The sequence below is a fragment of the Chelonoidis abingdonii genome, chromosome 22, assembly GCF_003597395.2.
Source record: "Chelonoidis abingdonii isolate Lonesome George chromosome 22, CheloAbing_2.0, whole genome shotgun sequence".
NCBI lineage: Eukaryota > Metazoa > Chordata > Testudines > Testudinidae > Chelonoidis > Chelonoidis abingdonii.
In genome coordinates, this window is record NC_133790.1 from 26,395,991 (window position 1) to 26,468,079 (window position 72,089).

Here is a 72,089-nt window from a genome sequence, read left to right on the forward strand (position 1 = left end):
TTGTTGCTCTCCTCTGAAGTGTCTCCAATTTGTCCACATCTTTCCTAAAGTGTGGTGTCCAGAATGAGACACAATATGCCAGCTGAGGCCTCACCAGTGCTGAGTAGAGAGGAACAATTACCTCCCATGTCTTATATACCACACTCTTGTTAACACACCCCATAATATTAGCTTTCTTCATAGCAGCATCACACTGTTGATTCATATCCAATTTGTGATCCACTATAACTTCCAGATCCTTTTCAGCAATGCAACCACCTAGCCAGTTATTCTCCATTTTGTAGTTGTGTATCTGATTTTTCCCTTCCTACTTTGCACTTGTTTTTATTTATTGTTGAATTCAGACCAGCTCTCAAATGTAAAACCATTCAGAATTCTAATCCTGTCCCCCAACGTATTTGCAACCCCTCCCAGCTTGGTGTCGTCTGCAAATTGTATAAGCTCACTCTCCACTCTATCTGAGTCACTGGACTGACCCAGGACTGACCCCTTTGGTCCCCCACTAGTTATGCCCTCCCATTGATAACTCCTCTTTTGAGTACAGTCTTTCAACCAGCTGTGCATCCACCTTGTAGTAATTTCATCTAGACCCACTTTCCCTAGTTTGTTTATGAGGATATCATGTGGAACTGTGTCCAAAGCCTTATTAAAATCAATATATGTCACATCTACTGCTCCCCACACATGCAGTAGGGTGGTAAACCTGTTAAAGAAGGAAATTAGGTTGGTTGGGCATGAATTGTTCTTGACAAATCCATGCTGGATATTCCTTATAACCCTATTATCCTCCAGACACTTACAAACTGGGTGTTGAGTAGTCTGTTCCAGTATCTTTCCAAGTATCGAAGTCAGGCTGACTAGTTTATTGTTCCCTGTTTCTTCCCCTTTTAAAAGATAGGTACTAGGTTTGTGTTTCTCCAGTCTTCTGGGACCTCACATGTCCTCTAGGAGTTCTCAAAGATAATTAGGGGTTCTGAGATTGCTTCAGCTACTTCCTTAAGTACCCTCGGATGAATATCATCAGGGCCAGCCAACTTGAAAACATCCAACTTATTTAAATATTCTTTAACCTGATCTTTCCCTATTTTGGCTTGCATCTCTTCCCTCTTGTTGTTAATATTGTGTTTTGTATTTGGTCACCATTCACCTTATTAGTGAAGAGTGAAGCAAAATAAGCATTAAGCATCTCCGCTTTCTTGATGTCCTCAGTTATTAGCTCTCCTTCTCCACTAAGTAGAGGACCTACTCTTTTCTTTGTCTTTCTCTTGCTCCTAATGTATTTAAAGAATCTCTTCTTCTTTCCTTTTATGTCCCTTGCAAGTGGAAGGATGGCACAGTGGCTAGGGGCACTAGCCTACATTGCGGGATACTTGGGTTCAATTTCCTGCTCCCTCACAAACTTCCTGATGTTGGCTTGACAGAGATGGCAATTTTCTGGAGACTTGGGAAACCTTATTGAATTAAGTTTAAGTATCTTTACTTTCCATTATATTAGATGAATTGTTTGTGGATTATTGTGGGCTGGGATTGTAAGTAACCTCTCGAGGGAGGAGATGTGAGACATGGTGGTTGAAAGGACTGTAGTGAAAATGCCAGACAAGAATAGACTTTTGGAACAATACATGTGAAGTGGCTTGCCTGGGAAGGGGGGAATACAAATTTCCCACCTCTGGTTATGCAAAACCCCAGCCTTTTGATGCTTTGCCCTGAAGAGAGGGGTTTTTGTCTGCTGATCACCAGTTACATGAGGCCAAGAGCAAAGGCCCCAGTTGGATAAGGGAAAGACTGAACTATTCCTGGTGATTCTGATTCTGAATCTGAGACAGTTATGAACTTGTAATCATGGAGAAAACCCAGTTGTGGGTTTTGAAGGACTGATGCCTACCAGAGCATGAGGATGGAGTTGAGGTGATCTCTGGCAAGCTTTTAGCTTGCTTGGAGGTTCTTTCATTGTTTTAAATACATTTTCTCTTTAATGCTTTCACCTTAAGAATAAATGTGCTTGCTGGCTGTGTGGTAACCTGTGACTGCTGGCAGTTATAGCTGTTCATAGCCTTCAGAGAGCTGGCCTCCTTAGACTACCTGGTTCGCTGGGAATATCATGGTGTAGGAAGGGAGCTGAGTAGCTTGGAAAGGAGGGAGAGAGACCCAAGTCTGTACCTGAGATAGTTGACTGCTGAGGAGCTGGGAATCTAGAGTGAGTGCCCTTGAGGGACCATCCACAGGGAATACAGGTTCAGTTGCCCTGAACTGGGATGACTGGGGTAAGTCATTTAGCCTCCCTGTGCCTTGGTTCCCCTTCTGTAAAATGGGGATAATCATAGACTATCAGGGTTGGCAGGGACCTCAGGAGGTCATCTAGTCTAACCCCCTGCTCAAAGCAGGACCAATTCCCAGACACTGGCACTTCCCTATTTCACAAGAGTGTTGTGAAGGGAAATGCATCAAAGATTGTGAGGTCTCTGATGCTACTGTAATGGGTACCATAGCCGGTCATGCATTTTGAGTGCAGTGGCAAACCACTGCTTTTACTGTTGGCAGCTGGGGCGGGGTGGGGGAAGCAACACAGTTCCAGCCTTACATATTGTCCTTGAGCATCTGCCCTGGTGTAGGGCAGGATAGCTTGTTCTGGCCGGGAGAGATGCTCTGCTGGCCCATGTCACTGCTGCTCTGAAAAAGAGCAGTCTGTGTCCCTGACTAGCATGGGATGCCAACCACAGCATGTTTGAGAGCTGGCTGGAGGCCTGGTCTCTCTCAGCCAGCAGTCCACATGCTCTCGGGGCTGCTAGTTGTCAGTCAGTTTGGTGTAGGCAGGCTTCACTCTTAGCCAATGTTTGAGCAGTCGGTAAAGAATTCTGCACTGCTGCTGTGTGAGTGAGTGAAAGGGTTAAGGCTCTCGATGCCGTCTTACCGCCTCCACCCCACCAATTACATCCATGCAACACAGGGGAGATGGTGGCCATAAGGGGGTCTGCAAGTGTGTTTCAGCAAGTGTGTGTTGGTATGGTTGTGGTGTGCATGCCTGAGTTTATAATAAGTACGAACCCATGCTTTCTTGTGAGTTGCAGGTGTGTTTAGGAATGCACACGTATATGTTGACTGTGTGTGCCGGGGTATGTGGGTGATCATGCTGGGGCAGATGTGTTTGTGTTTATGGTGTGGATACGTGGGTTTCTGTGTGTGTTATTCACACACATCTGATAGCAGCAAATAATGTCACCTCCCAACCTGGAAGGTACCACGGCATTCTCCCATCCCTCCCAGGATCAAAAACAACAACAAACAGTGGAGATACAGGAGGGGCTGCTCCTATTCTCCTTTAAAAAGCAGTTAGCAAATTGGCAGCCCCCTGTGCATGCTGGATCCAAGTTCACTTTTGCATTGGGGTGCAGAGAAGAGAGAAGCGGTGATTTGTTTGCCACTGCCCTCGAGCCAAGCTTAAGTTTCCTGGCAAAGTTCCAAGGCCACGGCACATTCGTATCTAGAGAGAGTGTCAGGCAATCGCTCACACGCACAGACAGACCCACACCCCATCCTACCGTTCCCTCTTTGTGTATTTTCAAAGCACCACAGCAGTTAAGATGCAGAGACAATCTTGAGTTTTCAGGCCATGGCTGTCAGGATGCTGTGCTATATTCATCACCCCCCACTCCGTGGTGATAAAAATTTACACAGCCAACGAAACGAAGATTAATTTCATGTGAAAAGCTGACAGAATGGCCCATGTCATTGCTTTATTTATGCCAGCACTCAGTAACTCCGTGCAAGTTCCATCGAGGTGGCAGACACCCCGTCCCCTTGAGCCATCTCTTCTCCTCTCTAATGATGCCACCGTTTTGACAAAACCGAGCAGCACAACCGGTATGTGCGAAGTTGGAATTAATTTTCTTCTGAAAGGTCAAGTATGTTAATGAGCTTTTGGCTGCCTGTGTTTACTTTCTTGTCTGTATTTTTTTTTAATAGGGAAGAAAGAAAAGAGGAGCGAAAAAAAGGGGGGAAAGGCAAAAAGAAAGAAACTACAGGCAGTATAAGCGCCTGTTTTATTTTTCTTATCTGCTCATCTCATTCCTGGGCTCGGGCTGTGGCAGGAAAAGGCAGTAAGGGGACTAATGGTATTGATGGACTTCTGCGAAGGCTGTTTGGAGGGTTGAGAGCGGCTGTGGAGGACACACATGATGGAGGTGGTGTAACCAGGCACCAGGGTTACAGTGCACTTGAGGAATTGGCGCCGGCAACATCTGCCTGCAGCCGGCATGGTTTTCTCTTGTCACTGTTGCGAAGCAGCTGAGCCTCCCGTAGCAGGGTTGTGTGTATGTTGGGGGGGCAGAGAGTGAAGGAAAGGGTAAGATTGTTGGAAAGGAAGAGGGCTGGCCAGCAAGAGTGTAATGAGAGAAATGTCATGAGGGGCCAGGTGTACAAACAGGATGGCATGTGTTGTGGTCAATGTGGGGGGCATAGGCAGATGAAAGAGCAGTTATCCCCACCTCTTATATTTGCCATGGACTGTTAGACCTGTATGGGCTGCCCCCCTTTATCCTCCATATCCCTCCCTTGATTCCTAAGAGTTGATTCTACCATGTTGACACATTGAGTAGCACCTTGGGAGTCTTGTTGGTTTCAGTCCACAGCAGTGGAATTATCTGACACATTTCGGGGACAAATGGTGTTTAGTCATAGAAATGTAGGGCTGGAAGAGACTTTGAGAGGGCATCTAGTCCAGGCTCCTGCTCTGTGTCATGATCAAGTAAACCTAAACCATCCTTGACAGGTGTTTGTCTAACCTGTTCTTCAAAACCTCCAATGAAGGGGATTCCACAGTCTCCCTTGGAAGCCTGCTCCAGAGCTTAAAAAACTTTATTGATCAATTTGAGCAAAGGAAAAAAAAGCTATACAAAGTGTCCAGTATTCAGAACTGTTCCCGCTATTCAGGAGAGCTGGAGCAGGGGACAGTTAGTGATCTCTGTGCTGACACTGACTCTGCAAAATCACAAGTGCCAGATGTTCAAGACAGCTCAGGGCTGGATTGTTGAGGGTTCAGCGCCCCACAGCTGGGGCCAGATTGTCAAAGGAATTCAGCTCCCAGCAGCTCACATCATGCCTCTCGTGGCCAGATTTTCAAAGGGACTCAGCTTCCAACATGCTGAGCAATTCTGAAAGTCCCACCTCTTATTTTGGGGCCTAAATGGGAGCCAAGCACTTTTGCAAATGTGACCCATACAGTACAGCAGGGCAATGGCTCTTCTTCCTTGTATACTCATGGTACCATTCCTCTCTGTTTTAGGGATCATTATCAACCTGCCTTAGCATAATGTCCCATGTGCAGCAGCTGATGGTTTGTTCCACATTCAGTCTGTGTCTTTCTTTCATTCCGTTTTCTCTCCCCCCATGGAAGAGCAGTGGCGCCTGGATCAGAAAGGTCAACACAGAGGTTACCCAAGCCTCTCTGGGTCTTAAGGCTTCCTGCTTTGCTAAGAAGAGCTGCCAACATTTTCTCCATCACAGAACCCACCTTCTCTCTCTCCCAAGACGTTAGTCTTCTCCTTGCTGGAAATCTGACCATGGCATGAAGCTGCAGAGGGACTGTTTAGGGGCTTTAGTTAATAAAGCAATTCACTCCTTTGCTGCTTAGTGTTTTAAAATTGAAGGTCTAGAAAATTAATCCCCTGAAAGGCAAAACCCAAAGTAAGGTGGTGGTGGTGGTAAATGATAACATCATTGCAGAAACAGTGCAGAGGGAGGAGCAGCTAGATAGCAGGAGGAATAGCAGGATCCAAGAGAAAAGGAACTGGATCAAGGGAAGCAACCTGAGAGTGGCAGCTGGATAGGGGAAGATCTGAACCAGAGCTTGGATTTAGAGAAACGAAGCAAGATCCAGACAGAGGGAGATGGCTCTGGGGTGAAAGTCAGAAAGGGACAGATGTGATGGGCTTAACTCCTTCTATTCATAGTCTCCCCTTAGAGACTTGCCATGACACTCCTCTCTGACACAAAATTAGTAGGAACGTTGGGCCAGATCCCCTGCTCTATTTCCCTAGGCTAGATGGAGACCGCAGTAAACCACTTTCTGGGATGTATCTTACAGCACCATACATATTGCATCGGGATTTGGCCCACTGTTTGCTGGTTATTTGTAGGGCTGCTAGTTTTGGATGGATGTATTCCTGGAGGTTTCATCACATGACATACTCTTTTTAATTCAAGATTAATCTTTAATTCCTGGAGATTCCAGGGCAATCCTGGAGAATTGGCAACCCTAGTTATTTGCTCTGGGCCAGGAAGGGAAGCTGAGCACATAACTCTTCTATTGTTGTAGTACCCTGCATGGAACGTAGAGGGAGGAGGAGAGGTTGCAGGAAGGAAGAGTTTGGAGGCAGCACCAGGAAGTCAGTCTGCATGCACATGGCTGGAATGCTATCTCGAGTTGCCGCACCTCTATAAATAGTTTGCTTGATAAAGAAGACATTTAGTTTTAGAAATATGGAGTCCTCTCCTGTTATTACCCAGCTTGCAGTACATGAAACAGTTGTAGGTTCCATATCAACACTGTGTTTTATTTAGATGTGAGTTTATTTAAAGAAACCCCCAAATCCTCATATTCAAAGTCCAAAGGTCCTTTTTACTTGTTTTCACATGGTTGTTAGTTATGCCCTTGACAGCACTCCTTCAGTGGTGCCACTAGATGACCAGAGGGCCAGACATTGAAAAGGAAAAGGAAATGAAAAAAGCATCGAGTGTTTCTTCTGGAGCCAGGAGGGTGAGAATTCTTTGTGTGGCTGATGTGCCGTGCTGTGTGGGGCCTGGGGGAGCACTGCTATCCCATGTTACCTGATCTGCCAGACTTCAAGGGCATCAGTTACAGGGGATATGGTGCTCTAGGTAGGTGGCAAAGTGCATGAAAAGTGGGGCAAAGAGGAGAGGAGAAGGAGGGTGTGGAAGTGAACAAGGGGGAGCCCTAAATCTCTCACAGGTTGAAAATCAGATACGATGGTCTCCCCACTTCTGCTCACTTGCTAGGAGTGCAAAAGTCACAAGGGAGGGGAGGGTTGGGTGGGGCTTCAGCTAGATCAAATGAAATGTTTTGCTAGATGCAGCAACAGAGCGCTTCTCAGCTATCAGCTGGTGCTTTCACTCACATGCATCTGTGATTGATGGGCAGAGAGTATAAACACCTCATTAGTGCTGTAATTCACTGGTTAGAGCTCAGAAGCTACTGTGGGAAAGAGGGGGAAAGGGTTCAGAAACTTTAATAAAGAAAAAAATGAAGCCGGAGAACAACGGATCTAAAGGCCACACAAATCATTGCGGGGAGTTATTTGACGCACTTTGAAAACTTTAATTGCTGATAATGGCCAACCTGTTGGGTGGTATTTTATTAACACTAATAGATTTTTACGGGATATTTCTCACATTGCTCTCCCAGAGCCTGAGGAATACATTAAATATTAAAAGTTAATGCTCTTGGTTGCTGTTTCAAGGATGCCCTGCTGAAAACGAGCTTTCCCGCAAGTTAGGAACTGGGAGAAAACATGAGCCACTCTTGCCGTTTACGTCCTCTGCAGTAATAATGAGGGGAATGCATGTAGCTTAAGTGGCACCTTCCAGCTGAGGATCTGAAGGCCATGTCCAAATGTTCATGAATGAAGCATCACAGGTGTGATCCCTGGTTTACCGATGGATAAGGGAAGCACAAAGGTGCCCAAATCCCAATGAAAATCAAAGGACCTAACTCCCTGAGGCTCCTTGGAGGTTAAGTCACGCAAGCCAACTGCTGAGGCAGGAGCAGAACCTACGTGTTCTGTTTCGTAGCCAGGCCCCCATGCACAGTGTGAATGTACTGACACGCAGCAGTTGCGTTTTGATAAAGGTGTTGCACTTGCTCTTGCTGGTGACACATAAATGGCCAGGTATCTGGGGCAAAGGGAAAGAGGCCCAGCAGTGGCAGAAGAGGCCATATGAAATGTGGGCACCTAGGCGAAGTTTTCAGGTGTCAGTACTTGCCTTGCAGATGTGCCATGTGCACCAGAGCACCTTCGGAAGGAAACTATCAGGCTATCTGGGCAGCTAAGGGAAAGGCATCCAGGCAGCAGCAAAAGAAGGGAAAGAAAACACTGGGAGCCCTGTGGGTAGGGTAGCTGGAGATAGAGTTTGGGTTCCTATGGGTAGAGCTCCCCACCCTAGGGTTAGGGTTCCTATGGGTAGGGTATTTGAAGCTGAGGTTAGGGCTGCCATGGATAGGGTACTTTGTGCTACGGTTTGGGTTCCTATGGGTAGGGCTCCCTGCTGTAGGGTTTGGGTTCCTATGGGTAGGGCACTTGGTGCTAGGGTTAGAGTTCCTATGGATAGGGCACTTGACACTAGGGTTAGGGTTCCTCTGGGTAGGGTACTTGGTGCTAGGGTTAGGGTTCCTATGGGTAGGGTACTTGGTGCTAGGGTTAGAGTTCCTATGGATAGGGCTCCCTGCCTTAGGTTTGGGTTCCCTGGGATACTGTATTTGCAGCTGGGGTTAGGATTCCTGTTGGTAGGGGGTTTTGGAGCCAAACAGGCTGGAAGATGGCTAAACTGAAGCAAGCAAGGCTAAATGTGTTGCCCACGCCCACCGGGTGAGATGGTGGAAAAGCCAGGAATAGAACCCAGGAGTCCTTATTCCTTAACCTCATCAAAAATGGAACCTATAAATTATCCTTGGTGCCTGCTGCTGCAGCTCCAGCAGTAGTGGCAATGATGTGTTGGGATTCTGTGGTTCCCAATGAGTCTGATGCTGGATAGAATGAAGGGATTTCGATTCGATGCGATTCAATGCGATTCAGTTCAACAAGGCTTTATTTAATATGTTCAAAAGGAGAGCACCTGGTACAAAAAATCAGGCAGAGTCCCTCCAGCAAGGAGCCCCTCCCTGTGCTATTCTATAGCACATGGCACGTACATAACAAGTTACATAACAGGAACCTCTAACCAATCAGATTTAACCTTTCCATAAATGGATTTGTTTATCACATGGTCATAGTTCTTCATTCCACATGCTGAGCTTACCCCTCTCCCCCTGGCCTTCTCTAGAATGTTCCTAGGGTGGTGAGCCACAGCATGCTTCCCTATGCATAAGCACCCTGCAAACCACATTTTATCCAAAATGAACATTAGCATACCCTTCAGATGGAAGTAGTACTGTAGACAGGGCTCAGGCCTTTAAACCAAGACCCCTGCCTCAGCCCACCTGTCAATACTACATCTTCCACCAGTTATGCCACTGGTGCTGAACGATGGGCCTGAGTGGTTTTGCAGCCAGGTTCTCATTCCATGATGACCTGAAATGAGCAGCAGCACCAATCCCCTCTTGACTAGAGTCAGCACAGAGCGTTCAGCAATCATCCAGCCTTCCAGGCCCATCAGGCTGAAGGAGCAGCTTCTTCATGCCTGTTGTACAGGCTGCAGGCTGGATCTTAAATAGAGCTTGTCAAACTGTTAGCAACAAACAGCCCATTTTCCTGTTCATGAATGGGCTCTAAACAGTTTGATTGTGATTGTTCTAGGAATGCTTTGGGACTGGTCTGCCATTTCTTGGCACCTCTTGTCACCGTTGATACCTGTGCACCAGGAGTGCAAAGCACTTCTCACTCCACTTGGACAACATTTTCCACCCACTTTTGCATTGGTTTGCTCCGGCTGCTTTGCACTGCTCTAGCTTAACCTGGCCAGTTAAGTTAGGTTCCCAACTGCTTTGGAGTGGTGCAAAGCAGCCAGAGAATAGCAGTGAATCTGTCCCCTGGAATCTGGATCTGAGAGCCCAGGGCCATCGTGAGCAATGTGACTCTGTGGAGCAGCTGTCATTGCGTAAGAAAGCAGAGGCTGCTTGCAAGGATCAAAAGTTGTCCTCTGTTGTGGAAGGTGGATCTCGGGACTGCAGATGGACAGAATGGAGTGCTGCAGGCTGCAGCTGCCAGCAGGCTCTGATTGCTGGTCAGATATAATGGAAGCATTAAACATGAGCTCTCCGTGCCTTAATGAAACGTACAGCACAGTGACACTGGGGTGGAGACAGGCAAAACTGGGCATGGTTTTGATTCTGAAGAGCTTGTTGCTTGGGTCGGGGAGAGGTGGGAGGTTTTGAATGAGATCCCATGTTAGGCAGGGTTCCAGGGAGTATTTAGATAAATGGTTCTGAGCCCAGTTCTATCCAGGAGAAACTCCATCGCTTCACCCCCATGAACAGGGCTACATTAAGGCACAGGTACTCCAGGCCTTTTTCTAGGGCCCCAGCTCCTGGAGTCACGGGACAGCATGAGAATTTCAGCTTTCACTTTAAAAAATGTAAGTTTCTAACCTTCACAGTTACAAAGAAAAACTTGAAAAATGGGACCTGAATGGAACTAATGCAGTGACATCTGCTCCCAAGCAGTAGAGAGGGACCCTACGGCCAATCCTGGTGAGGGACAGAAGATGGCCCCAGCGTGGTTCCCTGCCTCTCTGGAAGGGCAGGAGAAGAGGAGTCTCACTGGCACTCAAGACTGTGGCATGAAACCGTGGTGCAGTGTGAGCCACAGGGCCAGAGCCCTGGGGGCAGGCATGTCTAGGACCCTGGATTGCCTTAATCTGCCCCAGACCATGAGGCTTAGTGATGACCTGAGCTGTGGGTCTTCTCTCTGCTCTGAAGGAAGAAAGGCTCTGAGTCTGAGACGGTGCTTAGAGAATGAGGAGGAGCGAGTGAGAGGCGGTTTTGCAGACTCTTCTTTTCCAAAGGGTAGATCTATTGGCTCTGAAGTTCCGGGACTTGCCTTGGTGCTAGACTGCAGTTTAGCAATAAAACAGCCTTATTTACTTAACAGGAATCGACTGCTGTATTCACCCCCCGCCCCCCCGACCCCAGCCTTCAGCTTCTCTCAACCCTCCCTCCCATGCAATAACTACAGCTTTTCCTGATTGACTCCAGAGGCTTTTGAAAAACCTTTTTACTTAAACATATATTGACCTCAGCCTTGCTGCCCGGTGAATTATGCCACAGCTGGCAATCTAGAAATCATAAATTAGCCCTCAAACCTGTGGAACTGTCTGCTAATGACACAGATTCGAGCCTTTGTCGATGGGAGCTGTACCAGGTGCCTCCAAAGCTCTGCCGACCTAGAGAGGTGCCCTTTTTATTCCTTCTCTACAAATCACTCGCTGGGACCTGTAATTTTTTTAATTCTCCTCCCCTAGTCCCTTTTCTTCCTTAGCACCATGCACAAAATGTTATGACCTGGTTTAGCCCACCCTCCAAAGGGAAAGGAAAGAGAGACATCGTCGTCTTGGGGACTGTTACTTTTACAGGGGGCTTCTTTCTTGCTTTTCTTTCTTGCTATGTTCTATTCTTTCTAGTGTTACTTCTTTATTTGTTGTTTTGTGTTTTTTTTTTCCTCCTGACTTGATTCTTGTGATCACTATGCCAGACAAATGAGAAATGTAATGACATCGGAAGCCTTCCTCCCTCACTTCTGTAATGACAGCATAATTCCTATGGAATTCTGTTTGCATTTGTCATTTCTTTCCTTGAATGAAGACCTGGGATATACTTGTTCATTGGCACTCTTGTTGATAAGGGATGGGGAAGATGTGGTGAAAGGTTAAGTAGCACCATAAGCTTAATCAACCATAATGTCCCTGCCTTGCTTTCTAAATCACTGGCACTCTGTACTTAGGAGAAGTCTTGCTGTGCTTGCCCTAAGCACAGGCAATGCAAGTGCTTGTCTGAGGCTTCTCCTGAGGGGTGCATAAAAACTCAGATCTCTTGAGCTAGCTGGATCTTCACTTTCCACCATATAGACAGGAGTGAGAGTCCACTTGCTGTCCAATTTCCCGTGCTGGCAGCAGGTTCGGAATAGGAGGTATCTCTTTCAATGGGACTAGGTAGGGATGCAGCTTTTGACCCCTTCCTGACCCACAGGACTGGAAAGGGGGGGGCGCTCGCTGGCCAATCCATCTGGCAGCATGGAACACCCTTCTTGCTGACAGGCCCTGTCCTTGCATTCGAGCTTGCAAATGTTGGCTCTGGGACCATGCCACCTTTCATGATCAGGGATGTCTAGAAAGCAGGATACCCTGGTGACTGCTCTCTATGATGGTTAGCCCCGGATCTTGACCTATTTTGGGAAATGCAAATGTTTGACAGTTAAGGGCAGTGTAATGTTGCACATGCTAGGCCCTGATCTTGCAAACTCCTACTTGTCCAGTTAGTCCCATTGGTTTCCATGATCCTGGCTACTGATTACTACCCTCCGCTACCACTGAAAAGCTGAGGACCTTTCAGAAAGATCTCAGTACCTTGCAGGATCAGGCCTTAAGATAACAAGTGATAAGCCTTTCAGAAATATCACAGATAGAGAGAGACTTGAGTGAATAAGGATTTGCAGAATCAACTTCCTGATATTTTATCTTGTTTACCGATGGGAGGGGTGGGCAAACTTTTTGGCCCGAGGGCCACATCTGGGAATAGAAATTGTGTGGCTGGGTCATGCATGCTCACAAAATTGGGGTTGGGGTGTGGGAGAAGGTGAGGGCTCTGGTTGGGGGTGCAAGTTTCAGGCTGGGGCCAGAAATGAGGAGTTCAGGGTGCGGGAGGGGGTTCCAGGCTGGGGCAGGGCTGTGGGGAGTGGGCTGAGGGCTCTGGCTGTGGGTGCAGGCTCTGGAGTGGGGCTGGGGATGAGAGGCTTGGGGGGCAGAAGGGTGCTCCAGGCTGGGATCAAGGGGTTTGGAGGGCAGGAGGGGGATCAGGGCTGGGGCAGGGGGTTAGGGTGCAGGGTGGGGGTGACTCAGGGCTGCAGATGGCACTTACCCAAAGCGGCTCCCGGAAGCAGCGGCATGTCCCTTCTCCGGCTCCTACCCAGAGGTGCAGCAAGGTGGCCCTGCGCACTGCCCCATCTGCAGGCAACACCCCATCTGCAGGCACCACCTCTTCAGCTCCCATTGGCTGTAGTTCAAGCCCAACGGGAGCTGCAGGGGCGGCATTTGGGGTGGGGGCAATGTGCAGAGTGGAGCCCCCTGGCTGCTCCTATGCGTAGGAGCCAGAGTGGGGCCATGCCACTGCTTCCGGGAGCTTCATGGAGCAGCTCCCAACCCTGCTCTGTGGCTGGAGGGCTGGAGCGGGGCTAGCCCCAGACCCCACTCCCCAGTGGGAGCTCGAGGGCCAGATTACAACAACTGGTGGGCCAGATCTGGCCTGCAGGCTGTAGTTTGCCCACCCCTGACCTATGGAGTACCTTGAATAATCATTATCAGTTGGCTTAGGCCCTGCACTTTTTTTAAACAGCATTACAAAAAAAATAGTAAAATAAATGTTGGAAATTAAAAATAATCGAGCATCTTTTTGGTTGGATGTAAACATTCCCTTTCCACGCAAAAAATTGCAAGGCCTCTGAGACCTGGAAAAATGAAACTGTCTAGAAACAAGTGTGAAACTGACTAATCAGTTTTCATTATCAGATAGCCAATAGAGGCAAAGGACTTGAAAAGCATGTAAAAAAAAGTTATTATGTTTTTAAAATTCTTTCTCTTTTAATAATCTAAAAGGCAGACGTGGGTAATGACATTTGTGTTTTTAATACTCAATTTTTAAGCAGATAGCATCCCTTTAAAGAAAATATGAGGTCATAAATACCGTGAGCTTAGATGTACCAAAGAGCAGATATAGCAATGGTGCTGGGTTTATGGCATTCCTCAAGGCATTACAGTATAAGACATTCTGTGACTGGTTTTTATGAAGATCAAAGGGCTCAAAGATCCTTCGGAATAAGATTTCCAAATCACCCAGAGTGTGACACCAAATTGTCCAGGGGGAAGGGAGATCTTTAAAGTGTCAAGATAAAGACCTTTCTAATGCTCTGTCCTGTGCAACAGTTATTTCTGCCCAGGCCAGAGGAGCGTGTGGTTTAATCAGAGTTCCTCTGCTAGGACTGGGTGAAGAGATGGACACGTTGAGTTGGGAGAGGTAAAGGCTGGACTCTTCACCCAAAATGGGAACAGAACCTGATCCAAGTTTTTTGAAAGCTTTGGACAAGTTTGGATAATTTCAGAAGAAATTAGCTATCTAGGGCTAGATTGCGAGTCAGACTCGATGCCCATGCAGAGAGGTAACAATCTCAAACAGACTTCTATGGCCACTATGCCGACATTGTCTCTGAGCAAATAGGAATTGGTGGGAGTGCTGGTTAAGATTGTGTGAGTGGGGAGAGGCTGAAGAAAGGCCAAGTTATGGCTCTGCAACTCTGTTCACTACTCAGAGCAGCTGAGCAAGGTGGGAGCAGGGGGAGGTAGTAATCTGCTGCTGGCATAGGCCAGGAATAAATGACTGCCAGCCAGGAGCCAGGCAAGATTGTGCCTCAGGGGGCTATTGCTGGGGCAGTACAACTCACACACCACCCATTACACAGGCTGTATTTAAATTCCATCTAGCCCATGCACGGTTCATTTGTTTTGACCCTCAGTTTCCTGCCTTCAGCCAGCACTAGGAGCAGGAATATAAAAATGTCCTGGACAAACATATCCGCAGTATTGCTGGTGCCGCCGAAAGCAAGAAGCCCCAAAAATCTACCAAGAAAGTTTGTTGCTGTACGGTGGTCAGTGCAATTTGTAGACTCGGAGAGGTTTAAATGGTTCAGATATGGGCCGGGTAAGCACCAATCTGTTACGTTGTCCTGGCACAGGTGTCAACTACTGATATGTTTTCTGTCCATAAAGAGCAACCGTTTATTTTCAGTTTGAATGACTTTTTTAAGGGAAAACAGCAAGCCAAGAATGAACAAAAGACTCCATGACTGAGAGCTCTTCATGTGTTTCTCCTCTATAACAGGGTACAGCTGAGCTGAGGATACAAGACCATTGCTGCCAGCAGCCTTCAGGAAATTTCAAGATGAAAACAAAACAGTAAGAGCCACACACTCTGATGTGCCACGTCCAATCACAGTGCTCCTTCCCAATATTATAATACGGTACATTGGTTGCCCTAAGGATTACACAATGACCCCAATATTTTCTAGGCATGGTCTTATTTAATACTAATATTAATAATACCCAGCTGTTATATAGCACTCCTCATTAGTAGACCTCAAAGCTCTTAACAAATGATACCAATTATCAGTATCCCATTTTAAAGGTGGGGAAAACTGAGGCACAGAGAGGGGAAGTAACTTGCTCAGCATCACCCAGAAGGCCAGTAGCAGATCTAGGAATAGAACCCAGAATTTCAGGGGAAAAAAAGGGGGGATAGATGATTTCCCCTTATCATAATAAAACACTTAGAGTTTCCTTTCAAAATGACATTTTATTTTGAATATTTATAATGTTTATATTATTTTACATTTATAGTGTGTGTGTGTGTGTATATAAATAAATGCAGTGTAGACTTTTTAAAAAATTCAAATGTGAAATGTTTTGATCAATTGAAACAAAAGTTTCTTTCATGGAGAATGTCCAGATATTCAGATTTCATGCCAAATCGGAACAAAAAAGAAATTTTGCAATCTTCCGCAAAACAGAATTTCCCATCTCCCCCCAGCCCAGTCATGTTATTGTATGTGCAACACAACCTGGTTAACAAGTGTCTTGCACCCTGTTTTAGTGACCCAGACAAAGCATTTAAGCAGCAGCTTCCAAGTTCTCCTTTTAGTAGGCCCTCCTTCTTGTTTACTCTTGACCAGCCAGGTCTCCTCCTTCCATCTCTCTTAAAGTAACAGTACCCCAAGCATCAGAACAGAGAGATCTGTGTTGTCACTATTACACTCACCAGGGTACTGAATAATGTACTGGGCTAAATGGACAAGAGGTCGGCTCAAGCGTGGAAATTACTATGTTCCTATGCTCCTGTGTCGCTTTAACTGTTGGCTTAAAATCAAAGCAGAGAGAGAGAGACATACAAATTATTACATTGTCATTCAATCTGGATTCAGTCCAGTGCGAACCCTGAAAATCTGGAACTGATCCAGTGGAGAGGCAGGAACAAGGCTGAGACTCCTAGTAAACACCACGTGATTTCTGGTATTTGCAGGGCATCTGTTTTCTCTGCCCTTGCAGTACCTTTGTCTGGCTCTATGAAGGATCCTGGGTGACTGGTCATTTTATTATGGCCTGGCACATCTGAGATCAAGTCACTCAGCTTGTCAACATGCTCCCAGCAGAAAAACTTCAGTTGAAACCCTTGCTCTGGGCTTTGAAATCTGAACAGTGTCCAACTCTGACAGAAGAGTGTGATGAGAGCCTCTCTCTGTGATGTTGCCGTCTGAACAATGGTATGTTTGTGCGGTCTGAAAAGACAACAGGCAGTGAGCAGGACAAGTGTCTATCACAGACTGAACTGGAGCAGGGTGGGTATTGACAGAAAAGAAACCTCAGGTCTTAGCTGTTCTCTAGGTGCAGCAGTCTAACACCTACATTTAATAACTAAAAAAAATGACACATGTACACCCCAACTTCCCCTTCTAAAGAGGAGTTGTATTTTGCAAACTCCCTTTTGCTGGAACATCTGGTTAGACTTGGCTCCTTTGAAAGCTGCACCTTATTAAACGTACCAGAAAACTCAAGAGGAAAACTCTCCAGAGGGGGGAGGAGAGGAGAGTTTTGAAGAGATGTTCTTTCCCTTAATACATTAATTGCTTAAGAAGAAGCCACAGCTTGAAAGAACAACTGAGATTCTGTTGTTCATAGTTTCTATGTCTCTATTTCTCAAGGGCCAGATTTTGCAATCCTGAACGGTATTGAACAGTGCTGACATTGTGCCATCTCGTTAAAATCAAAGGAACAATGGTGTAAGAGTTGCAGCATGTGACCCTTAATTTTTATAGCCTTGGGGCAAACAGATTCCACATTAGAATTTATTCTTTGTAGCTCCTAGAGAATCCCAGCTGAGATCAGGGGCCCTCTATAGGCACTGTATGGACACAAGGCAAGAGACAATCCCTTTCTGTGAAGAGCTTGCAATTTCAATAGATAGGGTAGACAAAGAGGAGGAGAAAGGGAGTATTATTATCTCCTTTTACAGATGGGGAACTGACGTACGAAGACAGAACGATTTGCCCACAGTGCAGCAAGGAGCTTATGGCCAGGAACTGAACCTAGATCTTCTGCTTTAAGCATAAGAGTCCTCTTCCTCGTGTGGGCCTGTAGGTCCATTGTGAGAAATTCAACTGCTGGACTGCATGTGAGCTGGAAAGAGATCCTCCTAAGGATCAGCCCTAGTTGTAAAAGAAATGTTTTCTGCTGTCTGTGCAACTTGCTGCCACAAGATGTAATGCTGTGTGTGAGAATGCAGTAGGGTTCAAAGAGAAGTGTAGACATTTAGGCCAATGTTTTCATGGACTCTGGAGGACTCAGTGTTTGGGAGCCCAGCTTAGTGCAAATTGGTGCCCAGCTTAGCTAACTATCCGCTTAGCGAAAATGTTGGTCTGCAGCCCCAGTTCTCCATTGCCATGTCACTTGCGCAGCCATTTACTGATGTGCAAAATCGGCAGCATTTCAGGCTCTGAGAGGTGGGATTTCCAAAGCATTCTGTCTTGGCCTAACTCTGCTCTCAGTAAAATCAATGGTAAAATGCCCATTGACTTCAGTGGGAGCAGAGTCTAATTCTTTTTAGAACCCTACCCATCTCTTTCCCTTGTATGCTCACGTTTGTTTCTTTATAAGGGTTATAAACCCTTATGATTCAGGGTGTGATGAGGAATAGGAAGAAACTTGCTTTATGTTGTGATTATTCCATGACTATCCACTAGGGATTGCTTCACAAGGAAGTCAAGCATCTGGAGAGACAGAATATTGGACTAGATCCCCTGCTGCTCTGATTTGGTTAGGGTGACCAGATCTCCTGATTTTATGGGGACAGTCCCAATATTTGGGGCTGTGTCTTATATAGGTGCCTATTACCCCGCCCACACCCTTTGTCACGATTCTTCACACTTCCTGTCTGGTCACCCTGGATTTGGTTTGGCAATTGGGTGTAGCACGGAACTGACTAGAAGATGGAAACAGGGGAAAATGCCCTCTTCCCAAAGTTGGAATGTGTCCAAGTGGCTAGATCACAAGACTATGCACCAGGACACCTGGGTTCTCTTCCTCGTTCCATTCTTTGACCTTTGGCACCACTTCACTTTACTAAGCCCCAATTCCCCTGCCAGTAGCATGGTGATATTAATACAATCTATCCTTACTGGGCTGAATTAGTTAATATCTGTACAGCGCTTTGGTGCTGTAAAGAACTATATAAGTGCTATTTACTTTTAGAAGGTTGTATAAAAGAGCCAGTGATGCAAGTCTTGGCAATCTTACCACTGCAATACATCATACCAGGAGGCTATCCACACCCATGTCCCATGGGTTAGAAGTATTCTACTGTAAATCTCCATTTACTCAGTGAGATGGCTTTTTATTTCACATACAAGCTACAGAAATCATAGCATCTTCCTTTCCCTTCGTCCGGAGCTAGAGCAGATGTTGGGAAAGGATCCAAATTGGTATATTGCTCCTATAAGAGATCACTTGCATAAATCGCCCTTCTTTCTACTGCTGTATTATTAAACCCCTTCATTTTCAGTTTAAACCAATTTTTACTGAAAATTTCCCCAGTTTTACAAAGGATTATTCATTTTTTTGTGTCTGATGTTCAGCCTACTTTTGTATCCTTCATATATATATATATATGAGTACCAACAGGGATTTGAACCCCGGTCTCTCGTATCAAAGGGCGGTCTCCTGTATCAAAGGGCAGCGCTCTTAACCACTATGCTATCCAGTTGACTGGAAAGACAGGACTGAGGCACTGATCATAGCAGCACAGGAACAGGCACTGAGCACCAGATCCATTGAAGCAGGGGTCTACCACACTAGAGAGGACCCAAGGTGCAGACTGTGCAGAGAGGCCTCAGAGACAGTCCAACACATAGTGGCAGGATGTAAGATGCAGGCAGGAACAGCATACACTGAACGGCACAACCAAGTGGCTGGCATTGTGTACAGGAACATCTGCACAGCGTATGGGCTAGACCCTCCCAAGACCAGATGGGAGATTCCACAGAAGGTTGTGGAGAATAGCAGGGCTAAGATTCTGTGGGACTTCCAGATCCAGACGGACAGGCAGGTACTGGCCAATCAACCAGACATCGTGGTAATAGACAAGGAGCAGAAGACAGCGGTGGTGATAGATATAGCAGTGCCAAGTGACAGCAACATCAGGAAGAAGGAATATGAGAAGCTGGAGAAGTACCAGGGCCTGAAAGAGGAACTAGAGAGGATGTGGAAAGTGAAGGCCAAAGTGGTCCCAGTGGTGGTAGGAGCACTCGGGGCTGTGACTCCTAAGCTGGGTGAGTGGCTCCAACAGATCCCAGGAACAACATCAGAGCTCTCTGTCCAGAAGAGTGCAGTGCTAGGAACAGCTAAGATACTGCGCAGAACCCTCAAACTCCCAGGCCTCTGGTAGAGGACCCGAGGTTGAGGAAGACACATACCACCCATAGGGGTGAAAGGGGAATTTTTTTTTTATGATATAACTTGTTTTATTAGGAAAATACAATACGTTGAAAGAGCCATATGCATTGCAATAATACATTAGTCTGTGTGTATATGCCTGTTGAAGTAAGGCTAAATATTAGTCTAGAAGTTACACATCATAAACAAAGAGGCCTGTGCGCAGGTTCTGAAGTGCGTGTGCATTTGAACATACTGATGAATCTCACACCCACCATGTAGACATTTCAAGCAGTTAGCAGAGAACGGTTTAAAGATTTGACGCACTAAAATGGGGAAAAAACCAAACAACCAGAATATGTTTCAGAATTCAAGGAAGTATTTGAAAGTTTAAAAAAACAAAAACAAAAGCAGGAGAAAAGAATTAACATGATTGTATGTGCTGCAAATGGTGTGGCCCAGTATTAAACGTAACTATGGGGTCATAGTTCCAAGTCAACAACAGTAAACTGTTTATTCAAATGCAAAGTTTTATTTGGGGGTTAGAGATGTGCTGTTTTCTTAAACTCAGAAGTGGCGTCGTGTGTTGAGTTTTCTCTTTTAGTTCTGCAGCAAACCACACTGATGAAAGGAATTCAAAGCATTAACCCACGGAATATTTTTTTGCACCATCTTTCCGTCCACCAAAATAAACCCCAATATTTACCCAGAAAAATTATTAATAGTTTTTGCACTGATTGTCACCCGTTTTTGTGGTTGTGATAATAAACACGGGTACATGCCTGGGAAAAATAAAATAAAATAAAAACTGAAAGCAAAGGGCCCTATGTATTGTATATAGTGTGCGGCTCTGGTTGCTGTATTATAGGAGAAAGATGCAGAGCCCAGGGCAAAGCAGAGGGTGAACAGAACGAGGCAGGGTCTTCTGGGATTTCAAGTAATTCAAAAAAGGCTGAAAGAATTACACATGCAAAGCAAAATGGGGGGGCGGAGAAAAGGAACTACTTTAAGGTATAACACTATTTGAAGGGACTAGAGAAGTGGGAGGCCATACGGCTATTTGAGTTAGTGTCACGTGCAAGAATGAGAGATCCCTGATATAGGCAAGGGAGGAGACAGCATGCAAGGAATTTAGGCACGATTGCACCAGACAGCCTGTGGGTCATACGCGTAACAAGTTACCGAAGGTAGCAATTGTGTCAATAGGTTTTCAGAGGCTCTTCGTAGGGATCTGGAAAAAAGAAAAGAGACAAATAATGTGGACGATGAAAGGAGGAAGGGAGAGTTCAGTGGTTACTGAAAGAGGTTGATTGTGAGGGAAATTCTGGCCTCTCTCCAGTGCAAGATTTCCTATCAGATGATTATATTGCAGCGGGTGCCAAGGCTTTCTGTGAGATGTACTTCGTGGATCAAAGATGCTACCCAAAAATAAATGGCAAACTCCAGAAGGCAGAGTGGGCTTTACGGGTTGTCCACAAGACCTGCTAGTGCCACACAGCTGTTTTGATGGCCCTGGGAGCCCTGCTCTTGTGCCTATGTGCTGCTCCCGTGTGCAAATGGGCAGAAAGCAGACAGATTTGCTTTGTTGAGGATTGGCACACTGTCCTCTGGTGTGGGGCAGCCCCCCGATGGTGTACCACTGGCATAGCTGGCTTCAATCCCACCCCATTCCTGCAGCCTCTGGGTAGAGGGCACACCAAGGGCATTCCTGAGGGTTGGAGCTGTGCTATACTCTAATAGGGCTTGGCTAGCAGATGGCTTTGGGTCATGGGGAGCATTCCTGAGAGGAAGATATGTGACCGGAGCATGTTGCTAGACATCTTATGAGAAAGGGCTTTCCTACAAGATTTCTGCTGCCTACTGTTTCTAACAATACTAGAGATATGACGAGAATGCCCTTGCGCCTTAACAATATTGTCAAGTGGTTTATTTGAAACCTCCAATCTGTTTTACATAGTACTCAAGCTTTGGGTGAAAGGTTCAAGGTGCTTTGCCTAAGGAATGGGCAAATCCAATCATAGCCCTATGGCTTTGGGTCTGCGTCAGATCCACAGTCCAAACAAGCCTGTTTTCCAGAAGTGGTTTAGATACAGCCCAAGATTAAAGTGACTGTCTGTCCTGGTTTTGCTGTCATGGTTCCAGTTTTTTATTTGATGTCCCCGAATCCTAGGAACTTCTTTCAGGACACCTGAATTGTTCTAATTTCTCATTACATCTGTCAAAACATTTATTATCTTGTAATGGCAAACTGCTTGTTGCTACAGCAAACAGAACTTGCTTGGTGTTTTCCAGGGACAGACAGGGCAGTAGCACAAGCATTCAGTGGGATGAAGTGTGTTTGGAGTCAGGAGAACAATCAAATGAGGGCTGACCCCAACAGAATCTGTACATTTGCTCAGAGTCCATATTAATGACAAGTGCTCAGTGTTTCGGGATGAACTCATTTAGAACAGCTGATATACTGAGGAAAATATCATCCTGTCTGAGAAATGCACTGGGGTTGTTGGACTATCAAACGCTGGCAGTTGCAACTCTAGCACGCTGCGGTTAAAATAAAGTGTGGTTTGGGTGGCTCTTTTGTGACTCTAAAAATGTTGGCCCAAAAGCATCCCAGATTTTGGTTTGAGAATACCGTGACTGTACCCGAGATGGCAGAAATCTTGTGGCATCAGATGACCTCATGGGATTTCCACAATTAAAGATAGCAGAAATCTCGTGTGATCAGAAGTCCTCATGGGATTTCCACATTCAGAATGGCAGAAATCTCATGCTGTTGGGTTATTTTGTGGGATTTTAGTAGATGAAGCTGGCAGATGTCTTGGACAGCAGCTGGCATCACAAGATTCCTGCCATCTGGGGCTAAAATCCATGAGAACATTGTGCAAGATTTCAGCGTACCTCAGACTCAAACCTTAGTCCTGGATTAGCATCAACCCCCAAACTCTAACCTAAACCTAATGTAGACCCAGATCTGAACCTTGCCTCCTAAATTTGTCTCTAGACAGGATCTAACCACTGGGCCAAGTGGGAAAACTCTTTCCAGGCAGTATCTGCAGGGCTGTCTGCTCTGGCAGACCGTCAGTCTAGTGCTCTTTATTTTATACCCCTGTTGAGTGGTGTCACTGTAGCAGGGTGATGCTGACCTGTCACTTCTCCAGGAGCTGCTGTAATGCCCCATGTGTTTCGCTTTTGCCTTTCCAGTCGGCAGCTCACTAACAGCCGCTCTCAGCGGGAAGGTGACTGCAGTTAAGCGCTTCCCATTTTGACTGCTCCCTCAAAGAGTAAAAATGGTTTAACCATCTGCCTGCTGCCTGGCAAATGCACGTGCCGCCAGAAAAGGTGACTCGCCAGCTTGGTAAGAGAGTGCCCTGGGAAGGAGGGGCAGCGACGGAGCTGTCGCAGTGCTGAATGGGAGTGAAGTAAAAGAGAAACCAAAGACTACAACCAGAAAAAAAAGAGAGGTGCTGCCTAGGGATGGTCTCATAGCTGAGGTTGGGCATCTGGAGCACTGCATTCTAGCCTTGGTGCTGCCACAGATTCCTTCTACGACCTGGGACAAATCACTCCGCCTTTGTTTGCCTCGGTTTCCCTCTCTGAAAAATGGGGGAAATACCAGTGTTTTCCCTGACAGGGGGACCATGAGGCTTCGTTCCTTAATGGGTGAAATCCATCCCCATGCTAAGGGCCAGTTCGATTCCTGGGAAGCACCGACACCCTCAAAATAGGGCTTATTTGGCACATAGGGCTTGTGCGGTCTCTCCTCATAAAGTGGCTTTGACTCTCTTTGACTCCAGTGTTTGGCTCCCCTTGGATGGAAGGTGCTATAGTGCAGCGTATTATTACATGAGCCAGTAGAACAATGTAAACAGCCTGGGCCTGATTCTCAGTTACTCTGTTTCTCTGCTAGGGCTGGGAAGTCAGTGGGGTGGGGAGGAGAGAAAAATGATTTTAAGACGCCTTTTATCACCTTATTCTGGTGGGGTGGAGGTTTGCTCAGCCTCTGGTGCAAAATCCCTACCTGCTCAGTGCATAGTGTAAGGTAGAGCAGCCTCAAGGCTGCTTTAACTTATACTCTGCTTACTATGCCTCCCCATGGGCCCCGGGAAGCAGAAAAGAGATGGAGAGAAATATGCCCCCAATCTGCCTCCTATGCTAGGGCATAGGGAAAATTAGCATATTACCCTTACACCAGCTTCTGCCAGCTAATGAGGTCCTTTGTGCAGGGGGCATTTGGAGAGGAAGCATTTTCCGCCTCTTTACACTGTCAGAGCAGCATCAAGCAGCCTTAGTGTAACTGACAATCAGGCCCCCTGCGATTTCTCTCCCACACTCCCCAGGCCTGCGGTGTGTCGTGCAAACGATGGATCCTTCTCCAATGCAGCCAAAGCAGAGTTAAGCACCCCCAAAGTGCATTGTGGGATGCTCTTGTCTTCCTCGCCCGCCCCCCAGCCCTCCCCCGCCCTCTCTCTGGAGCTGTGTGTTTGAAATGATATCTATTTCTCTTTGTGACAGCGCAACCTGACTGCTGCCTTGACGTTCTCCCGAGCTGACATCCCGACCAGTATGACACTGATGCCGTTGGGCAGAAATCAGAGCCGGTTTGCTACATGCCTATGTGCAGCCACGGCGCCTGTAGCGCCGACGAGAGCCCCCAGTGCCCTGTTGGGGAAATGGAGCGAGCACGTGGGCCCGGGATGAATTCCGGGAGAGAGCAGGCAACAGCCAGCATGATCCTGCGCTACCCATTTTTGGTTTTAAATGTTCCTATAGGTGTCTTTTTTCCTCCCCTTGCCTGTACGAGGGTTTATTTCCCGTTTCTCCCCCTTGTCGCGGTGTCCTTGGGGAGCTGTGCTTTTGTGAGCTGGAAAAGGAGCGTGCAGGCATGTGATCAGGCCTTATTAGTGTCGGGAGAGAACCAATTATTCCTGGCTTCTGGGACCATTACCTGTCATTTGGCTTTATTAAGTCCATGATGGGAGAGTTTAAAATTAAAGGCTTCGTAAATTGGATTCCAGCTCAAAAGGGAGGCAAGGACTTGGAGGTTAGTGCCGAGCCGGTGAAGGGGGAATTGGAAATGGCACCAGATTTGGGTGTTTATCTTAGCATAGGAGGATCCTTTGCAAAAGGATAGGGGCTGGAATGGCCTTGGGGTGGAGAGACCTCTCTGGCTGTGTTAATGCTGCAGTAGAGTCGCTGCAGAGTGTTTGCAAGGCTAGAAGAATACCGTGCCATCGCAAGCCAGGTGATGCACTGCTTGGAGAGGAAGAGCAATCTCGCGGTTGAGGGCGGCTGAAGATCTGTGTTTCAGATCCTGTCTGTGCTGCAGAGTGCTTGAATGACGTCAGGAAATCAGCTAGCTCACTGTGGTTCATTTCCCTAGCTACAGAAAGGAGACGTTGCTTTATTTTCTCTCATCCATCGTTTGCCTTGTCAGTTTAGACTGCAAGTGTCTGGGGGCGGGCACTGCCTCTTTTCATGTTTGTACAGCTCCGAACACAATGAGATCCCTCTCTGCTAGGCCCGCTAAGCATGACTGCAAGATAAGTAATTCAATAATCCCATGCCATAAAACAAGCAGGTCAAATTAGGTGAGCCGGCTGGCTGATGAGCAGAGGTTCTCTTCAAGGGTCTGCAGCATTAATTCACTGATTCTGAGGTCTGTCCTTGAATTAACTTTATAAACACGCTTTAGGATGAACTGTCTCAAGTGCGGATAGCTCATTAGGGAAATATCTGGGACCAGTCGAGACAAAGGGCTGCAGTCACGTTCGTTTCCTCAGCCGAATAAAAAGCTTACGTTGACATTACTCTGATTGGAAGCATCATGGTCTAGTAGTTAGGGCACAGGACTGGGAGGCAGGACTCCTGGGTTTCATGCCCAGATCTGCCACTGATTTGCTGTGACACTGGGCAAGTCTCGAGGGGGGGAGGCATAATTTCAAAGCCCCCTTTTGTAATTGGTGCATATTGTGCCCTTGCTTTTTTATAACCCAGATTCAATGCTGGCACCAAGCTTGGTATTTAGATGGCTAAATACTTAACTGGAGGTGAAAGCAAAGTGCAGAGCTCCCAAATGGCAAGATTCGCCCCTGCAATTAATTGTGGTTACAAAAATGAGGGGGCAGCTTCTGCAGGTAAAATTTGCAATGCCCATACGGAGACCGCTGTATGAAAATCAGGCCCTGGACTGCTCTGTGCCTCAGTTTCCCCATTGAAATTCTTTGCTTTTCCACTGCTCTGCCTTGTGCCTCTCACCCAATGCAAACTGGAATAGGTTCAGCACTGAGCTGAACAACTTTGCCCTAGGTGAATTCAGGACTAGTGGTAGTGCAATGGGAAAGGCAAAACAGGCTGAGCGTTCCCCTCAGGCCACTCCTTTCTCTAGTGGGCGGTGGTAGCAATTGATGAGGTCGGTGAATGTGCCCCCTTCCCTGCAAGAATCAAGCTCCTGCCTTGCTATGGATTTACAAGGCTGATTGTTGCTTTTTCAGTGGGGTGTCTTGGATTTTTCCATGGGAAAATCCATAGGAAAGAGGTGGGAGGAAATGAAGAATTCTCAGGACAGAACCCACAGGAAGGAGTCAAGGTTGGTGGGAAACCTCATGGAATTCCCTCCAAGTTCTTCCATCTGTTGGGTGCAGGCAGGGTGGGGAAGCAGAGGGGACTGACCCCAAATACACAGCTCCCCTACGACTCCACACTCGATACGGATTATCCTGCAGTGACATCAGCATCACCCTGCTGTAAATAGCCCATTCAAGGGGGTTCGGTGGCAGAGATGAGAGATTGCAGGAGAGTTAATGCACCCTCTGGCTTCATTATCAGATGGATCCCTCACTGTTTGCTAGGAGAGCGCATACCTCTGCTGTCGAGCCTTGACTTGCCCGCACGGCACCCTGGGCCCCCAGGACACTCTCTGCAGGTCCAGGGATGGGAATTCAGAGGCTACTGAACCCCGTCACTCTTTATCAGTGGGATGGGGAGATCAATGCCTGGAGGAAGGGTCCCCTCTACATATGGATCCAGGTGGGTGATCCATCCCTTTACCTTACAATTAGGGTTTGATCCCATGAAGTGCTGAGTGCCTCCTGGAAGGGGCTGAAGGTCCTCAGCTCTCGCTGACTTCGCTGAGAGTTCTGGGTGCTCAGTACTTCTCGGGAGCCCTTTTGTGGGATCAAGTCATTAGTAAAAGGGAGGTGCTGCTGCTCTCACTGCACAGAAGTCTGTGCTTTAGGAGGTGGGGGGCTTGAGCTTTTCTCCCTGACACTGTGTTCTGAGGTTAGCTGACAGCCAGGCTGCCCGCATTTATGCGGGTGCAAATCATTCATGTCTGCTTGTGTTAATACCTAACAAACCAGGAATTAATGAATATGCTTTAATTTCTGTCTTGCCGTGTCCAGGAGCTTAACTATAAGGACATTTGTCACAGCTACATCGGAATTGCCAAACTACAACAAACCAGTGGTCCATCTAGTTTCCGACCTGTGGACATTTCAAAAGAAGTAATGGAAAATCCCTTATAGCGTACAAAGTTATATGTTATTACTGCTTCTGTTACCTTAGCGATTGGGAAAACCGAACTGAGATAGGGGTCCCACTGTGGTAGGTGCTGTACGAACAGAGAGTGAGAGGCAGTCCCTGCCCCAAAGAACTTCCAATCTAAACAGACAATAGGTGGGAAACTGAGGCACAGAGATTAAACAACTTGTCCAAAGTCACACACTGAGTCTGCAGCAGCACATTGAATCCAAAGCCCTGGGGAAGATGGTATCTTAACCCCAAGACTATCCTTCCTCTCTGCCACTCGGCATATATTTTTGTACCCTCAGCTAGGGGCTGTTAAGCATGGGGAACAATACCTCTGACACTACTCTATCCTAGCCTTGTGACGTAGTCCATCTATCAGCTACTTAGAGCAATGCCCCTCTGCCATACCGGACAGTCTCTGCACAAAGAATAAATGGACACAAATCAGACATCAAGAATCATAGCATTCAAAAACCAGTTGGAGAACACTTCAACCTCCCTGGACACTCAATTACCGACCTAAAAGTGGCAATTCTTCAACAACAAAACTTCAGAAACTGACTCCAGAAACTGCAGAACTGGAATTAATTTGCAAACTGGACACCATTAAATTAGGCTTGAATAAGGACTGAGAGTGGTTGCCTCATTACACAAACTAAAAACTAATTCCCCATGCTAATTTTCCCCCTACTGTTCACACCTTCTTGTCAGCTGCTTGAAATGGGCCATCCTGATTATCATTACAAAAGTTTTTTTTCCCTCCTGCTGATAATAGCCCACCTTAATTGATTAGTCTTGTTAGAGTTGGTATGGCAACACCCATTTTTTCATGTTCTCTGTGTATATCTTTCTACTGCATTTTCCACTCCATGCATCTGATGAAGTGGGCTTTAGCCCGTGAAAGTTTATACCCAAATAAATTTGTTAATCTCTAAGGTGCCACAAGTACTCCTCATTCTTTCTCCTTAAAGGTGACTCACATCATTCTCACATTTGCGACTATGGGAGTTGACCTCAGGTCTTTCAGAAAATAAGCCTGGGAGACTGCATCAGAAGTAAAAACCTTCCCAGCAGCACTGGAAGAGCAAATACACTAAGGAACAATTTTAAAATTCCTCCTTGTTGGCATGGTGGCCACCCACCAGTAGCAAAGCAGCAGGGCTAGATCCTGTGTTGTGGGCAGCTGCTCTGTGCTGAGCCACTGGCTAAAAGGGGTCTCAAGTCTGGGATCTGGCACAGGAAGATCACCTGGGAGTGTCATCTCACAGAGGTGGTGGGACAGCAGCCTTCCTCCACCAACCACCCTCCCCACTGCTGTTCAAGGAGATGCGGCCAGGAGAAAGGGTGCATGTTCACAGCTTCCTTGTGCCTTGCTGTCTACCAGTCCCCTGGAGTCTTTGGTAACTAGTGTAACTTAAACTGCTTTCACTTCTGTGGGGGCACTGGCCCAGCACACAGCCAGGCCGGGATCAGAGGAGCACAAAGATGATCCTTAGAACCCCTAATGCTCCACCCCTCCACTGTGCATTCCTCAGCCTGTCTTGTGATATCTGGATACCCCATAAAAACCCCTTTGAGGTGTTCAGCAAATCCTGAGTCACATGGCTTCTTGGCATATTTATATCTATTCCAGGCTGGGATGAGACAATAACCATGCTTTCACACCTGGAATTTCACGACACATTGGAATCTCCAAACAAATAGTGCTATTAATTATAAGACATTGCTTTGATGAATGATGCCCCAGAGACAACATCTTGTTTTCCCCAAGGGAGACAACTGGGGTGGTGGGGTTGTCTTGAGTGTTGCATGATGCAGGGGAAGTCCTGGGTGTTGCATGATCAAGAGGGTGTTGTTCCTCTTTTCTAGTGTGCTGGACAGTTAATGTCAAGTCAAAGCCGCATCTGGGTTACGTCATCTGGTGAAGGGGCTGTCTCGTCATGGGTCAGTTTATCTTACCAGAAACAAATTCAGCTCTTGATTTCCAAGGCTCTTTGATTATGTTATACTCATGTTACAGGTCATATGCTGTAAAGCCTTCAATGGCGACAGATCTGCCTACCTTAGAGATCACCTCTCCTCATGCCATATTGCCCCAGCTGCAGGAAATGGAGGCACTGGAGCTGGGGAGAACCCCCTCATTATAAGAGAGAGATGGGCTGCCAACAGGACATTCACAAGGAAGGCTTTGGGACTCTAGAATCTCAGTTCAAAATAGACCAAACATGATCGTCTGCTGAAAAAGCCATTGACTTGTCTTCCCCCTGAACCCTGTCATGTTCCTGGGATGGCTAAAATGGCTCTTTTCCAGCCTTGATTTCGTTGGCTGATTTGTAGATAGCATGTCTTGCTTCTGGGTGATCAGCAGTTGTGACTATAAGTCTAAATACTAGAGCTTTTTGTACAGGTGTCATTTATTGCTATGCCAAGTTAATTAATTTAATCAGTTTGGGAAGATCTCCCCTTTCACGGAGGGGCTTTTGAATTATGGTAGACTCATAATGCTGCCCTAGAAAACAGCTTTCGTTTGTAACATTGTGTGTGTCTAAGTGGAGGGAACCATGGATAGATGCCTGTAGCATGCAAGGAAGGTATATAGTTGGGAGGACAAAGGGTCAGGAGCACAGGAGGAGAGGCTGGAAGCAGACAGAAGACAACATGCTTTCAGGATCAGTCACTAGGGAGGAGGAGAGGACAGGGCTGGGGATCAAGGAGGAGAGGTAGAATGTGGAAGGTCACGCTGGATTTTGTCAATTTTGCGTGTATGTGTGCACGCATGCACACGTGGTGGGGGTTCTATATATTTGTACAAGATGTCTCTATGCATGTGACATGTACAGCGTGTCTTTGACTTGTCAGAATATGATGTGTATGTGTCTCCATGTGTGCGCAGCATGCTGGCAAGCATAAGACATGTAGACTGAATGTGGCTGACGTGCATGTGGCAGGTGTGATTCTGGATGTACAGTATTTCTACACGCATGTGGCATTGGTGAAGTATGTTTGCACATGTTGCAGGCCTGCTTTCGCAAGCTTTTTGTAGGCTTGTTCAGACAGCATCGCTGGCTTTTGCTAATGCCTCCCAAACCAAAGGGAGCACTTCCTGCTGAAAAATACAAAGCGGAACGTGAACTGAAAAATGCATTTTCCAAACTGACTAGGAAGCAGAGAAAAACCCAAAGCTGACCCCACTCCCCCACCTCATTATCTCTGCTGAGCGTGTTCACTCCTTATGTCAGCACAGACCCATTGAGACATCTGGATGGGTTCATGTAAGTTCATGGATTTCAGATCACTTTGCGTGGAAAAACCTACCATGCACTGCTCATCTCAGTGATAGGCACCTCCTGCCTGCATGTGCAAAATAGGGGGGGATGTTCTGGTTCTGATCCAATATGCAACATTCTTGCACTGAGTTCGATTGACTTAGCCCTCCAGATCAGACGGCTTTTTGCTTTTGGTGCAAAAGAAAACAATATAGGCCTCTGAGGGTCAGTTATTCACTAGCACAAGACAAGGCTTACCCTCATCTACACTAATTTTATGCATGTTTCATTCCAGTGGACCAGATGCTTGGGTGGTGTAAAATGACACAGCTACATCGAAGCCAATTTATGCCAGATGATATATCCCAAAGTCTTCACCTGAGTTACTCCTATTTTACACCAGTGCACAGGAGAAGACAGTCAGCCCCTAAATCCCTATTTTAGCAAAGAACTTCAGCACATATTTAGCTGAATCTGGGCCTCGGGGCTTGCCCATACTTAAAAACACTGCAATTCAGCTGTAGTGCTTCAGTGAAACCACCACCTGTGCCAGTGAGAAGGGTTCTCCCATCCACATGGGTACTCTACCTCCCTGAGATGGCAGCTAGGTCGACATGAGAATTCTCCCATGAATAATGGTGATCAAGCAAAGGTTATAAATAGACCCGGGCAATTAATTCATCACAAACACTTTATTTAGTGCATTTCGCTTTCACTTTTTGTGTGAATTCCCTGTGAGCTGATCGCTATGTCTTGCTTTATTTATAATTATTCCTCGGGTGTTGCCAGCGATTAGTTGTTGCTCTGTAGAAAGTCAGTAGCTTTGTCCAGAAATGGATTGCAGGAATCCTCATCCCCTGTATGGATCAGCACTATGCCCAAATCTCTCAAAAAGAGGAACAAAGGAAATATTTAAAGGATTTTCCGGAGGGACTCATTTAGGGAATTCATGCTCATATTCAGGTTGCATGATCCTGGCTGCATTATAGGATATGCGCAGTACATTCTTCATACCATGAGAGTCTCTCATTTTACGCTGTACAGTGCCTATCACAAAGTGGCCCCAGTTCTAGGTTGGGGCCTCTAGAGACTACGTTAAAGCAAATAAATAAATAAGTAAATACAGCTCTAGTCCCTGTATAGTCTGTAGTCCTATGGCTGCAGAATTTGCTACAGAATCTAAGCTTTTTAAAAAGTATCTATCTATCTATCTGTCTGTCTATCTATCGTCTGTATAAACCAGTACAATGTTATCTACTTAGTCTGCTTAAACAATAACACTGAGAGGTGAGGATTGCCCTGTTCATCATAATGGGGCTGTTAACTCTGAAACCTGAAGATGGCCATTTAGATTTAGGCATTAATTCTCATTTCTGATCGTTTTAGCAGAAATGCCCAACTAACGTGCTTATCTCAAACTTCAAACCACCTCTCTCCAGTTTGTGCCAGGAAGTCATGCATTGCCAATGTAAAAACCTGCAGCAGATTGAAAAGTGAAAATGTGGGACTGGCTTACAATAAGTGGAATTTAATGTCACTTGGAGTAACACAGAGGCTACTGCTCTGAGTATATTATTAACTTCCCTAGTTAATTCATTGTGAACTTCCACATTTTAATGTAAATGAAGCCACACCGAATTTCCAATCTGCCTCACCTGAGTGCCATACAATCTAGGAAATCTTGCCGCAGAATTTAAATCCTATTTGCTGTGAAGTACAAAAGGCTATGCACTAGCCGTACACCAGAAGAATCCATATTAGGTGTCCGAGAGGAATATGATACACTTCCTGGTGAGAGAATAAATCAATTAAAAGAACAATCTTCCAGGGCACCACAAGGAGAAAAAAATGTCATGGAAAGTTAAGCTGTTCAAAAAAATAATGGAGCTGTCAGATTAATAGATTTGCAATGCACGTTTCTAAGAACAATGGAGCCCTCCTGAAGGAAGAGCTGGTAAAGGAGGCATTTGTTTTTGTTTAATGGAGTATGGTGGTTTCTATGAGATTTGTATTTGTGAATTTCCACTGTACATAAAAAAAAAAAAAGATTGCTGTCTCGAAAAGCCTGTGAAAACTAGCTTGCTATAGAAATAAATGCAAATATTTTGCAAATAGGCTTTGAAGTTGTGAATCTTAAGTAAGTCTGCTGAGATGTAAATATGTGTCTGAGTAATACCAGCGGATTCCATTAAAACTGCTTGAAAACTTAAGATGAGCCCTTCCATTGACCTGTCTAATTAATGAAAATAACTTGGATACTGAAGTATGGACTTAGCCATTGAGTTCACCAACAAACTCAGATCTGGGCTGCGGCTCGATCCGGGCTGCATTCCTGCCAACAGCCGGCGTCTTTGTTTGACGAGCGGAGACCCTCCTCTTTCTCCCCATTCTTGTCATCTTCCCTTATATCTTGGCAAAAAGGAAAAGCTAAAAAGGAGGATTGCTGCTTTGATTTCTTTGCAGCGACATGCAGACCGAAGCAGCTCAGGGGAATCCTGCCACGCAGAGGTTAATGTGACCCACATATAATTGTGTGAAAAGATGCCACTCTGCGCCTTTGTCAAAGAGGCTTCTTGTTCCAGCCCTAGTTATCCAGTCCCCTAACCCCTTCAGCAAAGCACAGTTTTCTTGCATTAAATCACCACTGCCCTCTTGCCAGCTGCTTAGTGCTTGCACATTATATGGAGGAGCTGTATGATATATATTAATATATTTTGAAAAAGTGACAGATTGTCTCGCAACATATGTGGGATCGCCTTGAAATGAACTACACGCATGTGATGGCCAAACTAACAAATCTCCTGTGTGAGGGTGGTTTGTATTTTTCCTCCCTTCCATTAGAAATTGGAGACACTGGGCTGCTTGGGCTGCTCATGTCACTTCTCTCTGAAATATTCATGACGAGTCGAGGGCCTTGTTTCTTTGATACCTGCCATTTGTTTATGTGCTGCCGATGATAACTGTGGCTAAGTACATATGTCAGTGACATGGCTGATAAGGAAATAGAGGACAAGGGCAGGGAGCTGGGGTGAAGGTGGGGATTGTGGAATAAGATGAGTTTATATACTCTGAGGGCATTTTAGGAGACTGCCATGCCTTCTCACTTACCCACTTTGTTTTTGTGACTAAAGTCTGTATTTGCTGATTCCCTTCCTGACTTGGAAATATGCTTGTTTGTTGCTGCTTTTCTTAAGGATAATCACTGGCTCACGATCTAATTAACTAATAATGAATTAGTCAGTAACCTTTGTATTTAGAAAAGAAGGAGCTGTGAACATGGGACAATCCACAAGGTTCCTCTTGGGTCAGGAACAGATGAGGAACCATCTGTTCCCGGTCCTTGAAAGAGATTTAGACAGATCAATTAGATGATGAGTGGGCTACAGGTGGGCTGGGTCGGGGGTGGAATGAGGTGGTGATGATGATGAAGACAGAGCAGGAGGAAGAGGTACCGTAGAGCAGGTGGACAGGAAAGGGAGATGATGTACTACACATTCAAAGCATACTGGAAAGTTAAGCATGCAAGTGTCGGTGATCTCAGGTGATTGCATTACTTGGAGAGATTCTAACTTGTGTAGTTCTAGGCACATTGTCACCCTAGGGTGGAGCACTCTTGCCTACTAGTAGTTCAGAGATGGATAGGGAAATCACAAAATATATGGGGGGAAATGTATCCCTAGTCTAAGCCCATGGAAGTTCATTGCAAACCTATTGTCACAGGGAAGCGTGTAGCACAAAAAATTAAATAGATATGCACAGGAATAGATAGAGAGATGCCAGTAGAGTAACACCAGGGGCCAGTTTGGTCCCTCTTGACTGTGAATCTCTCCATTGGCTTTGGTGAGATTTGGATCAGGCACTATTTTAGTGGCATACAGAGAACACTTCCTGTGTGTGATAGAGGGTGTTTCTGAAAGTTAAATGGTGATAATAGATTCCCCTCCCCCTTGTTTGGGATCCAGGGAGTTTTGAGGGTTTAGTGTGTTGACGGAGCCACCCGTCCCACCCTGTGTGGAAGGGAGGGAGGACTGAAGGTTTGGGATATGGAAAACAACATCCCCTGTGGATTCTCCATCACTTGAAATCTTTTTAAGGGAGTTAAAAAAGTTTAGTGTGGCCTTCTCTTCAGAGTGTGGTTGTTAGATAAAATTGCATCTTTCTGTCTGTCTGTGGTTCTGTCTGTGGTTCTGTCTTTTTTTGTATGGCTATTAGCCAGGATGGGCAGGGATGGTGTCCCTAGCCTTTGTTTGCCAGAAGCTGGGAATGAGCGACAGGGAATTGATCACTTGACAATTACCTGTTCATTCCCTCTGAGGCACCTGGCATTGGTCACTGTCGGAAGACAGGATACTGGGCTAGATGGACCTTTGGTCTGACCCAGTGTGGCCTTTCTTATGTTCTTACGTAGCTTTAATAGTTTTCCTTTGTGAAATCACACCTAAGTCCCATGTGAGTAGCTGCATATGTTTCTCTGAAGATGGGCATCTCTCCCTGTACGAAAAATGGGGAAAGAAAGAGGACAGGCTTAATATGGGAAAGGGGTAAGAGGCCTCTGCATGTGTTCCTTGAACTGCAGCCGTTCTGGAGAGATGGGAGCTAAGGTGGCTCAGAGAAGGGAGCTGAGTCCAGAGAGGAAGTTGTTTGAGATGAATATCAAACCTTGGGATTGTGAGTGGGAGTTTATTTTAAGGGAAGAACAGGATGTTGCCAGGAGGGAGGGAGGCTGGCCAGCATGATTTACTGGAAGAGGTCACTTGCAGGAAGTCAGTGGAGATATGGGACATTATAAAACAGAGGCCAAGATCCCCGGGTGAAGGCAAAGGCTTATGCTCCTGGAGGTTCTGGTTCCTCAGAACAGGGCCAAATAAGGAGCTAGGTGGTGTAATTTTAAGGCCATCTTTGGTGGTCCCATATGCTTGTATTCTGGTCTGTGTGTCACTTTCCTTTCGTAAGAATTCCTCATTCTCTTGGTTCTGTTACATAGATTCACACCACAGGAAGACATACAAATTCTGCTGTGGATCAAACAGATTTTCAGGGCAGTAATTTGGTGATTATGCACAGAATGGGGCACTTGAACGCTATCGACAGCATAATTCTCCAGTGGTCCCGTTTCCCTTCTCCCATGATGGGAGATACTCCTGGAGAGGTACGAAATGAGAAGATGGACAATATAAGAGGAGTCAAGGTCATGGATAAACTTTCAGGCTATAAACTGGATTTGAAAGTCCACATGGATATAAAGCTTTAACCAGCAATCAGCATAAAACCTACACTTCTCATGGAGGGGTAACGTAATGGTCCATACAGCTTGAGGAAGACGCCACATTGCAGGTGCCTGTGTCCTTTGGATGCAGAAAGTGTATTGAACATTAGCCCCAGGAACTGCGTGTTTTGTTCACTTGTTCATTTCCTGTTCATTTGTTTTACAGGCACTGCAGTCAGAGTGGGGCCCGATTGCGCTAGGCATTGTGCAGACACATGGTAAGGGACAGCCCTACCACAAAGAACTTACCATGCGAATAGACAAGACAGAGGTAGAAGAGAGGAAGGATTATCATGCTCATTTTGCCGGTGGGGAACCGAGGCCTAGAGAGATGAATGACCTGATGCAAAGCCCTTTGCAGTCAATGAAAAGACTCCCATTGACTTCAGTAGGCTTTGGATCAGGTCCTAAATGACTTGTGCAAAAACTCTGTGGCATGGCTGGGAACGAAGCCCATGTCTCCTTAATATTGGGCCAGTGCCTGAATCATTAGACCACCCTTCCCCTCTTTTCACTTCACTTCTTTACTCCTTTTCCCATTTACAGAGAGTCAGGGGTGCCCACAATTGTTCGCCACTTCTTCTGGTCCATGGCCTCTCCCTGTTCAATTACAGCTAATTCCAAACTGAACTGCACCCTGGATTTTTTTAACACATGCAGACTCTCCTCTTACTCCTTAGCTTAGGGAGTTGCTCTGGCTCTCCCTTCCCATAACAGATGAGAATAGACTGACAAAAGGAGAACATCTGAACTTTCAATATGAACTTTTAATTTAAAGTTCTCCACCCTGCAAGCCCCTCATCCCTATGTAATGCGGTATGTTCCCTCTTATGCTTTACACTTGGTATATGATTTATCACTTGCTATATCAGCAGTGTTCTGGGCAACATCCAGGGACCGGGCTTTCTCCCATCTGGTCCCAAGCTGGTGGGACACCTTTCCATATGCTCTTCACACCTGTGGTTCTCTTAGCACTTTCAAGGTCAGACTTCCTTTCCTTTTGTCCTTTTGGATTCATCACTGTGTGCGTTGCATTCAGCAGGGCTCCTTGATACACAGGACGGATGCTTTATAAATCAGTCAGATGAATGGATTAAAAGCCTCGACAAGTGTGGAATGTGCTTGAGGGATATGTCTCAAATGGCAGAAGAAACCCTTACAATTGGGCTGTCTCTGCCCTTGAGGAAGGAATCTCCAAATCCACAACACAAGGTGAATTCCCAGTGGCAGCATTTGAAACCCTTCCGATGTTCATGGGACAGCCTGTTCAACCATGCCCATGGGTCTCTGCCTTGCTCTGGAAGGCCCACAATGTGGAGTGAATGGGCAAATCAGGCTTTCTGCCCATTCAGTCCTGGACTGTCTGATGCAAATCCCATTTGTGACTGTGGGTTCATGTTACGGGCAACTTTCCACTCGCAGGCCACAAACTCGTCATTTTAGATAGGTCACCAGATGACATTAATTTTTGGTCACTGTGGACATGACATGGGGGAAATAAAGAGGTGAAGAGCTCTGTGTACCATTATCAGTCTCCTGAGATGACCAGTCACCCCAACCCTGCTTTAAAAGAGCTCTTCTGATGGACTAGGCTGCCCCTGGATTCAATGATCTTTCGGGACTTCTTTTCTCGGTTGCCTGTGTTGATTTTATTCCATTTGGCATGGTGACTCTCTTTTTTTATCTTATCTGCCTTTTTCTCTTTTTCTTTGCTCTTCGTGCTGTTTGTTATTCCAGGGTAAACTTTCAGGCTGGCTGCATGTCCCTGAAGGCCAGTGCACCATGTGTTACCCCCAGCGACTGTTCAAATATTTGTGCCTCACCAACCTCTGTCTCACTGGATGTGAGCAGCACCACAAGGAAGTGCAGGTGAGGGTGGGCTGGAGAAGCAGAGGGTGTGAAGTTAGCACACAGCCATTGCTGCAATTGGCTTGACGATCATAACAAGCAACAGCTTCACTGAAGGGATTGTGGGGCATGGGAAGAAATGGGAATTCTCAATACTGAGCGGGGGAATGTGGGAGAGGTGCATGAAGGTGTATGTGTACAGGTGTGATTATGTGTTGGCAAGCTTATGCATATGTATTTGTGTGATTATGCACCTATAAGATGTATGTCAGGGTCAACATATGTGCATGTATGATTATGTATGCATGCCTGTTTGTGTGCATGTGTGATCAACGTTGTTGGGTTTTTGTTTGTTTGTTTTTGCAGAGGAACAGCCCCAAACAACAAAATACCAGAAACTTCTAACCATCCCCAAGGATGGTCCTCCAGTCCTAACACCATAGTACGCTCTAGCACCATTTTCAATTTAGTATGTATGTCTTATGTACATTTAAGTTTGGGTGTACCCCATATGTGATTGTGTATGTATGTGATGCACATCGGCACGTCTGTATTATGGTGCATGTGCAGTCTATGGGATTGTGTGTGCATCTTAGACATTCCCTCTGAATTCTCTACATCAGGATCCTGGAACAGACCTAGCCCCTCCCCTAGGCTATGCCATGATGGAGCTAGGTCCATCCTGAAATCCTATGGCATTTCAGAATGAGTAAGGTAAGGGCTCCCTGCTAGGCTTACCCCACTGGTTTGTCATTGGAGGCTTTGACTTTCCTCCCTGGTATAAGAGGACTGAGTTCATTATGTCTCTCTTTCCTGCTGCTCCTGGAAAGCCCTTGTGTTCTAGTGGTTGTTTCCTCCTTAGATTTTGTACATGGATACATGCTAGATCAGTAGGCTTAGTTGTTTATCCCATTAAGGACACCTCCCCATAGTCTCACTTGTTGACTCCCTGCGGTGCATACCTCTCTCACCTTTGCTTAGCTTGTTTGTTCTGGAGTGACAGTTACTTTTTTTTTTCCTGTTTGCTCACTGTAGCCTCTTCCCAGTTTGAAGTTTGCCGTTCCTTGGTTGCAGCGCCAATGACCCTTCCATGAGCCGCCGGCCCTTGCACCCCACAGTGGGCTTTTATCAGTCGGGCTGTTTCATTTGCATCTGATGCGTTTAGCCTGGAATGGGTCCCATCGCTCTGGCAAAGCTGATTGATGGTCTTATTGACAGTTGGGTTGACCCTTGTTCGAGGGGCTCACATGCTCTGTATTTCACAGGCAGGCGTTTGATGTGTATCAGAGAAGCGATCAGGTCATCAGACCAGCCAATTAAAACAATAAGTGGGGGGAGAGCAGAATTTTAACTCTTTACAACCCATCACAAATACCATTGCCGGTCATTGCAATTCTTCTGCTAGACATGGGAGTGTGTGGTTGAAGGGAGATAAAAATGAAGTCCCATTTCTGTTGAGTATGTCTGGGGTCCTCTAGAAAAATTAAAGATATGGGGATCTGGAAGGAACCTCTTTTGGACCCCTTCATCTTTTGGGATGTAGATGCTCAGGAATAATTTCTGAGAAATTTGCTGGCATCTCTATCTTCTGGACATTATAGTAGAAAGGAGGCTGTGGATATATGTGTGTGTGTGTGTGTATACATGTATGTCACACTCAAAGACCTATTTAGGACCCTGCAGTCTTGCTTCATCCTCACTAACTAAGACTGTTGTTATCTGTGAGGTCTGAGGACTCCATCTTTCAAATGCCCATGAAGACCCATGTTAGTTGAGGGCCCTTGGCACCTTGCAGGAGGTACTCAGCACCTCATGGGCTTAGCAGCTAATTTAATAGTAGCCTCTGAATAATGGTGTTCGAAGACTACTCACTGTTCAAGAGATGGCAGAGCCTCATGTGCAGAAGTCCAACAGATGAATAGAACCATTGGAATTAGAGATCTGAAAAGGTCTATAGTCTATTAACTGATGGGGCATTTCTACACAGCACACTAAGCCTGGGTCTCTGTGAGCCTTGTCTGCAGACTTTTTGAGTTTCTGAGCCTGCCTTTGACTGTCCACACTGCATTGGAAACCCTGGCTTCACAACCATACTGCTCTATACATACCCAAGTCAGAACTTCAGCTTCTGTGAACTGCATGCTATCATATCCCAGGGTTCCTAGCACCCTTGCCAGCTACACCTGCTCTGGGGCTTTTTTCTTAGTGGGTCATGGAAGAACTTGTCTGTCCATCCCATGGGAGTTGACCGGAAGTGTTTTGGGTGGTTTTAGCCTGCGAACACATGAAGACCATGCTAATGCAGGATTGTTCCTTAACACATTTGCTCCAGTGCTGTCTTACAAGATGCCACCGTCTTTCTTGTGGTGTAAGCAATAAGGTCAGGTTCTAGAATGAGACTGTCAAACTTTGCATTTGCTTTGTCCTAAATCAGGCTTGAATACTAACTCTCCAGAAGTCAAATTCAAAAGTGATTAGCCACTGGAACAGCTTCCCAGGGGCTGCGGTGGATTCTCCATCACTAGCAATTTTTAAATCAAAGTTGGAGGTTTTACTAAAAGATATCTTCTGTTCCAAACAGAAAGCAATTCAGGAAAGTCCTATGGCCTGTTATATAGGAGGTCAGACTAGATTATCACAATGGTCCCTTCTGGTTTTATAATCTATGAATCTATGGCCTTGGGCAAGTCATTTACTCTACTCTGTGCCTCAGTTTCTCTTCTGTAAAATGGGGATAATAATTCCCTTCCTCTTAGGGGTGTTCTGAGGATCATGAAGGGCTAACATGTTGGGGGCCATATAGGTAGATGAGACTAAGGGTAGAAAAATCTACCCCTAAAATGGTACAGTATTTTAACACGGGGCAAGTATATAATCTTAATAGATCTCCTTTCACTTGTTTATGTTCCCTCCAACTTTTTCTTTAATATCATAATCTCGCTAATGCAAAGACCCAGAATGCATTTTCTGGCTGGTGGGGAAACTGGTGGTGAAGTGTCATGAGATTTATTTAATTGTCCAGCTATTTAAAAGGGGGGAAAGGTGAGATGGTCTGTTGAGTGAAAGCTTTTGTGCTTTCAAATGAGGTGTTGCTGAGATTGAGTGCTGATTAGAGTTAAAACAGCAATAATTTCCTCAAAAATGCATTGGAAGTAATAATGGCCTTGTTTGAATGCCCAAATAACTGTACCATTCTCATTGCCAAGAAACGCATCTGGACCACTGATGATGATAATAGCTATTTTTTCCCATTAAATACACTGCAGCTATAATATTCAGGGACAGAAACATCTTTATTAGACAGCATGGAAAATGAATGCATTGTTCACAGATCAGCCTCAAGAACAATAGACCAAAGAGACTTCAGGGGGGTTTAACAATGCTGTGTGTATCGTATATGAAAATGATTTCAACAGTTCTTTTGAAAATCCCAGAGTAAAGATTGGGAAGCCTCAAATGATCTACCCTATTGCTTGGTCTACCTGAGTGGTAAGTTCACTAATTTATTCTTTAGTGACATACAAGGGCTAACTCTGATCAGGCTAGTGCAATAGAAATAGCAGCATGGGTGATGGGCCAGGCAATCCATCCCAAGGACAATCCCACCGGAGACCCTAGATATGTTCTCAGAGCCCCTAGCCAGTGCTGCTCCGCATGCAGCCATGGGTACATGACTACTTTTAGCACACTAGCTCGATCGGTGCTAGCATGAAATTACACCTTGTCTCCAGTGCAGACATTCCCTAGGGCAGTAGCTTCACTCCTAGGATAACAGAGCGATGGTACAAGCCTAAGTTCTCGAGATCGGACACATCACATCACGCTTTACTTCAACGTCTGAGATATTGACGAAACTCCCCAAAAATCCTTGACAAAAAAAAATTAATTTCTTCAAAAATGTGCATGGGACATGGAACCAATCCTCTGACCAAGTGTAGTTCCATAGACTTGTTCATATCAAGCAGGGCAGAGCAGAGCTACTCTGTGCAAATTGGTCTCCAGTGGGAACTCAAGAGCTCACCTCAAGAACGTTGATAGGAACGTTTCCCTTGCCCTTCCTCATCCCTCACTTTTCTTGGCTTCATGTCAGTCACTACATTTAAGCCCAAACAGCTGCACTTTATGGTACCATTCTTCCATAGGAGCTATAACGATGTTTATCCTGAGCTGAGCATGGGAACATTACAGTTCTGGTTTCTCTGCACTGCCTTCTGCCTAGAAAATCTGTGGCATGAAGACTGAGAAGAGCCAGTCAGTCCCTTTGTCAACATGAAAGCAAGTGAGAGCAGCAACATTTGTACAGGACTAAACCCCTTCTTCCCTCCCCCCTGCCCCCATTTGCCCCCCAGCAGGCCTAAGTGCCATTTAACATCCACCGTCCACTAGTCTCGACTGGACACCGATTGGTCTGTCAGGGGAAAGCCATCCATCTTGGTTGGAAAGTGATGTCACCCAGCAGGGGGGCACCTCTGTCCAGCCAAAGCTACAGGAGGACACTTACAGACTTGATGTATTTATCACTCTCTGGGTGGATAAACACCCACAGCGGAGACAATTGAGGAAGGGGAGGGGCGTGCTACTGTCCCTTTGGAATGGAGGATGGGGATGAGGGCTGACTGAGGCAGCAAGCAGCTGGTGGCAATAAGGAGTGAGAGGAAGGAAGGGACAGAGGAAAGGGCGACTGTGACAGGTTATCCACCCCACACAAGGCCTGGAGGGGTTAAGGTGGCCTTGGAGGAGCCAGGCAGCAAGGACTAATTAGAGATGAGGCTCCGCTGGACAGGAACAGGAGAGGTCTGTATAAAGGCCAGACGCTCAGGGCAGCTGAGGGCTGCAGAGAGAGGCTACAGTCACTCTCAGGGCAAGTGAAGGCAAGGAAGGAAGTAGCCCAGGAATACAGCTGTAATGTTTGGGACTGTACTGCTTCTTGTAGGGTCCCTGGGCTGGAACCCAGTGTAGAGGGCAGGCCTGAGTTTCCCTTCCAGCCACCGGGGAAGTGGAACCGTTAAGGGGCAGTGAATGGGAAGACTGCCTGGGACAGTGGGAGATTTTGCTACCCCAGAAAGGGTGGACTATGGTGACCTGGCCAGATGGCCAAGCCACAAAGCGAGAGCAATTGCGTCCCGAGAGAGCAAGACGCAGAGAAAGTGACAGCTTGCCACTGCAGGAAGTGGCAGAACTAAACCCCCAATGTGGCCAGAAGGAAGCACTCCAGCGGTGAGTAGAGCACCCTGTGACAGGGACACAGTGGAGGAAGAGAATAATGTAAATGGCCATTCCTGGTGCCCAAGGGAGTTTAGAGCTTAACTTGTGTCTTTAAGTGCTTGGGAGTCAAGAATTGTGTCTTTAAGTGCTTGGGAATCAAGAATGCTGGGGACTAAAAAATAACAAAAGCAAATGCAAACAGCAGGTGAAGAGAGAGAGAGAACGGAGGGAAATGTCCTGCTACAGCCAGAGCAAGCAGATATCACCCCTGCCATGTGATTACAGTGGGGGTTGGAGGCTCTTGGCATGATGAAATGGCCTATTGTCATGTTCAAGGAAGAAACAGAAGGGAAGCCCAGAAAGAGGAGAGAACACTACCAGTTACTAGTGAGCTCATCTCGTTCCTTTAGTAGGTGACTGGAAGAGATCCTAACTGCTCTGCATCCCAATGTATTCCTTAGCAAGGGATCACTTTTTGTCTCTCTTGTCCTATGTCTGTGAGTGTGTTTCACTGGGGGACCCCACGTGATGATCACTCCATTTCACAAGTGTCCATAGGTGCTGGGGATGTAACCGCATCCTGCTTTCCATCATATACAGGGTTTTGTTTAATGGCTTTCAGTACGCGCCCCCACCTCTTCCACACACACACTATACAAATTGTGCCAGCAAGTATTCAAGTGTCTCTTCTGCAGCTGTCATTAAGGACCCAGTTAAGGTTAATTGTGTCTGTTAGACACAGGACCACACTGGGGAAAATGGCCACTACCACACAACGCGAGAGGGTGCAGTGTGATCTGCTCTCTGCACTGCTCCTTTGGCAGGTCTGAAGGAGGAAGGTCTACAGGTTCATAGATTATTCATAGACATTCAGGCTGAGAGAGTCACTACAATCACCTAGTCTGGCCTGCTGAATAGCAGAGACCACAACATTTTCATCCAATGATTCTTACATCAAGCTCAATAACTGTGGTTGAATGGCAGCAGATCTTTTAGGAAGATATCCAATCTTGACTGAAGTCTTTAAGTGATGGCCAGTCCACCACATCCCTCAGTGAGTTGTTCCAGTGGTTAAGTACCCTCACTTTTAAAAAAGATACACCCTTATTTTCACTTTGAGATTGGCTTCAACTTTCAGTCTTTGGATCTTGTTATGCTTTTGTCTGCTAAACTGAGAGCCGTCTAAAATCAGAGCTCTTCTCCATATGCATGAACTTAGGCACCATGATAGTCTCCCCTTTCCCTCCTCTTCAATAAGATGAATAGATTGACACCCTTAAATCTGAATAGATTTACACCCTTAAATCTGCTATAGTACGGCATGTTTTCCAAAACTCAGATCGGTCTTTTACCTCTTCTGTAACCCTCTCCAGCATGGTCCTCTAGTAGTGGTCTCAACAGTGCAATAAACAGAGATAAAACTCAAGTTCAGTTTATCAGCAATGCCCCATGAGTCCTTTTCAAAGACCTCCATCCTGTAAATGCAGCTTACAGTCTTTGTTTCTAGATGCACCATCTTGTACTTGTAGGGTTGCTTTGGGGGTGGGGCCGGGAGGGTGGGAAATACTTCTGATTTACCAAAGTTAGGAAACTTTGTTGTACTGAGCACACTCAGTGTGGTTTTACTAAGCCAGGGTATGCACAGCTAAAGGCTGGTTATGTCCCCATTGTAGTCAGTAGCAAACTAGTTCTTGTTGGACCTTTGAAGATGAACACCATAGGCCAAAAGCTGCTCTCATTGACATCATTGTAAATCTTGAGTAATTCCATTAGAGTCAAAGTGATGACCTGTTTTATAATTGTGATCTCCTTTTACATTCATATTATAACTGACCTACAGAGCACTTATCTATATGAATATGCATGTCTTTATGTATGTATGTATGAAATACAATTTTCTGTTATATTTGCACATAGTAAGTAAGCTGATGAAAAAGGCCCAATAACAATAGAATTATTATTATTATATAGTGATATTCTGTCTGCAGGTGTTAATCGAAGAAATTAGCCAAACCTTCCCTTTTTCTAGCTCCTCTTCCCTCAACCAAGAAGGGTTTGCTATTGCAGTTCTGGAATCACCGCAGAATGCAGCCCAGTGTTTTCAGTGTAGTTTTCAAGAGGGAAGCCAAAATGTACCCAGCTAAGGGCTGTTGAGTGTATATTTGTTTGCCAAGGGGCATCACCTCCCTCCTTGATTATGTCTGAGGCACATTGCATGGCAGAATTGGGAAACTTGCCCCACCCTCCTCTTCAAACTGCTGTGTCGATAAATAAATCTTCATTCCCCAAAGCTATCAGCCCGGTACTTTTCACCAGCATTAAACTGTATAAGAAATTTAAGAGAAGAATATATTCCCAGCTAGCGCCAGTTTCCCACACAGAGCTCTGAGACAAGGGCCCTATCCTGCTTCCTGAGGTGGATAATTCTCCTTCTGATTTCACTGTGTGCTAGGATGCAGTTCCTCATGTCCCCCTTCCCCCACCTCCCTCACACCACGGTGTCCTTGGCAGCTGCTGCTTTCTCTGTTTAATAGGTTGTCCATCCCTGCCCTTGTGTGACTGTGTGTGGAGTGAATGCAGGTCCTTCCATCCTTTTCCTGTTGTATTTCATGGTTCTCGATGGCAGCTCGGCTGAGGAACTACAGATTTCATATCCTCTCGGACTGGAGGAAAATGGCAAGTGAAAGATTTAGTATCCCACAGGGCTGGGATAGGAAGCTGGACTGGGGAGGAGATGGGGGAGGAAGAGGGAGGCTGCTTAGAGCTACAGGAGTTTTACAAGATCTGTACAAGTCAAGGCTTCTGGGAGTTGGAAAATGGTGAATTACACAAGCTGAATTCTAAGTGCAACTCCGAGCGGGATCCTTCCTCCTCAATTTCCCAGCTGATGCGGGATCTGAGCATCAGAGATGGCAGCTCCCATTTGACTTAGTGGTGGATTGCAACGATTCACATGACAAAGCACTTCCTGATGGAAAATAAAATTCCTCAATCAAATCAGCATCTTGGAAGTCGCTGCCTTGCAGGGGCCATTTTGCTCATAAGCCAAGGCCGTGCTCCCACTGGAAGCAATGGCCAACTTCTCTTCTTGGGCATTCAGTGGGAGCAAGACTAGACTCTTAGTCCTGATAGGCCAGAGCATGATTTGGTCTGTGTATGGGCACAAGGAAGTAAAAGAGGCATAAGAAAGCCACTTTAGTCTCTGGCATATGGCTTTCTGCACTCAGGCAGAGTCACTACCTCCACCCGTTCATGGTTGCCCATTGTCATAGTTATGCCAACTCATTGGGAAGCTTATACTGCAACAAGACCTGTCACCATTTATTTCCCTCCCTGAACCAAGGAGACTGTGAGGGTGACTATGACTCCTTGAGTCAACAGTCTCCCTGCCAGACTGCTCCAGGGTCAGCCCAACATTGCACTGCCCCTTGCTGTGGGATAGATCTCAACGTGATGCCTTAGCCCCATACGTGGCACCAGCCCTCGGGCGCCCAGTATCTGAGATCAGAAGAGGAGACCAGTTTCCACTCACTCCTTGATGGATTATTTTTTTTCTAACAATCAAAAGACCATGGTCGTCATTAGAACCAATGACGAGAAAAAATGGGCTGGATGGTGGAGTTATGAGAATGATTTTGATTTTTTTTCCAATTTACAAATTTCACCTCCTGGCTAGAATAATAATAATAAAATTCTGTCACCTCTAGTTATTTGGGAACCCACAGAAATGAAAAAGGAATGAGGAGAGATGAGGGGGGGACCTTGACATTTTGCAAAGGTGAAGATGGGGGATTTCATGCAGTGAATGAAAACAATTTGGCGCAATTCAGAAAGAAAAACAAAGAGGCTGCAAGTCTTTTGTACAAATGGGCACATTTCAATCCTAAACCTTACAAAAGTCTGCCTGGCCCTTAAGAATCTCTCCCCCACCCCCATCACCCACTGATGTCTATGATGTGGAGCTCTAGGGTTAGGGTTAGTTACCAGACTATTCCCACTAAAGCTGTTTTGGTTTAGCCATTTAGTTCATTTTCATCTGGCCTTATGATGTGCGACATCAGACGCTAGAGCAGAAGTTATTCAATCATAGGGACAGAGACACTCTTCTGGATTTTGAAATGTTTCATTGGTTAAAGAAAGGTGATCCCCATGTAATCATGATTGAATAGATATGTGAATAGTTCATGTTTGTCTCTACGCTGGCACAAAGCAAATATGGCAAAATGTGCCAGGAAAGGCTGTTCTCGGGAGCTTCCTGGTTCAGTTCTGTACACTCAGGAGAGAAGGATTCACATTTTAGGGTGTTTCTCTAATCAGGCATGACAGAGCACCTGCCACTCCTATTGACTTCAACCCTCTTACTGTTTTGTCACTGGACTCATTCCATCCTCTCCTGTGCTGTCCAGGGTTAGGAGGGCTCTCGTTCCTCTCCCTTTCCCAGGTTTAGGGGATCTCGCAGCAGTTGTCTTTTAAGGCCCATATATTTCAAGAGCACTTACTGTATCATGGCTGCTGCTGTTTCTGTGCTGTGCAGGCCAGTCCTCTTGCTTGCTGACAACAGTAACTTCTACAAGGAGAAGGGAGAAATTCAACTGGCATGTCAGGCCCCTCTGAGAAGGCTCCTAACTGCTCCCGCAGAGCTTGAAGAAAGAGTTTTGATGGATTTACACAAGAAAATGGTTGCGAAGGGATTGATAAACACACAGAGAGATCTAACTAGTGTGTCACATCTCTCTGAATAGCCTGTCATAGCGAAAATGCTGCAGGGGAGTGTCGGGAACAATTTGTTGATGTGAGCTCGCCAGGAGAGATGCGTGCTGTTTTGGGGAAGGGATCATCCAGAAAAGGCTGCCGTGAAGGAGAATACAGCAGCGTTGGCATTGGGAGTGTCGGTCAGTCAACTGACACTGCTTTCCAAGGGCTGAGCTGGGGAGGATCCCAAAGGGGACCCCAGCAGTGATGTCCAAGTCAGCTTTGCCCCATTGGTGTCAGCATCTGCAAAGCAAAGCTACACTAACGCTAGTTGGAACTCCAATCCTGAGAGATTCCACACAGCAGTGCTTGTAGTTTCCTAGCTCAGGCCAGAAAATTCGGAGCAGGGATTTAAACCTGGGCCTATACATTATTCTCTCTCTATAGGAAACGTTCCACTTTATAGAACTAATACAATATTCATTGGGCCCAAGAGTGTGTGAGACTGATGCTAGACTGGGAGTTGGGGCATTTGCTTGGGATGGGGAAGACCTAGGTGCAAGCTCTTGCCTGAATTAGGCAAAGCAGGGACTTAAACGTGGTCTCCCAAGTGAGTGCCAGGCTAGATATCTGGGGGAGTGGAGAGGGGTCTCTCTCTCTCTCTCTCTGTAGTTTTGTCTAGAAATTCCATCCTGGATTAGATAAACCTTCCCAGCAAAAAAATTCATTGAGAGCGACACATTTCTATGAAACTTTTGGGTTTTGACAGAAGAAAGGTTGGATGAAAATTTTTGCAACCAGTCCGGTCACAACACTAGATGGGGTGCAAATGGGGTGAGCTTCCATGCAGGGGTGCCCTGCTCTGTGCCAGCTGGGAGCAGCATGTGATGTAAGCGCAGTTGATCATTGCGCAACTGAACCTTTGTCAATGCCCCGTTTTTGCCCCGACCTCAAGGTAATGTCCATCACTAATTGTGAAGGGATTCATGAAAGAAACAAACATCATAATATTATGGATCGATGGGTGAAATAAATATAGACCCAAACCTGAAGCACATACTCAGTCCTTTCTCAAGACAGACTCTGTATTAAGGTAAAAGAATTGATGGTTGTATTTGCGTGTCTTGCCTGGTGCATATGCAGAACTAATTAGATGATGCATAAGTGTCCTGTCCTGACTTGCATTGGGTTTCATGTAAAATGTGGTATGGATTATTTGGAAGGCTGTCTCGGTATTTGTTCCAAACTATGGGTATGGAACCAGGAGGAGATCTTCCCTGGACAGTACTCCTCTGGCTATAAAACGTGCCCTTTCATGATAGAACCCACTGTTGGGAGGAACGTATCATTTTCTGAATTTGGTTTGGTTTCATTTTGTTTGGGGTGTTGCTGTGTCAAAGGATTGGCAAGGGTGAAAAGGTGCCAGTTCCAACTGCGTTAATTCCAATTTGCAATTAGTTAGCACTGCCTAATAGCACACTAGGCAAGTGTGTCTTAGGAGTAGATGATTTGGCTTGGATCCAATGAGAATTGATATGACTCTTAAACTGACCTTTGAACAGAACCTGAAACCTCAACAGAAGCTTTTCTGAAGTTCAAAAATGTTTAATTTCAAAATAAGGTCAAGTGTGGCCGCAATTCCTGGTTTGTTGTGGAAATGAAGAAACACCATTAAAAAGGCTGTTTTCCCAGTATTCCCAACATGATCCAAGTGCAGCGAAATGCCTGTCCTTGTGAAATCTCAAATTTGGCATCCAAAGAAGTTCAGGTAGGCTCTAGATAAACACACAAATTGTAGAATTGTTCCAAACATTGAAATTAGAGTTAAAGCATGAGACGCTTGAGTGGTGCATCCTCAAATCAGGTTTTTCTTGTTTTTTCAGGCTGCATAACAATCTCCACTCCCAAATTGGACAAAAGTGTCCAGGCTGGAATGAAGCTGGGGTAAATTTAAGCCAAACCGAAGCCAAATTTTGGATGAACATGGGCTAAATTTCAGCCAAATCTGGGCCAAACCTGATTCAGTTTTGAGGTGAGTTTGAGCAGGGTTTTGGAGAAACATTGGCCAGCATATGGTTTTGGGGAGAACCATGAAAAACTCATTGGTTGAGGATGGTATATCTGCAAACCAAATTCAGATTGGCCAAGGGATTCCCAGAATATCCCCAGGGCATTTTCTTCCTTGCCCATCACAAAGCTAAGGGGGATAGCGCCTCCTTGGTGTTGAGGGGAGAAGTTTCTCTAAAAATACAGCACAATTCCTTTTTACCTACATGCTAACCTTGATGCTTCCCAGTTGCTCCTGAAGCTGAGGCTCCTGGCATATTACAGTCTCAGAAAGAATTGGGATCATATCCATGGCTTCTAAAATCTGCCTTTTATTTTGTTTTCTCAAAAGATTGTACAGAGTATATTCAAATAATAAATGTGGAAAGGAAAAGTCTAGTTTCCAGACTGTTCTAGTACCCTGATCTTAGTATTTCTTCTCTGTGCCTTCCCCAGCCAGGTTGACCACACGTTATTCCTGAGAGCAGAATCTGTATGAAAGATTACCAGGGGTTGAGGGACAATCGACTAATATTTCCTGGTAAGTCTCAGTATAAAAACCAAAATATATTTGGAAAAGGAAAGTCTGTGAGCACCTTCAGCTGAGTACTGATAGTCAGGGTGACTGGGTTTCCTCCCTGGCTCTGCCACTATTTCACTCTGTGTCCTTGGGCAAGTCAGTTAACTGCCTTGTGCCTCAGTTTGCCCATCTGTAGGGAGACATGAATTCCATCCCGATTAACAAATGTTTGTGTTGTGCTTTGATGCTCTCAGATGGAAGATGTTATGTATGTATAAAAGAAAACAACAGACATCCAGGCCAAGATTTTCACAGCTACCCAAGAGAGTTGGATATCCATTTCCCATTCATTTTCATGGGAAGTGGGTGTCCAGATCTTTGAAAATCTTAACATAAAATACATATATATATAAGGTGAAACAAACGCAAGATGAGGAAGGATATCTGTGCACCAGAGAAGTATTCTTACCCTCCAGCAGTATCCACCAATAGGATGGCAGGGCTCTTTGTCACTAGATCTATTAGTCTTATAAGGCTGGAGTGACTCATTCCCCAGTGACAACATTTTCTGATGTCTTGGTAAGATGTGTGTGTGTCTATTACATTTTAGATAACAGGACTAACAAATTGAGATTAGCCATGCAGGCCTGGCACGCATACACCAGGGCCTGAGTTGATTTATCTTGATGTTTGGTTGAATTCCATGCATTTTGGGTCCCTTCTGTAACCTTTTCACCTCGTTCTTTTTTAAGGTGGCTGCCTGGCTGTTATAATTTATCATGAATGCATCTCACTTCAGTCCTGGCTCCTCTGACGGAAGGAACAGCCGGTCTCTGGGAGGTCAAAGACATTATTCTTCCTTTGTCTTTCTCAATTTCCAGCACAGATTTGTCACTTTGAAAAAGCATGAATTCTGGATTTGATGCACTTTAATTGATTTCATCCTCAACAAGTCCGACTGTCCATCAACCTTCCCCTCTTCTTTTCTTCCCCCCCCCCCATTTCTTTCCTCCATTCTTCAATTTATGGTTAAGGTTTTCAGCCATTTGTGTGCAGAAGCTGCCCTGAAAACCGTGACTCTTCCATGCCAAATGTCGATAGCCATTTCACTCTTGTTTCTTTGACCTTCCTGTTGACCTTTAGGTGTTGAGAGAGAAAGAAAAGTCTTATAGGACACTTCCACAGTTCCACCCATGGAGTCCTGCTCCTACCCTCTTCAGTGAAAGCATCTCCTGGAGGCCCGTGAAGGTTGGCTGATGGGCTGTTTGAATGGTGTAGGTGGGAGCAGTATAATAAAAGTTGCCCATAGATGGACATGTAGAGAAAAACAATAGTATCAATCCTTGATAAATTAACAAAAGCTACTTATCACAGTTTGCTGCAGAACCCTGGCTGTGACTGAACATAGTAAGTGGTCTTCCTTCCTCCAACAAAAAGGAGTGTAGTGATCTCCTGATGGGAATAAAGTTCTCCTTTCCATCTTGTTGGTATGTCAATGTAGAAAATCCAGCTGCATGGGACATCCTTTGTCAGAATCTTCTGGATATTTTGTTTCAGCCCAGGAAACAGAAGGTGGGACCCACTAGACTGACACCTTTCAATACTGCTTTCCAGTGAAGAACCCTGAAAGCCAGGGACTGAGATGGACGGAATGTGAGGGAACCCACCTCTTTGGACTAGGCTACTCCACACAATCTTGGAACAAGGAACTGCTGTCCATGGTCCTGTGTAAATGTAAGTGTGTTTTATAAAGCAAGTGCTCTACTTTAGGGGGCTCTTGGAAGGCTGAGAGACCTGCCCTCATCAATGGGCACGTACACTGAAAGTCACTGCTGCATCAGTTCATGAGGCACACCAATTCTCTGCTGTTCTGCACTCTAGATCTATAGAGTTCTCAGTACAGATTAGTATATGGGGCATCCATTAAAATCAGTGGGCCAGATGCTAGGCTTCTTATGCAGGCATAACTTCCACTGAACTCACTGGGAATTTTGTCTGAGTTAGGAATCCAGGACTAGGACATTCTCTGCACATAAAAAATGGAGTTTGGTTTATCAATCTGGATTATTTTCTGAACATAATCTATCCCTTTGACAGGTGAAGAAGCAATCAGTGCACTGGACCATCAGTACTGGGATGTGGATTAAATTCCTCCCTGGAAGACATACTTGAAATGCATTCTTCAGGGCATCAGCCTTTTCTTTGTGCATTAGATCCCTGCTTGGAGCCCTAGTGTGAAATATGTGTGAGTGAGTCTCAATCGATTTCCCTGTGGTTGTACCCCTTCCTACAGCCACCTTATGTGAAATAAACTCAGCTGAATATCAGCTTGTCTGCTGGTCAAGAAAGATTTCCTTACCCCTTCCACTTCTGTCCTGTCACCATGGCCAGAAGGTGTGAAATGAGGGACTGGCCGAAACTAACAGCTTTGTTCTACCCTTACCTTCATGCACCTCAGTAGCCGCATGTAGTCTTGGTGGAGTCAAGTCTATAAAATCTTAGCTTAAAAGGTGTTTTGCAGGTGTGTGGAATCTCAGACACAGGCATGCTTTCCATAGATAGCATCCATAACCTTTCAGACAAGACCTCTCTCACCCCCACAATTCATTGCCATATGTGAAAGAGCTATGACTTCTCTAAAGAAAGAGCATAGACACAAATCCCCAGCCTCTCTGGTCCAGTGTGTGTTTATACAAAGTGAGAGAGCTCCAAGAGGAGAGATTCACTGTCTAGCCTGGTGGTTAGGACTCTTGCTTAGGAGAATAAGGCAGAGAAGAGACTTGAACCTGGATCTGCAGTATCCTACATGAGTGCCCTACCAGCTGAGCCAGTGGCTATTCTGGTATAAGGCTCTCTTTCATATATATACTCTTCTGTGTAAGCTCAAAAGCTTTTCTCTCTCACCAAGGGAAGTTGATCCAATAAAAGATATTACCTCACCCACCTTGTCTCTCTAATATTCTGGGACCGACATGGCTACTACAACATTGGAAGATATCCTTAGAGTGCAGTCAGCCATCCCTCCCTGATTCCAGGCCAGGATTTAAAGAGGCACAGGCCACATTAGTCAGCCTGAAATGTAAAGCACCAGAGAAAAACCAAGTGGTATCTCTGTATCCAACAGCCTCAACACAAAATCTCCTTTGTGTCTTCCTATGAAATCGTCCTCCTGCCAGAGAGTTGCACAGAGTGCACTTCCATCATCTAAACTGTTCATTTCACTGAAATTAGAAGACAAATAAAGTAGACACCTATCAGATCATGTGATCCTAGAGTTTCCTACACCCCTTCCCACATCACTCCAATAGAGCTTACATTCCGGCAGTGATTGGTGGGTGTAGCAGAATAGAAAACTTAGTGAGAGCTATATCTAAGAGCATATTCAGGTCCCTCCCTTTGGGTTTCCTCTGGTGTGCAGTTGTGGCCAGCCAGGCAGCAATAAGTGGAGCATATTAGATGACAGTCAGACGCTCGGTCTGTACACAGTTCGAGGATTCACAAACACTTCATGTCCAAATCAGATCCATGTTGCCATCACACCTAGATGCACATGATATTGGCTGGCTGCAGAGCTGGGCTCTGAGATGATGGGGAGAGCCGACCCAGTGGCAGGTTTTTCACACTCCGCTTGTGGCTACATCAAAAAGGTTTTAACAGGTTTTCAATACCAGGACAAGGGTAGGTCCCTTGTGGGACGCGGAGAAGGAATGGAGGTTACAGGTGGGTCCTGAGGCGGTGCTAATGTAGGTATTTTCATTGCACTGTCTATGGCATACTTAACTCTGATAGGCTGTCGGTGATTTATCCCGCCCCTTGTCTTTCACCCTGCCCAATCCATGGCAAGATTCACAAATGTTTTTTTGCATCCCCCATTTTCTACTTCAGGATCCCATTGGGACCAAGCACTGTTAAGAGTCTTAAACTTCAGATATCAGGCTAGCTTTCCAAACAAAGGTTATTAAAAATATATGAATAAATAATACATTGAAAACATTTCTTCGGATGCTCCATTATTTCCTGTTCCAATGGACTCTCTTGTGTAATCCTTCTGATTCTCTCTATCCCCTGGCTCTGACGTGCAGAGTAGCTTTGTTTTATAAAGCAGTGTTTGCAAAGATGCCAGGATGTGGTGTGATGTTCAGAATAACTCTGCCTGCTGTTGGTGTATCTGTGCGACCATTTAGGCCTGTCAGTTGCTCTCTGTTTTGGCTTTGTGCTGGTCAGGAGATTGGGTATCAGGCCTCCAGGGCTCCAGGCTCTGCCAATGACTTGTTGTGGGCCCTGGGCACATCAGTTAGCTTCATATAAAATGCAGATATTAACACTTGTCTACCTCACAAAGGAGTTCTGAAAGTTAATGAATCCATGTCTGCAAAGTTCTTTGAAATCCCTCAGGTGAAAATTGCTCTGTAATTCTACAGTATTACTAAATATTAACATCTTGCCTACTGAAGGCCCCAAAATATCAATTCCCTAATCAAGCACATGTCTCATTTTGCCCCATGCACTGTGGATCTCATTTATTAACAATGAAAATATACAATTATATATAATCCCAACAGGAGATAGGATTGTTGACTCTCTTTCTGCATTAATTTAGCTTCAGAAATAACCAATGTGATATAATTATACCTAAAATGTATCCATAAATTGTAATACCAGAAGGGACAATTAGATCATCTAATCTGACCTCTGTATAGCACAAGCCATTAAATATCACCCAGTTACTCCTGTATTGACCCCAGTAACTTGTGTTTGACTTAAGCAGACCTTAATGAAGTAGTAATGATTAATTGGCAGGCAACGGATTGGTTTCAAATCTGATTGTTGCCCCAAATGTCACAACCAGAATCCTTCCAGCATTTAACAAAGTCCTGCAAAAATCATCTGGAAGCTTTAGTAACCCAGGCACAAAATCAACTTGCCCATCAAATACAACTGAACCAGTTGTATTTCTGGGGTCCATTTCCCTTGTTCCTGGGCTCCAGTTGGGATTAGTTGTGTCCTAAAGGGGAAAAAAATCCTTTCCAGCTACAACAAATACTTCCAGGGATCATTTCCAGTGCCCCTTTTCTTGCTTCCTCCACAGCCCTTAGAAAGCTGCCTTCTTCCCAGCTGTTCAGCACGCCATTAGGATACAGTGCCATCGGTAGAAAATTAATGATATTTTACTCACTCATCTGAAAAAATAATTGCCCCAGGTGAATAGCTGAGTGGAATTTTCTACTTCACGAAAGGAAGAAAAAAAGTAGAAAAACCCGATAAACTGCAATTATTCGAATTCTTGAGATACATATGAAATATATGGATAATTGAAATGTTGGCTAAAAGATATTAATGTCTATATCTATTTTGGATTCTAACGATAATGTTTATTAATTATAATTAATGGGCCAAAGCTGGAGGTTAATGGTCAGGCCCCAATCCTGCAGCCAACTCTGTTCAAGCAGACTCCTGCTCCCAGGTGGGAACCCACGGATGTCTGAGGGATTCCACAGTAATTCTGTCAGCATACCAGCCCACACAGAGTCGGTCATAGGACTGGGGCCTCCATTTATACACGGTCCTTCCTCAGGCCAAACGCTCATTGGTTTAAATGGAGTAAAGGCTTCAGGCTTTGGACCAATGGACTTTCTGTAGTGTGGAAATGTTCCAGGGTTGGGGTTAGGCCAGTCATAGAACAAGGGGTTGGATGGGAAGTTTGGATTTGGATCTAGTTTCAAGCTTCCCTATAGTTCTGACCCTTCATACTTAGCACAGAGCACTTCTCATCTCTAAGGCACTGGACCAGTATGTTCAACCAATTGTCAAGACTTACGTACCTCAGTGAGGCATGGACCTGAGCTAGTTCTCATTGGCTAGCAGTAACTTGTGACCGGGGACATTCTTTCCCGCAAGGATGCCCAAATCCAGCGGGTTCAAAGGTAATGTAAAGTCATCTCTGCTTCTTCTCCACCTGAGCCTCTGTCTCACAGAGTGTAGTCCCAAGCATAAGTGCTGGAACTAGGGGGGATGCCACACCCCTGGGCTTGGAGTGGTTTCCATCATACACAGGGTTTATAGTTTGAGTCAATGGCTCTCAGCACCCCCACTATACACACTGTTACAGCCCCCCAACCCCAAGCACCCCCAGTCAGTTCCTCTCAGTGGAGTTGCACTGGCTTGCGTCAGCAGTAACTACGCCCTATCGGAGGCAATGGAAACCGAAAGGGCTCAGCGCCTTGCACAAGGTGCTCAGCGCTTCAAAGGGTGGGATCTGTGAGACTGTCAGGAAAAAACAAAAGGTTGTCCCCAAAAACATGCCCCTAGTTGCTCTATCTTCAAAGTTCAGTTCTCTGCCAATCTTCCCCTCCCCCCATCAACATCTCGTGAAAAGAAATGTACAGGCCAAGTGCCCCAAGCTGAGTGGAGAAGTGCAGCAGCCAGCAGGACTCTGACCTTCCTGTTGTAGGTAACAAATTGGATGGCATGTAAGCTACAGATGCCTGAGGAGAGAGGAAGAGCGGGGGCGGGGGGGAGGGTAAGTGAATGAATGGGGTTAGAGTTACAAAGCCAGCATCTGTTACTTAGGGTATCAGCCACACAGCCGTATCCATCCCGCCGCAGGAAATGGGGCGGGCTCAGGGGCAGATGGAGAAGAATGGTTTCGGGTCAGCAGAGGACAGAGGTAAGAACGTGTGTGTTTCTGAGTGTGACTATCGAAGCAGATGTAAACAGATAAATATGAGAGAAAGTTGTGGGGAGAAAAATTGAAAGAGAAGACCATTTTCTATATATTTGGCTTCTAATACTGTAGGTATTTGCTAGGGACCAGACTGAGATAACTCTTACTCCCACTGCATAGTAATTTGCACCATGAATAGTCCCTTTGAGTTCACTAGACACTTTTGAAAATCCCATTAGGCAACTATCTGCATCTTCAGGTATCTAAATCCCTTTAAAAATCTGGCCCTATGGTATTTCTTATGTGTGAGTACGAGGATCACACTATGGCCCACAATTATTAGTGCAAAGTTAAATGTGAGAATTTTGGCTGGAAGCTGTTGTGTAACTATTCAAAGCATAGTCCTAACAGCTTGACTGATAGTAATAAAGTACAAGTATACCATGGTATTCAAAGTTTACACCTCTCTATTACTTTACAGTGCTTTTTGCTTTCAGAAGGGGTGGGGTAAGGAGAGTCGAGGGGGACCCAAGAAGTAAAAGTGAAGCCAAACTCCAAGAAATCGTACCTTTCTGAGTGCACAGATCAAGTTTCAGATCAATGAAGACCTAATTAGGTTATGATGACCTTCCAAAACTACCTTTCAAGGAGGCATTGTGGGTAGTGAGATGCTGATTACAGAACAAGCAAGGAATTTCAGGATAGGCTAAAATAGAACCTTGCATGTCTTCCTGTCACCCACAAATGTCTCCTGTCCCTGATTCCCAGGGCTGTAGGGATCAATTTTTCAAAGGTGCAAATGGCAATCAGGATCTCTTAGTTCTTGCCCCATCAACTCGACATTTCCTATTCTGTGTCTTTATTTTGCCTCTGATAGAAACTATAGACAAGGATCTTTGCTCCCATTGTAAATCTCGCTCTCTCTCTTTCCTTGTCCTTTGGAATACTCCCTGTTTTCTAGCCAGCCAACCTGATCCTTGAATATTTCATAAATCTCCTTGAAATATCCCTGGTTACAAATGGTCTGTGTCCGTGGTTGATATGCAGCAGTAATGCAAGGTTAATACCTAATTAGTTCATGGGACCATTTAGCATTTCACGGATATTCAGTAACAAAAGCGACAATAAACAAGTTGAATTCCTAGGTCTTAATCTGGGGATGGAGGGAAAGGGAATGACAAGAACCTGAAAATGCAGGAATTATTAAGAGCAACATGGAAGTTTAGTCCCTTTTCTCATGTCAGCTGCTGTAGCATCCTCAGAGCTTTGAGGGAAATATAACCTCCCTCCCTTCCTTTCTTTGGTGTTTTCCTCCCAGCCCTGATGTTTGTACAGGAAAATTCTCATTTCTGTGACACACTTTAAATAGCTCCTCTATATTGTTCCCCTTCTCCAGCCCCTACTCACCCCAACCCCATTTTCTGACATCCAGCCACACCTGATCAATTGTATCCTGAGCAGCTGGATGTGATCAGAGCTGGCCTTCCACCTCTTGGGATGGCTAGCATATGGGCCCGCAGGCCCCAGCCATTACGTGCATGATCACTGAGCCTGCCTGCCTGTGGCGATGGAGTTTTCCCCTCTCTCAAGCAATTGTGGATAAACCCTCCTGATGAGTAACAGGAATGCAAATAGGCCCTTTGGCTTTGTAGGCAGAGAGAAAGAAAAAACCAAACCCAACAACAAAATCCTCGCTGTGTTTAGGCAGCACATGCAGTGCTTGGCAGATGCCTTCAGGAAGAGGGATGGCTTCTGTGCCTTCAGTCAGCGACTGGGCTATCTAAAAGCAGAAATGGTGTGTTTCAGACTGACTGGCCCCCAGACACTGGCATAGGGCTCCAGGGAAGGGGTTTGAAGGGAAGTAACCCTAGATCCCACACAGACCAGCATTTGGAGGGAGGTCTGAAGGAGGCTCGATCACAGTCGCAGACCATCCAACACTGGGATGGAGGCTGGCTTCAGGCTCCGTGTCAGTCAGACGGCAGCAGCACAGAGGACTGAAGGAGAGCTGACTGGGAACGTTTTCCCATCCTGTAAGAATTTTTCAGAGCTGGAATTTTTTCCCCCAATCCCAAATCAAGACAAAAAGACAAAATCGTGAAAGTTTCTCACACCAAAAATCTGAAGAAAAAAAAATTGGATTGGCTCAATTGAACTGTTTAGCTTTGATTGAGACTTTTTGTTTTTTTTACTATAAATTAACTTAAATCTCTAAATGAAAATTTGTTTTGACCCCAAAACCAGAACTTTTTCATTTTGGAGAGTGGGTCTGGCTGTAGGAAAGGAACACCCTGCTTTCCTCATGCGCTCCTGGTGGTCCTTTCGTGTGCACCCAGGAAGCAAGGCTTTGAACCTGTCCCAGTCATACTCCCTCTGAGGCTAGTTAATTCTGCCCACACCCTAGAGCAGGGATGGGCAAATTTTTTGGCCTGAGGGCCACATCTGAGTGGGGAAATTGCATGCAGGGCCATGAATGTAGGGCTGGGACAGGGGTTTGGGGTACAGGAGGGAGTGCGAGGTATGAGAGGGGCTACAGTGTGCAGGAAGGGGCTCAGGGCAAGGGGTTGGAGTGGAGGAGGGGTGCAGAGTGTACAAGAGGGCTCGGAGAAGGGGGTTGAGGTGCAGGCAGAGGTGAAAGTAAGCTGGTACGGGCCCATACGGAGGATCGGTAAGAAAAGGAGACTGACTGAGGGAGGGAGAGAGAAGCCTGCTCCCTGCATAAGAATAGTTTAAACTCAGCTGTTCCCTGATGGTTCAGCCACCAGGGCTAGGTTTCTGGCATCCTTGTTAATTTCACTCCCAGTAGCTGGGGGGAGGGGGTCGCGGGGAGGGTGTGTTTGACCATGGCAAGGGCAGTCCTTGTCTGCCCCTGGGGATGAGGGGATCTTGTCTCCAATAGTAGTTTTCATTCCAATCCACCCTCTTTATATATTGATTTAAACACTTGAAATGTCCTAAGGAAGACAGGTGCAATCTCAGATCTCTTTTTTGTTTTTGTCCTGCGTGCAGAGTGCAGAGGCTGAAATTGACAAAACTTTCTCTAAATATCTTGTATATTTCATGAAGGCTATTCCAGTTGTCCGTCATTCACCCCTGACTCCCCCCACCCCCAGCTCCCTTCCTGGCTGACTGTGGTTTTTGCCTTAGTTACTTACTCCTTGGCAGACCCAGCCCAGCGGCACCTGCTGGCTCTCTGCAGGCAGCAGCCCACAGGGGCCGGTTGCTGGGGTCGCTGATGGTCGGTGGCAGGCTGCAGCTGCATTGTTTGTGACACATTCATACACATACACATACATACAGTATGTATTACTATCCCGTGGGAGGGCGTCAGTGCCCTTTTGAGGGGTGGGGGGACAGGAGAGACAGTATTTCTGCTGCTCCAGAGGTCAAAGTAAGCCAGTCCGGTCCAGGCAGCCCAGAGCCCACTGCGGGCAGCCCAGAGCCCTTTAAATCCCGGCTGCGGCTGGGATTTAAAGGCCTCAAAGCTCCCCACCGCTGCGGGCAGCCCAGAGCCCTTTAAATCCAGGCCATGGCTCTGGAGGATGAGGCCATGTCCCCTCAGGGCTCCAGCAGTACCGGTAAGTCCTGTAAATTACTTTCACACCTGAGTGCAGGAGGGGTTTGGGGTGTGGTCTCGGGCCTGGCGCCGCTTAACTTGAGCAGCTCCAGGGCTGGCAATGGCGCTCAGTGGGGCTAAGGTAGGCTCCCTGCCTGTCCTGGCCCTGCGCCGCTCCCAGAAGCATCCTGCACCACGTCCCTGCAGCCCGTGGGGAAGGGGCGGGGCAGAGGGCTCCGCGTGCTGCCCTCGCCTGCAGGTACCTTCCCCGAAGCTACCATTGGCTGCAGTTCCTATAGTTTGCCCACCTCTTCCCTAGAGGGCCCACCCCCATACCTTAGTGTTCCCTAGAACTAGTTCCCAAATTATAGCTACATCCTGCATCAAGGCAGTAGAGATTAAGTGCTCCCATCGCTGCCTCTGAGCCATGCCAGTGCAGTGTGCCAACCAGAATTTGGCCCATGGACATCTGCTTTATCTGAATGCATCTGCGGAGAGGACAGCCGTGCCACCCCAAGCACGCACTTGGCATGCTGGGGCCTGGAGCCGCCCCTGCATATTACGGCCTGAGATGCAAGTCATCAGAATAGGGGAATAAGAAGCTGCCTTCCTGATTCTCCTGCATGGGCATGTAGGCCAGCTCATGAATAACCCCTTCCAGTTCTCAGCACATGTAAAAAAGGCTTTAAAACCCATCTACTCCACATATACCAACTGAAGGTGGCCCAGTTTGTGCTCCTTTTTGATATTTGTCTGATGTCTAAAGGAAACCCGAATGGCATTCCACGCCCCAAAATGTAGGGTCCTCTTCTTGCTTGTTTTGTTTTTTTTTTACATTCAATATTTTGGTCTTGTCTCCCCTGCTTTCCTGGAAGATTCTACGGATGATTGGAGACCTGGCAGGACTATGTCTTCAGAAGAACCAGGGAAGAGAGATCTGAAATGAGAAGGCACTCTAGTCGGCTTGTTTTTGTTAACCCACCTGTGCAACTCAAACTTCTGACAGCCCAGAAAAACACTCTTGTTGTTAGAGATTCAACAATCCCACCTCTTCAGTCAAGGGCTGAGAAATATCCCACTCCAGGTCTAGGGTCCCCCATACAGGGCTTCCCCAAAAACAGGAACGAAAAGGTTTGAGATCCTGGATAAGGTGTGTATGTATAAACAAACAAACAACAAACACATACAGCCTTCTTCTCCCTACGCATTCATTACTGAGGAGGATTGGGAATATCACAGAACATGTCACACGATGGGCGGAAGGGGGACGGTTTAACTCCAAATCAATTCTCTTCCCTTTATCCCATCCAAGGTGTCATCTTTTCTAAGTGAGGCTCCTAGTATTCTTGAGAAGTAAGTATCTGAATTAGCCCCATGGCCCATCTGAAATGTCATTTTGCATCATACATTGATGATGAAGCCTCCCATGAAGTTTGACAGATGAGCTACAGTCTAGGTGGCTCTTCTCTTGTGCTAACAGCTCCCAACTGTTGAAGTCATTGTAAGATTGGAGGTTGGCCTTAAGATTGTCTCTGTAATGTTTTTTGGTCTGCCCCTAAAACAAGTTCCAGTCTGCAATTCTCTGTAAACGACGGCCTTCGGCATTCTACTGTCAGACATGGAGCCCAGGACTGCACCATCCCAGCTGCTCTCACCCTATAAAAACTTCAAGCCTGTGATTGTGTAGCATGCAGGGACCTCAGTGTTTGCAACCAGATCTTGCCATTTAATTCCCATCATCTGCCATAGCCATTGTAGATGGAATTGGTCCAAGTGTTTTATGTGGTGTTGATAAGTAGTTCACATATCACAATCACAGAGGAGTGGGATGATGACGATAGCCACTAAAGATAAATTTTTGTTTGCGGTCTGACATCATGTTCAGTCCAGGGATGACCCTAAAGTTTTCCAAAGGCATCACTGGCTGCACCAATTTGCTTCATAGTGTAATTATTAGATAGTCAGAATGAATCTTACATGACATTGCTTTCATCTTATGTGGTGTGAAAAGACCCCAAAATGGCACATAGTTACCATTGTGATAGGCCGCTTCAAAAATTTGGATAAATAGAACACAGGGGACATTTTTGTGGGGCTGGTGGGGCAAATCAGAAAACACTCATCACTGATCTATTGAAGACAATGGAAATTAGACCCACGCTGAACACTTTCAAAATTCCATCCTGGAAGATAATAATGGGTATGTCGACACTGCAGTTAAACACCTGTGGCTGGCCCATGTCAGCTGATTTGGGCTTGCAGGGATCAGGCTACGGGCTGTTTAACTGCGAAGTAGATATTCGGGCTCAGGCTGGAGTCTGGGCTCTGGGACCCTCCCTGCTGTAGATCCCACCCAGAGAGGAGAATTGTATCTATCAATACGTGTTTACAGCCTCCATTACAAACTCTTTGCAGCAGCTCTTTGATGACGCATGTAAGATACACTTGAGGGGCGGGGGCCTACATAAAATAATCATTAGAAAATTGTAAGTGAATTGACTCTTTAGGAAGCAGGCAGGCAGAGAAAGGGGAGGTGGGAAGCGACAAAAATACAATTGTTGGCCGATATGGAAAAAAAAGTCATGAATAAACCACAGATTTAAAAGAGAGAAAGAAAGTGACAAGTCCATGGAGGATGGAGGCTTGGAACTGCTCAGCCTAATGCATGCCAGATTCCTTCTCTCTCTGTGTGTCTCTCTCTCCTCCCCCCCCCCTTTATCCTTCACCAAATGCTGTCTGCTAAACTTCTGAAACACCCTTTGCCTTTTTGACCCTTCAACTTGTCTTGAACTTAGGAAAAACTGGGGTGGAGGGAGGAAGAATTGACTATGTACTGTATGCACGTGTGTGTGAGAGTGGGCTTGGGGGGTGGTTGTAACAGCAATCAAGGGGTGACTGAAATGAATCTCTGAGGTGGATGCTACACTGCAAACGATTTGTATCTTGTTAATAGAATTAGTAAATACGTGTTGCTCCCTTTGCAGTCAGTACCCCTGGGGGAGATCTGGCAAAATCAAAAAAAAAATTAAAGAGACAAACTACTTATTTAGGCCTTATTTTCCCATCTTTTTTTCTCCTCGTGTATGAAGACACTAAGCAGACAAGTCGTAGGCTTTAAATGAGGCCTTGTATTGCTGCTGCTTGCAGGAAGTTACAGGGTGGTGCATGGATTGGGGGTGGGGCGTTTAAGAAACAGGCCTGATATCTGGTAATGCAAAATCCATTCACAGTTAATGAAATGATTCTAAGCCAAGTTCCTGAGTTACTGAGAGGCCTGGACTGAAGCAGAGCCGCAGCCATTGGCTGGCTTCCTTGAATGAAAAATACTCTCTACCAGGGCACTGGCCTGCCGTTCAGTGCAGTATGTGGGCTTGAGAGAGAGAGGTGGCTTCCACTTGGGGATTTGGATTCACATAGCTGCCTTCCAAGGTCTTTCATGCTGTAGGGTGACCATACGTCTTGTTTTGGCTCACTGCCCTCACACGTGTATTGTAATGAGAAGCAGGAAAGGGCACAAGAGAAATTAACTGACCTGCAGGAGATTGCTGGAAAATTGAGACATGGGCAAAATCTCAGGACTAATCCTTTTTTTTTTTTTTTTAATTTCCTATCTTCTTATTATTTTATCTTATTATTTACAGAGGACTTTAGCTGCCTCAAGTGAGATCAGTTCTCCTTTCCTCTAAGCACTGTACACACACTCATACCAAAGGGCTTACAGCTGAAATACTCAAGTCAGACAAGAGGAGGGAGAAAAGACATCCAGAAGAAAGATAGCGTTTGGAAGGGCTGAAATTCCAGTGTTCATTGAAGGCTTTCAGTCGCTAGCAGGTCTTATCTGAACAGGAGAAGACTCTGTCTAAACTGTGCTACTTCAAAGCAGTGGAAGATTCTACATGAACTAATCTGAGTGTGTCAAATTACCACTTCTGCCCAATTTCTTGAATTCCGACTTTTGGTTCTCGCAGAAATCCTAGGGGAAAAACTAATTCGCTGTGGGCAAAGGGGTTTATAGAAAATCAGACTGACCCAAACTTTTGCCATAAACATAAATCAAATTGAAAACATCATTTGGCGGTTTGAAAAATATAGGTAACTTTCCTCTCTATTAGGTTTTATTTTTGTGTGGCCTCCGTACTCCCCAAGTGCAGACAAGGTCTGAAGTGGACTTGCTGGCCTCATGATGTATGCAGCACAGTGCTTCAGACTCAATAGGCTCTGGTAGCTTCAAAACGATTCTTTGTTTCAAAATGTCTTTTAATTCTATTTTTTTTTTAAATCAGGAGTATGAAAAAATGGTCACATTCAAAATGAAACCTTTTGATTTGGTTGAAATAAAATGTTTTGTTTGACCCAAAATGAAACCTTTTTTGACTTTTCAATTTGCCAAAATTTTCAAAAACTTTCGATTTTGGCACGACTTGAAATAATTTTTTTCTACTTTTTGAAATTCCCAGCAAGCCCTCAAAATCTGTTATTTACACAGCTCTTTTCCTGAGGATTGCATGGGCGGAATTCCACCTGGCTGTTGTACAGAATATGGTGGGATCAGGTCCTAACACCCGCTTTCTCCCCTTGAGCCCCCATACAGGAGAGGAGTTTTATCCCTGGAATCTTTTCAATAGTTACTTCAGTGAGGCAGTGATTTTCAAAGCTTGTTAGGATCTTGAGATTCCCACTTGCCAGTCCCTTTAATGGGAGGCATCAGGTCTGAGCACCTGAGCCAGAGGAGTAGCCAGCTCAGCCTCCTGGTGGATTAATGAGCTCAGCTGGGTGATGGTAGGACTGCCTGATTGGGCAGCCCACTGGATTTGCTATGGGGAGCAGCAGGCCTGCTTTTAAGGTCAGCAGCAGTAGGAGGTCATTGTCTACTCAATGTTACTGAGAGGCCTGGACTGAAGCAGAGCCCCAGCCATTGGCTGGCTTCCTTGAATGAAAATACACTCTACCAGGGCACTGGCCTGCCGTTCAGTGCAGTATGTGGGCTTGAGAGAGAGAGGGCGAGAGAGAGAGGTGGCTTCCACTTGGGGATTTGGATTCACATAGCTGCCTTCCAAGGTCTTTCATGCTGTAGGGTGACCATACGTCTTGTTTTGGTTTTGTGTAGTCCACAGCAGTGATTGTTCTTGCACCTGCCCTGCATCAGCTCCAGGCTTGCTCCTGCATTGTGGTTGTCCTGTTCCAGCCCTATTCCTGCCTGGTTCCTGACTCTGGCTTCAGCCCTTGGCTCTGGTTTCTGTCCCACTCAGCCTGGTTCTAACCAATGACCAGCATCCAGGCCTGACAGTAGGTAGGCAACCAAAGTCCTATGGTGGCTTGGAAAATGTTAGCCTAAGTTGTTCCCTTTTTTAGGGGGAGGGAGGGAACAGTTTCCTCTGTCTTGCTCATAACTACAACCAGCTGAAATTTTTCATTCTAAACTTTGTTTTTGTTGGGGGATGGGGAGGAGGCTTCATTTAGGGGGAAAAAACCAAAAGTTCATAATGAAAGAAGTGAAAAATCAACAATCTGTTTCTGAAAATTAAAAGCCAAAATACTTTGGCCTTCAGGTTGTTGTTGTTGTTGTAGTTTTTTTGGGGGGGGTGAGTTTCCCCTTTTCTCTCTCTCCTTTTTTTTCTTTTCCTTGCCACTGAAAAAGGAGGAAAAAATAAAGGGAGAGGAAATGGGGTCCCTAAATATACCCCCCCCCAAAAAACCCCCAAATTTGGGTGTGTTTTTGCAAAACAAGCCATTTTTCAACTAGTTCTGTTTGTGCTGATACTGGTGAAATCTAGACCCGGAACAGGACCATCCTATCTGCATCCTTGGGATCTTCTGCTCTGTGTCCCCCTCTGGAACCTTGTTTGTAAACCTATGACCCTCACTCTCCATTCCTGTGTTTTTATTTGTTGTCCCCTGGAAGTAGTGGATCCCCATGTTTTGGGGGTTTTTTTCCTGGTCCTTCCTGTCTGAAGTAGGGAGAGGCCTTTCTGGTTTCCTAAATGTACATGAGGGCTAAATAGGCCTAGCTACATCCTCTTAGCAATAGACAGCACAAAGCACAGCTTCTGTAAAGAGGTGTTTTGGTTTACAGCTACAATGGAATTCCATGCAATTATATGGACTGTTTTGGGGTTGGAAGTCAGAGTATGTGAGTGTCCAATCCATTGACAATGTGCTGGGACCAAAGAGGAAGTTGAGTCCATTAAAAGGTATAGTAAAACAAGGAGTTATAAATGATGGACCAAGCCAGCAAGGTGCCGAACATCGTCAGCTCCCATTGATGGCAGAAGACATTCAACATCTTGCAGGACTGAACTCCAGATCATGTGAGCGAGGGCCTCTTTTGCAGTTCTGTATTCCTGCCAAAACTTTCCCAGACATGCAACTAAGTTTTTATTAAGCATACGGATTGCCATGATCCTTTTGTTCCTCGGCAACTTATCCTCCAGCTCCTGTTCCCACCCAGAGCTGAGACCCGTTAGAAGGTAACAATGTGTTAAATGGAAGGTGAGGTACAGGAAAATCTCCTGAGGAAAAGGTTGATGAGGAGGCAAGAGAACCCGACCACAAAAGTTGGGCCAACTTAGCATCTACACTTTTATTCTCCCCTGTAGTCTCATTTTCCATGTGCAGAATCTTTTACCTACCGAAGTCTCCAGTCTGGAGAACAGGTAGTTTTTAGAGCTGCATGAAATTCAGCAGGCTTGATTTGCAGGGTTGCACATGTTAAGTTTTCACTGTTGGTGAAAAAGAAACCTGAAAGCTTGCACAAACCTCTTCTTCAGATCTCAGGCTTCAGGTTGAAAGCTTATCTCTTGCACCAACTTCTGTTGGTGAAAATAAAAGATACTACCTCACCCACCTTCTCTCTCTCTAATTCCTGGGGTCAACACGGTTGCAACAACACTGTGAGCAATTTGTGAGTGGTGTTTTACAAAACTCACTTTAAACTATTGAGTTTTGCCTGGCTTTGGGTCAAAAACATGAAAAGCTCAATTGTTTATGGTTTGACCCAAACCTTGAATTGGCTCAGGTCCTCTCAAAGTTGTCCCAGACCTCTGAAAACTCAGCCCAAGTTCACTTCAAACTCAGTCCAAGTTTCAAACGGCCTAGCCCCAGACAAGGTAAAACTCAGCTGTTTTGTTTTGGGTTTTTTTGTTCCGTCATGAAACATTTGCAGCACTCTAGTGAATGATTTCTCGTTTTATATGTTTAATACAATGAGATCTGAATTGTAGCTATTTGCATAGGGCCTAATTTTTATTTACATTAAGGCCCTTTTACATCATTCTGTGTAAGGAGGCCTGAGACTGGACATAAATTATTTGAATCAATTACAATACTGAGTATCAGGTGTAGGGGAAACTATTCTGAGAACTCTTTGTAAGACTCAGTGGCTCCATAATGTCAATGACTTTATTTTATATGGTAAATATAAGTTTCAGTTAGAGCTGGTAAAAAATTGGGAAACAGTTGTGGAAAACATTGACATTTCAAAGGTTTGAAGTGGACCTATTTTCTGAGACTCTTTCTGTGATATTTTTAATAGATATTTTTCTCAAAATTGTTTAAGAAAGGCTTATCCAAATTTTTTTTTTACAAGAAATCACATTTTTCTGTTTTGGTAAATAAAAGAATTCAATACCAACTTTGAAAACAATCATGATTAATAACATCAATAAAAATATTAAATGTGAAACATTTCACAAAAATCAGAATTTAGATAAAGTTGGAATGTTTTGGTGAAAAGTTTCAGGTTTTTGTAAGAAGACTTTGTTTTACACAACTTTGCATGCAAAAAATGTCAACCAGCTCTAGTTTTAATATGTACCCGTGAATAAAGGCTGTTGGTCTTTTTAACAGAAATAACTAACATTAAAGTTATAATAAGCAAGGGCAACAGGCATGTAACACATTGGCCAACCAGCAGTAAGGGCCTTTCGGGCTGCTTCTGGATCGAGTTCTCTGAAGTGCTTACAACATCCTGGGAGTTCCTGAGTGTCCTTTACTTCCTTTGGTTTCAGTGGGAATGTATGGAATCTAAGTCTATCTTACTGAGCAAAATCAATAGGAAAATCAGTCTGGGAATTATCTTCACCAGTACTTAGATACTTCAGTAACAGGAATTCTAGAAAGAGAGAAGGGAAGATGATGGAGGAAACCAGGGAGCCAGGTGTTTTTCCACACCTAACCAGAAGAAAGCACACTGATCTATATTCCACTAGCTGTATAAGAGATCTACAGCCTACTGGAACACCAGTCAATATACAGAGTGAGCAGGAGATTACACACTAAATCTGAGGCTGACCACAAACGGGCAGCCCTATGGAATAGATCCCCTTTCTGGGCCATGGGTCTTTCAGATCCTAAAAGCTATCTCTACTTGATATGTAATATATCTGGACACTGGGCAGGTGCTGAATCCTCATTTTGTTCTTTCTAAGCCCAGAATCCAGGCAAATGTGGAAATCCTCGTTTCAGGTTCTCCTCTTCTTAAGAGCTGCACCCAGAGTGCATTCTGCATGGATGTAGATATCTGTGTCATGTTGTTTTCCTCTTTATTGTCAAAAAATTAAGAGATTTCAGCAATCACCTACAGGCTGCTGTCACTCTTACAAAGAATCTCAGCTAAAACTGGATAATGATGATTGATTGAGACCAGTTCAGGTTCACATCCAAAATTATGAAGTTTATCTGAAGTTTATTCCAGCTACCTGAAACTCTTGTGTATCTAAATCTGGGCTGAAAATCAAGGAGAATATGCTTCCTTGGGAGATTTCTCTGGGATTCCCTACACCCATTTGTGCTAGACATTATGTGACAATGAGCATCTTTTTGGTAAAAAGAACAAGAGTACTTGTGGCTCCTTAGAGACTAACAAATTTATTTGATCATAAGCTTTAGTGGGCTACAACCCACTTAATCAGATGCATAGAATGCATACAGACTAACACGGCTGCTACTCTGAAATCCATCTTTTTGGTACTTTCACTTCTGGTCCCGGTTACAGCCTGAAAGTACAGAAAAGGATGGAGATACAAAATGCGTTTTTTAAACTTCAATGATTTCTGACTATATCTTTTACAGTAGAACCTCAGAGCTCCAAACACTTGGAATGGTGGTTGTTCATAGTGCTGAAATGTTTGTAGCTCCGAACATAATGTTATGGTTCTTTCAAAAGTTTACAACTGAACTTTGACTTGATACAGCTTTGAAACTTTACTATACAGACGAAAAATTCTTCTTTCTCTTTATTTATTTTTTAAGTAGTTTATGTTTAACACAGAACTGCACAGTTTATGTTTAGCACAGCACTGCACAGTATTTGTGTGTGCGTTTGGGGGCATGAGGGAGTTTGTGTGTACTCCCGGTTCCACATGAGATGTGTGGTTGATTGGTCGGTTCATAACTCTGGTGTTAGTACTTCTGAGGTTCTGCTATAGTTAATTTCACAGTGTGGATGAAAGTTGAAGAGGAGAGGTGGTTACCAGACTGCTCATCTCCACAAAATATTTAGTCTGACCATTACCAAGCGAGGCTGCCCAGAGGATTCAGAAAGCCTGGGGTCTTTGGCAGCGGGGCGCCCCCACTTCAGCTGTAATTCATCAGAGGGGGGTCCTTCCGCTCCGGGACCCACCACCAAAGTGCCCTAAAGACCCGCAAGTGGGCCCCCCGCTGCCGAATTACCGCTGAAGCGGGACCCGGCACTTCGGCGACAGGTCCCGCTTTGGTGGTCATTCAGTGGCGGGGGGTCCTTCCGCCCCGGAGCGGAAGAATCCCCCGCTGCTGAAGACCCAGAGCGGAAGACGCTCCAGGGGCCTGGGCCCCGCGAGAGTTTTCCAGGGCCCCCGGAGCAAGTGAAGGACCCCACTCCAGGACCCCCGAAAAACTCCCATGGGGGCCCCTCTGGGGCCCGGGGCCTGGGGCAAATTACCCCACTTGCCCCCCTCCCGGGTGGCCCTGTTACCAAGACATCTATTTCTGTCTCTCTTGCTCTCATTTTGTCTCTTGTGTCTATCTCTCAAGTATTTCATTGTAGAAAAGCCATTTTTTGTACACAGGGATATTTTTCTCTGATTCCAGTAAAGCCTAGAGAATCATTGACATTTAAATTCTTCCTATAATGGAGTCAAACTTGTAAACCAAGCTGGTCTCTTGTAGATCATAAGTGTCTTTCAGCTGTCTGCAATGGAAATTAAACTCTACTTTGGGACCAAACATGAGACCTCTAGGAGCTGAAGATAGTAGCACCTCACAGAAGGCACTCAGTACATGAGAAATCTGGATAGATGAACAAGGGGGATATTCAAGTGGCCTTTAACCCACACAGGGCTGGCTCCAGGCATCAGTGCAGGAAGCAGGTGCTTGGGGCAGCCAATGGAGAGGGGCGGCACATCCAGGCCTTCGGTGGCAATTTGGCGGCGGGTCCCTCAGTCCCTCTCAGAGGGAAGGATCAACCGCCTAATTGCTGCCAAGGAATGAAGCAGCACGAGAGAGCTGCTGCCAATCACGGCTTTATCTTTTTTTTTGTTTTCCTTCGCCACTTGGGGTGGCGAAAAGTTGGAGCCGGCCATGAACCTACAGTAGAATGAAGGTGCATGTTACGTGTGCTGTGCTTTTATTTCATCATTTGATCCATGTGGGCTATTGGTCTGCCGTGTTCATGACTGAGATCGGATACTTGACCTTTGTTTCTTTGAGAGGGACAGTGCTAAGATTTGCACCCTAATTTTTGAGTTAAGAAGGAAAGGTGGGTAGATTCTGGGATGCAATAAGGGATCTCCCCATGTTACTTCATTCAGCTGCTTTGCTCCAGCTTTCAACTTTGGTTTGCTAAAAGTGGCCTGCCCTGCAAAACCCAGGTCTCAATTAAGACTATTATTCTGGGATGACATTTCCTCAGTCTGTCGTCGGTTATTTTTTAATTCTCTAATTCGTTCTAATATGCGCAGTGCCTGCATATCCAGTCAGCCATGAAGACTCTGCATTTCCAGGTTCCTTCCTCTCCATCCTCCCGAAGAAATTAAAGCAAGGAGGCTGTGGGCCCACAAGTGCAGGAAATAGAATTAGGAGACATATTAATTGAGGCATCAAGTAGGATTTCATTCCAGGCGGTTTCCTTCCGCGAGCCACTTTGATGCTTCCCCTTCGCAGCTCTGTTTCTCATTAAAAATATCCCTTAATGGCAAATGCTGTTTATACATGTTGCAATTATGTCATGCTGTAACCCCTATGCTGGCAGGCTTTGCTGGCTAGCAAGGAGGGCAGGCGGAGGAGGTGAGTTCTGGGAAAGAGGAGGAAACATTGGTGTGGAGAAAGGGGGAGAAAACAGAGAATGACCTGCGGCTTCTCTGTGCAATATGACAGTTGCTCTTTTATTCTAAACTTCCCTTGTGCATTCAATTCAGCTGTACGTACCCTTGTTATATGCCTGTGTTGGTTTTTGTTCTTTCTGCAGCTCACTGGCTCTGCCAGCCAGTGCTTAAGTGGCTGGATCAAACCTGAAGAGTCCTGCTTTTCTGAAATGAAGCACATATCCCCTTTCACTTTAACGATTTTTTTTGAGAATTTTTTTCTTTTTCCTCCTTCATGCTCCCTCCCATTTTTTTCATTTGTCTTCTCACAGCAACCATGTCAACCCTTCGATGAATCACACAGGATCTTCTTCAAGGCCTGAGATTTACCCTGGTCTTTTCAGAAATGCTACCTTGAGCAATGCAGCCATAAGTGTTTCTGCCAGCACTAATTCGAGGCTGTGAGAACGGCTCATTTATGGGAGGGTATTTGTTTTTCCATCAAGGCAGCCAAAAAAACCTCCAACTTTCCCTCTCCCTCTGGAGGAGATCGGGAGTTCTCTGAATTCATTTTGTCCCTTAATCTCCAAGCTCATACAACCAGCTGAGGACAACCTTGTCAATGAACTTTTGTTCTTGGTGGTTTTTGTTGTTGCTGTTCCCATTGTGAAATGGGTTTGCCCCACATACGGATCACAGAGGCAAACAATAACGATAATGATAAAAGAAAACAGCTAATGCATGTGGGACTGCAAGCCAAGCCACGTTAATACCCAAGCAAGTCCATAAGCCAATACAAATACCACAGCT

At 45.6% G+C, this 72,089-nt stretch overlaps 1 long non-coding RNA gene across 1 annotated transcript; it reads left to right on the forward strand.

The window, feature by feature from the left end:
- Nucleotides 1-16,065: 16,065 nt before the first annotated feature.
- Nucleotides 16,066-52,072, forward strand: LOC142045858 (uncharacterized). The gene is made up of 3 exons (XR_012654750.1): nt 16,066-16,250; nt 51,341-51,517; nt 51,881-52,072. It is a non-coding gene; the product is annotated as an uncharacterized LOC142045858 (long non-coding RNA).
- Nucleotides 52,073-72,089: the final 20,017 nt, after the last annotated feature.